Consider the following 72,089-nt stretch of genomic DNA (forward strand, 5'->3'; position numbering starts at 1 on the left):
GAGGTCTGCGGCTTGTTCGAGGTCAGAATCCCTGTCATGGAGCTGGAGCCTAATCCAATGCATGATTATAAAGTTAGCAACATTTTAAAATCGACGGAGGTAAAGGTCAGATTTTGTTGATGAGATGACGTCTGTTAAAACCTGTAAAGAGCCAAGGAACCAGGGAAAGAATGGAACGAAGTAGCACTTTATTGATCGCTTACAGGAAACTGCCTTGGCTGTGGAGCAGATCTCACCTACAGACTTTACCACTTTAAACTAGAATATTTAGAGCTATCATTATCAGAGATTTTGGGGGGGGGGGGTTTCATGGGCACTTGGTCCTTGTGATCTAATAAAGAGATTATGTAAAATCCCTGCATTTCTAAGACAAATCACTATGAAATAAAAAAAAAAAGTTGGAGCATAAATTTATGAATTTTGAAATGAAACATATGCAGTCCGAACATAACGACCGACCAAATCTAAAATGAAGAGCTTGGAGCTTCTTTATTCCAGTTGGATCTCAGCCGGCTTTGTCCATGGGAGAAGTATCGGGAGGTGTCCTTCCCACAATAAATTGAGTGACGAGGCCTTCGAGGTGGAGTGTGTCCTCCTTTATTTTGTGCCTTACAGTACAAACGGTCACAAATTGTGTAAACAACCCGTTTCTCCACTACATGTAGAAATTCTTCTGCTGGATCTACAGCACATTCAGCCAAGACAAACTGGTTCTTCATTTTAGTCTCATATTTTATTTACTATGGCCTAAAAGGTGAAGGGCCACTTGTGTAAGCAATCACCTTTGCCGTATTTGTTTTTAACTTTTAATTTTGTGCATTTTTAAAATGTTGGTCAGTTAAAGGCTAACTTGTAGCAAACTTTGTGAATTTGTTTAATGATTTGTTGCCATGCTAGTGAAAGCCTACAATAATACAAACCTATTATTCACACCGTGCTTATGATTGCTTACTTTTTTTTGTACCTTAAACATGAGTTTTATGAAATGGTCCCAAACTGATTCATACAAAATAGAGGTTTGTGAATATATTTTTGTGTGTGCTCTGGAGCTGACAGAAAACTTTGAGGTGAAAGGTAACCAGAACCATGGAGGGCCTGTCCTTGGCATGCTGCATTCCTCTGATGTTATGGCCTTAAATGAACTGCTCCCCTGTTCAGGGGCTGTTTGAAATTCAACCACTGACAGAGTTTGTCCATTCATAAAACTTTCAGTCATGCATTAAAGTAAAGGCAGGAGTGACGCTCTTTAATTGGCACGTAGGAGCAAAGTAAAGACTCCTCTTCCACAAATAAGTATTGCCATAACAAAACTGGCTTCAAATTCACAAATAAGTACTCCATGGTTTATAAATGCTGACGAGAAGTCTGAACCTCAGTATTTCTAGGTGAGGATATTTCACCGTACATCTTTATCATATTGTGCTGACAGTGAAAACATCCCTTTCGTGTTATGCCAAGCTACTCAGGACAGGCTGGATGAACAAACTCCCTAAAGCAAGACTTTAGTTCAACTCCAGAATCAAACCCAGCTAGGTACAGCTGCTGAGAGGCAGCAGTGCCAACCACTGTACGTGAAACGCAAATCTGAGCCTGGAGGACTTTTTTTTTTTTAGGCGTAGATCTGAACCTAGAGCTACACCTGGATAGAGACAGGTGTTTCTGGGTGGATACAGGTGTTTCTGGATAGAGACAGGTGTTTCTGGGTGGATACAGGTGTTCCTGGGTGGATACAGGTGTTTCTGGGTGGATACAGGTGTTTCTGGGTGGATACAGGTGTTTCTGGGTGGATACAGGTGTTTCTGGGTGGATACAGGTGTTTCTGGATAGAGACAGGTGTTTCTGGGTGGATACAGGTGTTTCTGGGTGGATACAGGTGTTTCTGGGTGGATACAGGTGTTCCTGGGTGGATACAGGTGTTTCTGGGTGGATACAGCAGCCCAGCAGGTGTCTGGTCCCAGCCTGTTTGCTCTGAGATGCAGCAGCAGCCTCCGCCCTTCCAAACAAATCCAGAACACGGAACAAGGAAGTGCACCTGTAGCAGTTCTGACTTCATGCTCTTCCCCCATTAGCGGCGGTCCGGAAGGGCTCGGTGTTTCCTGGAAGACTCTCGGCTCGATCCGGGACTGTGGCAGAGTGAGGAGGCTCCGCTCCTCCGCCCTGCTCTCTCTTCTCCTGTCTTCTCCTTCTCCAGAGGTGTTGTGAAGGCGCGTGATGGCAGACGCCGAGGAGGACGCTGCGGCGCGCGAGGACGAGCAGCAACAGGTGAGCCCCTCCGCCGAGGCTCCTCCGGACCCCCCGGACCCACAACCCACCGCGGAGGCTCCTCCGGACCCCCCGGACCCACAACCCACCGCGGAGGCTCCTCCGGACCCCCCGGACCCACAACCCACCGCGGAGGCTCCTCCGGACCCACAACCCGCGGCGGGCCGGCCGGAGGACGCGGAGCGGCGGCCGGAGGAGGGCGGAGAGGCCGGCTCCCTGCGCGTGGACGTCCCCGTGGAGATGAACGTGGGACACTTCAAAACGAGGAAGTTCTTCGTGCTGCGGGTGAGAGCTGACCTGATGACTGATCAACAAGGAGACTTATCGAGTCTTAACGTCCACAGGAAGGAGGACTCTCACTTTGGTGATTCTATTCAGTTTCTGAAGGTGTCTCCTGCTGTGGACCTCAGTCTGGACTGGGTCACTGAGTCCACCCTGAGCAGACAGGTCCACAGCCGTCCTGGTGTTCATGGTGACACCAGACATTGCAGTGATTCACGCAATTAAACACTGGATATTAAACCAGCCACTGAAACAACAAATCTCACCCGAGCTATCATGACATTATACAGCCATGTTTCAGGACCATCATGGTGTATTTATAGTATAATACCTGTTATCATAAGTCTGAATACATCAGGTGATGCCTTGAATCATGATATCAGCCATTTTGAGGGACTACACAATCACAGAGCTCCTCTGGCTACATATGACCAGGAAGAAATCATGAAGCAACATTAGATCCAGTACATTTTCATTTCAGACACGTCTAGTTGTGTTGTCACCGAGATGTCACTGACTCCCATGCAGCAGCTGGGACTGCACCACAGCTGAGCCATGATTTCAGCATTACCTTCTCTTGAAATGGGCTCCCAGGCATTAGTTTCGGTTTCGGTTTCAGCACATTTCATTAAAAGGCAAATACATTCAAAGTGCTTCTTCATACAGGTGCAGTGGTACAACCTGATCAGATCCTGTCCTCTATAAGCTGGCGTCCCCTTCAACAAGCATCCAAAAAGGAACGGAGCTCATTTCTGGCTCAGATAGAGCTGATGGAGCTGCATGAACAAACCAGCTCTGTATCCGTTATGGGTGGGGAGCTGGACTCAATAAATAAATTAATAAAAAGCATGTTCAGACTGTAAAGATCTCCGGCTGTGGTGGTGCAACGTTCAGCAGTGACCTAAACCAAACAGCCAAGACAGCCCGGGAGTGATGAAGAGAAAAGTGAGACCGTTTTTTAGTGGCCATACTTAAAACAAGACTAAAACTCATCTGAATACTGAATTGAGAGCCGGTTCACCTGGGGCTCCTATTCAATACGCTCCAGTCTCAGACGAGGTGAGAGAAAGGATTAACGAAATGACCCACGTCAAGTTCTTCAGGAGTCAAAGCTGTGATTGCTTCCAAACACACTTTCACAAAGTACAGAGTATAAGGTCTGAACGCTTTTTCATACGAAATGAGTCTTTCTTCATTTGATGCGAAGTTTGCACCACTGTAAACAGTTCAAGGAGTGAAGAGACAGAATATGTTCTTTAGCAAGTGTTTATGTTGGAAAATATCAATTTGACCATGTTTGCGGTACGCAGTGAACATCCTTAAATATGAACACAACATTGTTCTGATCAAATGGATGAGTTGATATTAGATACATTAAATCTATCAGCTCGAGACTTTCAAGTCTGAGGATTACACTTTGGATATTGGACTGCAAAGGGAAATAAGTTGTATATCCCATGTTGACATTGTAGCTCAGCATCAGCCTCAGATTATAAGACTGTCAGAAGTCCTTGATATGAACTTCTAATCGTTTAAAGTTCTTCAACTTGGCATTGAAATAATAAGTCATAATGTGCAAGGATAGAATAACACAGCCAAACAGCAGTGACCCTTTTTAATGTGCTGATTACACATTGAGGCTTTTCTTTGTTGTTTTTATTACCCGAGTCCCTCAGATTTCTACGTGCTTTGCTTTATTTCAGTCATTCCAACATTTCCAGGCGTCATGTTTTTTTTTGTTTGTTTTGATTCTCTCTGAATCGCAGACGGCGCTGACATTTCACCAGTCCCAGCTGCACGTCTCTCTCAAAGATTTCCCCTTCAGCTCTCCATGCATACGTTGTGATTGTCACAATAGAAAATTAGAAAGTGACACTGGTGCGTTTCTGTCTCCTCAGCCTGGCACTCTGAATCAGGCCATCAAAGACATTCAGGCTCTGGTGAATGAGGAGGTAGACGGCGGCGTTCGCAGCATTTGGCTCATGGCAGAGTGAGTTCATGACACTGTGTTCTGTTCCACAGCTTCATGTGCAGCGATGTGCTCCTTGTGAAAACCTCTTCTGACAACACTTTGCCCTAACTCCCTCTGACTCTGGCGGTGGCTTTAACTAACATTATCCAGCACATATTGAATGGTTAATAATAGTTATAATGACCTTTATTCTGGTAGTTTATGTGGGTAATTATTACTTAATAGTATTAATATCTTGATTCAAACGTTTGAATTTTGTGTAAGGTGTGTCTTTGAGCCTCATTTGAAGACTGACAGCATTATCACTATTTAACCAGCTCATTCATTACATGAAAGCAGAAGATTCAGAATCAGAATAGTCTTTATTGTCATCGCAACAAGTTACCGAAGTGACAAGTTACAATGAAATTGCTTGGGTTTTAAAGACGCCCAGGCAGCCGATTACAGCGCTCCGTCTTAAGCTCTCACCTCTTAACACCACAGGAACATGCACCTTACAAGGAAACACATTCAGCTTTTATGAGCACACAGAAGACAGGAACCATTACCTTCTACTTGTGCAGATTGCTGAAGTATAAAAAGTTTGATGCTGAACTTGCAATTGGTGAATAAACAGTTATTAATTGTAAGTTAGGTTTTTTTTTTTTTTTTTTTTTTTTTTTTTACAATTTCATTACCACATTTAGCTGACAGTCCTAACCAGGGAAAGAAGTGCTTCCTGCAGGGCGCTCTCCCAGTACACAATGACACATGCATCCACCGTCAGTTGTTTGATACAATAAAAAACAAAAAACAAAAGCGATGCATGGGAAAAACACAAAAAATAGTGCCGTTTTTGTGCAGTTTAAAATGGTAAATTGGGGGAAAGGAAATACAAATATATCAAGATTGTCTAAATAGTGCATTATTGCAACAATCAAATGGACATATGTTGGCATTTTTTATATTTGTTTCAAAATGTTATAACTATCAGTAAATCAAAAACAGAAGTGAGATACAAATGTTCGTCCATTTATCTTATGTATGTATGTATATATTATATATATGTGTATATATATATATATATATATATATATATATATATATATATATATATATATATATATATATATATATATATATATACATGAGATGACAAAGAATGTTAAAATGCACTGTGTAACAAAGTATGTTTGACATAACATTAAAACAAACTTGCTGTTTTACACAGCATTAATTTTTGATATGCTTATTAAATTGTTGCTGCGTGACAAGCAGGAAAAGATACCTGAACATGTCCACAATGCAAATCCAAAAGCTGCCACAAAGATACAAAAGTAACAAGGCCAGTATCGAACTTGCAAAGAAAATAGTCACAATCAAAAAAAATTGCAACACAAATGCAAAAGCCACAAAGTCAAAACACAAATAAAAAACAACAACAGAAATGAGAAACCCTCTGGGCCAGTGTATAGCAGGGCTTTAGTTAGATAATTAAAACATCATTCAAAAAATTAACTACAACTTAATGTTTGATATTTATTACGTAATTTGAGTCACAGTTTTGTGACGTTGACAGCAGAGTTATGGTTTCACTTAGGAGCAATGATGTGAGACTAAACGTACATCAGGTTTACAGTATCACATGTTCCTCATTCATAATCCATCATTAACATATGTGCTGGGTTAATTCACCTGCTGCCTTCGGGCAGAGTTCAGATACTTTTCTTCTTCTCCTGTTCTATAAAGCAACTAATGCTGTGATACACGTCCCTAATTCTTTGTGAGGTGGAACCATATTGTGCCCTAATTATCATGGAACTAAAATGCTTGTGTGTCCATAAAAGCCAGAAGTCCTAGAGTGCTGGTTCAGTTCAGGCAGATGTAGTGATCTAACTCAGAGCAAAGTGAGTGCAGGACATTTACAAGTGCACTTGCAGATGTCAGCTTGTATCACTCCTGCACAAGCTTTCAGGAAACATTTAAAAGGCTGGCCATGTGAAAATGAATAATACATCCCAATTTATGCAGCCCTGTCCAACACACGTTAAAGCCTGTCCTACATTCCCCCTCGCTGTTATCGCTGCTACAGAGGCTGCTGTTGGACTTTCGTGCAAAAGAATGGGTGCATTATATGGTAATTCTGTGACTCGGCAGCTGAATTTCCCAGAGGGAGGCCGGTGACTAATGTCAGGAAAGCATGAGAAATTCCTGAAATCTGGCTCCGCTGAAGGTTGCTACAAGCTTTAGAAAGAGTAAGATGATTTCTGTGTACCGTTATTATAATACAGATATACTTGATTTTTGTTGGTGCGGGGTAGCGTCCTCCTTTAGTTTTGTTTTTGCAGAATATTTAGAATGCTAAAAGCATTTGACAAAATAGTATCCATGCTTTCTACCTGAAATGGGAGGTAATTGTTGTAAAAAAAATCAGGAATGAAATAAAGTAAGAAAAGTAAAATTTGTTGCAACAACATTTCAAAAAACACTTTTGCATGTCCAGGTGTGACTACACCGTGAAGAATCCTCGTTTGTCCGCTGAAACTCTGGTCACCGTGCGTTTATATCCCGTTTACACAACTCAAGTGAAAACATAATTTTTACAGCTTTGTTTCAGAAATGTTTCACGTTTACATGACGGTGTTTTGAAAATGATGTCCGTTTATACAGCAACAGCAGAAATACTGAAAATTATGTAGTTTTCATGTCGGGCCACTGGTGTCCATGTCATGACACTCTGGAGGAAAACACTGTGCCTCTACTGAGCATGTGCAGAACTAATCAGCGCGGCTGCGAGGCACACGCTCGGTCGCAGCATTTCTGCCGTCTGGACGGAGACGGAATTCGAGCGTTTTCAGAAAGTTGTGTTTTTGCACGAATGGAGCCGTAGCCCACGATTAGCACGTTTTGTTTTCTTTATCACAGTAACAGCTTCACTGATGCGGCATTAAGTTGTCATAGCGCCACCTAGTGGTCCAGGTTTATTTCAGCTTTAGTTGGTATTTGTAAGTTAATGAGGCGCTTTCTGTCTGCTTCTGGCTTTGTGATCTAGTAATGTGACCTCTGAAAAGACTACGCTAACCGGCTGCTGGTCATAGGTGTATTTACAGCTCACACTTACTGGAATTGATATCCATTTCCTTATCTACCTCTTGACAATAGCCAGTTATAAACAAGCTGTCCCATCAGCGACAGCTTCAGCTCCAATTCAGATTCAGACCTGGTGTCCTATCTTTTTATTTTAAAAGGAGGCGCTTTGTGTTGTTGGCCAGTTGTCTCCTTTTCATGCTGAATTCATGCTAAACCAGTCAGATGCGATAACTTCATGCCACATAGATGCCATAAAGAATATTGTCTCCTAAAAAAGCCAGAATAAGCAGTGTTTTTATGAGGGCCCGATCAAACAGTGTGTATTGTGTCCAGCGGAGCTCTTTCCCTTCACTTGTCAGCCCGCCCACAGGCCGATCATGGATCTCTGCAACACCTCTGGACGGCGCTCGCTGCCCGTGCCCAGTCGAGGTTAAGTCATTTCATTAGCACAGTCAAAGCTCTTCACCCACACCTTTCCCATGATGCCCTGGCTGCTCACTGAACTGTCTTTTTAGGCCCACGGCTGCCAGCAGCAATCAGGAGGGCTTCACTTGGAGTCAGCCACGTGCAACCGGCTCAGCGGGCCGTAAGAAAGAGAACGACTCCGAGAGAATCCATGCCACCATGAATTAACTGTGTGCGCACAGCGGAGAGGCCGTGTCTGTGTCTGTGTGTGTGTGTGAGTGAAATTATGCTGGAGTGTTGGTGATTTCAATTAGTGCGACAAAAATGTTTGGACATATTGCGTGGACCTGAATTAAACAACATTTTCCAATTATCATAAAGGTGTTTGAGCTAATTTGACTTTTCCCTGCTCAAAATTCAGAGCTTTAGAAATGCTTGCATGCATATTGTATGATCTTAGCCAAGGGCATTTTTGGAATTTGTGAAACTTTTACAGTACATAATTGAGCATGTCTACATGTCTTTCTTGTGCATGTTTGTGTATTTTAACTCTGAATCACCTCCTGCAGACTTCCAACATCTGACTGAAGCACACAGAGTGAAAATCAAAGGTTTAGGCTCCAAAAACATTTCTTCTGAAGAATCTGGGTGGTCTTCCTATGAAACTTTTTCTGCTTGTGGGAAGTTGAGTTGTCCAGAGAGCATTATTCATTCAGTAATTGTTTGAAATAGATGGAAAATCTGCAGGTCACACGAGGACAAGACCCCATAAAGCATCCTTCGAATAGACCTACTATTACTCTTATTCTAATTTTCCAGTGTGAACATGATATTTAGAAGGTGCCAGCTCTTTGTTTGTGTGTGCTCAGAGCCTCCGACTGAACCTAACTTGTTCTGAAGTAAAAGAGCTTGTTCCTGGCACTTGCACAATGTTCATTTTGTGGAATCACTTTTCAATTTTCTGGCAGTACTTTCATGCTTCCTGCACATGGTCTGATCACACAAGGGATTTTTTTCAATCTGCAATATCTGTGAGTTCTGAATTTTATGCACTCTGATCTGGTGTGATTGTTAGCTCTGTGTTTGATAGTTGTATTTTTGTTATTGCATGAACGGCAGTGAACATGTTCTAGTTCCAGTTAGCTTGGATTGGACTCGACTAACACTCTGCTAAGGATAAGGTCCTTCCTACACCTTTACAGTCCATTAGAGGGCTAACACTGTGAAATACAAGATCACACAAATATACATTTACTCTGGTGCGTATGTTAGGTTACAAGTGAAAACGCAGCGCTTTTATTCAGAAAAGTTTTTACATGGCATGCTGAAAATTAATGTCGACCTCATGTCAGGCCACTAGTGGGTGCTGTTGTTTGTTTTTGTTTTGCAAACAAACACACTCTCGACATTGACAGTGGGAGTACGAAAACATTTGTATGGGCTGACGGCCGAGTTGAATGAAGCAATCTAGCTCATCCTTCCTTACCCTATGTTGGGATCTGTTGTGCTTGAAATTCAGTTATTTATGGAATTAGAGTTTTGTCTAGTATTTCAGAATGATCACAGTTTGTATTTATGTAGTTGTGGAGGGTTAAAATTGTCCTGAGATACCATCAAGTCATTGCAACTCTGTGACTTCAGATTACAGATTTAAAATAAGGTCAACACAATTAGATCATTACAAGAAAATGTGCAGAATTTGAAACACAGCCGGTTGTCCGTCTTGTGCAGTTATGACGAGGATTTCAGCGTTTCTGTAAGAATGTGAAATAGATGTTGACGTGGGCTTTAGTCCTCTCTCCTCTCTGCGTGTCCTATCAAAGCTTTTCTTTGAGAAAATAAGCAGGGTGTCGTTGTCTGCCTCTCGCAGGGTGGATCACTGGAACAATGAGAAGGAGCGCCTCGTGATGATCACCGACAACACCCTCCTGGTCTTCAAGTACGACTTCATCATGCTCCGGTGCGACCAGATCCAGAGGATCCAGCTGAACTACGTGGACCGCATCTCTTACGGCGGCTTCACTTTCCCCAAGCCGTCGCTGCTGCAGTAAGTCTGCTCTCTTGATGTGGCGTCAGGAGTCATAGCGTCTGCTGGATGGTTTCACCCAGCAGTTTCACAGCACAGGCCTGCTGAGCGAGTCAGACTCGGTCTCCTCTTGCTAAAAACCAAAGGATTCTGTCTATTATTCAGGCTTGACCTTACCAGATGATCTGTTCAGTTTCCGTTTTTTATTTATTCATTTATTTTTTTTTCCGCCACTAGAAGTCTTCAGCGTCCCCTCTTGGAGATACGACCCACACTTTGAGCACCACCGATGCAGAGGACACTCACTTCTCCGATATGCTTTGAAATGATCCTTTGTGGGATTTGGAAGCCTTAAAAATTAGAAAAATGTTCGAGGAGAATTCTAAATAATAGCTCTAATTATCTGCGCCGTGTGCCAATTTACTGCACAAAAGCTATGAGAAGAATTTGTGATTAAGCGTCGCGCGCCGCTTCAAAAGTGGCGGCGTCACATTTTTGTTTGACGTGCGCTCATTTACTCGTTTTAATGGAGTGTTATGTGACACAGTGTCAAATACAGAGAAACATATGAAGATGTGGTGATAAATGTAGGCAGCGCGCTGTGGCGCGGGGAGCAAACCGGGACAGGCGAGCCGAAGCCGGCGCGCCGCAGAGACGAGAGGTTTTCAGGGGTAAGGAGTGCAGAGCTGTCACTTGGAGCTGTCACTTAACTGATTAGTGGCAAAATTAATGTAGTCCTTTCATCTAAACCTTTTAAAGACGGCTCAGGGGATACCAAACCAACTAAAACTAATTTGATGAATAAAACGTAATGTGCTGTGAAGAGCTTAGAGAGCGCGGCCTTTATTGGAGGTTTTATCTCCGCACATTACGCTAAATTATACATAAAACGCTTGTGAAAGCCACGCGGGAGTCCAACAGTAAAGAGACGGTTTCAAGAAAGAAGGACTGGAGCCTCAAACATTTCCTCTGTCTATCTTCATCTCTAGCTCTACCCCCCTTTTCCCCATCTTCTTCTCCGTTCTCCCTCAGGAAGTGTTTCCTTTTTTTGTTTTTTTTTTTGTTTTTTGCGTTGAGGTCGTTCTGTCTTATTTTGAAAGAAGTTAGATCTGCAATAAAGTTGCTGCTCTTTCCTGCTGCTTGCTAAAACTGTCACTTTCTACATGTTCGATCCGTTTCTTCTTCATTGACTTCTTTCACAATTAGCAGTGTGCTTACGTACAGCTGATTGATCGCTGCTGCGTGATTAAAAATAGTTTATCAAAACTTGTTTCAGCGGCGTGACGGAGTTTGGACCTTTGGGAAGAGTGGCTCAGATTGCTGACAGGTCCGATATGTGGGAACAGAGTGGAGCTCCAGGGCTACCAGGAGTGCTGGAGAGTCTCTGTTCATGAAGTCCTTCAGAGTTGAGGTGGAATTGATCAGCGTCAGGATCTGATCTTCTACAGTGAGACTCACCACAGCTTTTTGTCCTCCGATATCTAACTGGAGCTACATGACTACCTTTGCCATCAGCTTTTTTTTTTGTTTTTTTTTTTTATTAATTCTCTTTTCATTTTTTCTTGAAATTTTTGCCCTTCAGCTTATTTTTTTCAGGTTTTAGGTTAAAGTATTAGATATTGTTCCCTTCGATGTAGCCAGATGTCATTTTGCCATCCCAGTTATCATTCATGTCTCTGTTCTCTTCAGCTGCTTGTTTATCAAATATGAGGGTCAAGGCTTCAAAACAGAAGGGGTTGCAAACAAAACGTGAACTGGAATTATCTAAATGACTGCAGCTGAGTTGATTTATTTTGTTTTCTTGAGGTTAGCTGCTCAATATGTTAAGAAACACTTTGAAGTTTCTGCTTTTTGCTGTGACTACAACAACAATACAACAAGATGGACTGACTTTCTCTTGAACAAAAATAAGACACTAATTAGCTGAACGATCCTTATATTGACAGATGTACCAGACCTTTATCTACATGCGAAGAATCATAGATAAGGTGTTAATGTCAACACACAGCCATACTTGGTTATGTCTGTGCAGTCAAGCCACTTAACAGTCTTGTCAGTGTGATGCTCTGCATGTGTTTGGTATTTGTCAATGAGATTTTTTAATTATTTCCAGTTATATAGCCATTCAATGGTACTTGCTCAATGTTCCGTCATTGTTGAACTTAATGATTCTCTTTCACATGAGCTGAACAGTCATTGTCAACATAAACAAAGTGGAATCTGTTGTTGGATTAGATCAGACTAACAGAGCTCTGTAAGTTATAAATTGCCATGTTTCAGTCCACCTCTGACTACGTTCTCTCTTCAGGACAACCTGCACAAACGTCTTGCAGGAGGTTTTCTTATTTCATAAATTAGAGGAGGGAGCTCTGGTGTCAACAGGGAACACAGATGCAGACAACCGAGTAATACTGTGGTTATTCCAGCAACAGCCTTCGGCAAAACGCTACATTACATCTGCATTGTCTGCGTGAACCTTTCTGTGGCATATAATTTGTCAGATTGACCTGAAGGCAACTTGAAGAAACGCTTTTAGAATCAAAAAAAGAAAAGAAAAAGTTTACTCGGAGACTCTGAGTTGCGGATGACCTGATTACAAGGTGTTCGCTGACAGTCAGGGTCGCTTTGACCAAACAATTAGCTTGTCTTTTCAAATGCACTTTCTTGGAGCTTAAAAATAAAAACGGCCTTGAAGAAATGCCTCTAAATGAGCCACACATATTGTTGCTTTCACAAAGTCAAACTGACGACGTTTGGATATTTCGGAGGTCAGAGTTTTCTGCAGTTTCTATGATTCTCTGCAACATCCTCAGTTATTTAGCAAATTCTAACGTAGACTATCGGGCTGCTTTGGGGTTTTCTTGACCAGAGGTCACAGGCAGTCTGACCGTCATGTTCCTTTAATGAAAACCTCAATCTGCTTCCACCGAGTCCTGAAAAAACTTATTCTTCAGTCCACTCAATCACCCACATGACATTTACAGCTTCTTCATCACCAACAAGCATAGATAGATGCTGCCTCGGGGAGAACATGCAAACTTCACACAAAAAAGTCCTCCTCAAAGATAAATTAAATCTTTCTTACCGGCAAGCAGCAATGTCCGCTGATAGAAACTTAACAGGATGCTGCAGCATCAATCGTTGGACGCTCTGCTGTTTGAGTAATAGAATATCCTGAAGAAAGAGTTTTTTATTCATCCTCATAGAGATTCATTCAACCAGCAGGAAACTCTGGATGAAGTTGATTGAGTGCTGTTGATTTTGATGAGTGGAAGATGTGCGTGAAAGCTTCAAACGTGAGTATGGATTTCTCTTTGTCATGAAGCGGGACCGGGGCCAAAAGATAAGGCGGCTCTCTCATCCATTCTTTCACATTCCGTCACTGTGCTTTTGTCGCTAGTTATTTCTTCAGCTCTTATAGATTAGACTATTGTGCAAGGTGCTGTAGGCTGCATCTGCGATATGGATTTGTGGGACTTTTGATCAGTTGTGTCCTTGCTTCATGTGACGTGTGGTCAGAGATTAAAAGTTAGAAGCACCAGGATGTGTTGGACTCTCTGTAAGGGGAAATGAACAGTGGTTATTATGGTGTTAGCTAGCATTAGGGCTATTAACGATTTTTATAAAACTGGTAGCGTATTTAAAATGTGTCTTCATCGCAGCTTTACGTCCTATTTACTACAATGAGATAAAATACCTGCAATTACTGGGAGACATCCTCCTCCACCTCCTGCAGTGTTGAACCTCCAGCTGCTTTTAAAGCCTCTTCTGGAAAACACAAAGCTTTTTTTTAACGTTTACATACAAAAAATAAATCATATGCTGTGATAAAATAATCACGGCACTGAATACACGCCTGAATACAACCTGCAACCTTTGCCATTGCTGTTTATCTACTCGTGTGTGTGTGTGTGTGTGTGTGTGTGTGTGTGTGTGTGTGTGTGTGTGTGTGTGTGTGTGTGTGTGTGTGTGTGTGTGTGTGTGAAGCGACTGCAGCTTGACAGTTGTCATCTTACCACTTGATGTCAGTGTGCGCCCTCTGTAGAGGAGATTCAGTCCATGAGCTGCTACACCACATTTTTGTGTGAGTGTGTGTGTGCGTGTGTGTGTGTGTGTGTGTGTGTGTGTGTGTGTGTGTGTGTGTGTGTGTGTGTGTGTGTGTGTGTGTGTGTGTGTTTGATGTCGTCACGGACGCTGAGGGTTGCACGCCGCATCTGTTGCTGCTGGAAATCCTCATAAAATCCCCTGAAAATCAACATTTTTCCACCTGTTTTTTGCAGACTTTCAGTCTGTGAGAAAAGCCTCACAAGCACACAGTTCTTTGGGTAACAGTTCCTTTTTGTTGTCTGGCTGTGTAGACTATTAAAACTTTATAATACAGAATAAATAGAATTAAACTGGCTGCACTTTCTCCGGACCGTCTGACCTGAAGTGTTCCCCGTCAGAACCAGTACGCTCACACACCCTGTGTGAAGAGCGCTGCGCTTGGCGTTGTTTCACTCCGTACTTTGCAAACCTTTCCCCCAAACCTCGGCGATGCCAGGAGGAGCTATGCAGGGAGTGTCAGTATTTTTAGTCCTGATGATGTTTTCATTGCACTCTCCAGGTAAAAAAAAAAAAAAAAGAGAGAGATGCACAATATATATTCAGCATCTGTGGGGAAAGATGTGTTTTAAGTACCTTCTTTCTCCAAACTGTCTAGACAATCTAATTACTCAGCACATCCTCTATTTTCTTCCCTTCTTTCTTTTATTCCTGTCTGAAAGAGTTGGGTGTGGAGGTCTAAAGAAGTCCCAGATGAGTTTGCTTCAGTACCTGTTGTAAAAAAAAAATATATATATATATATGTATAGGTTGGTTGGCAATAATCCCAGTACTGCTCTGTTCTGTTGTTTGTCACATCAGTTGTTTTTCTTTCTTTTTAAAACCTTCAAAGGTAGAAATGGCTTTTCCTTTCCATTTTCTTTTCTTTTCTTTTTTTTTTTGCTCCCGTCTTTTACAACTTTAATCAGCTTCATCAAGCGAAATTATTCCTCACTAGATCAGTTGTGATGCTGACTCAAACGAGCTTGTTAATTATGCATTTCCAGAGTTATGAGTGGTGCAGTTTGAGGGGCTCTTAAAGTGTGAATCCAGCGGCATCGCCTCCCTCTGGCTCCGCACAGCCTCTTCTGCACGGACCGAAGCAGCGTGCACGTTCAGACAGCAGAGGGCAGTCAGTGCAAAGCAGCTGCTTAACAGATCATCGGCATAATGTGCTGTGTGAGTGTTGTTGGACTGTAAGGCTGATGTGTCTTATTGACAGTTCCTTTCATTCAGGACCAGACTTTGTCTGCAGTTTAAAGAGGTAAGACGAGTAGAGTAGCGAGGTGAGACAGCCCTGTGGACACTTTACAGCACACATTAACGCCACTGCGAGCACCCACTGGAAGAACATGCAGTCTCCTCGCAGATGGGCCCACCTCTGGGAGTTCTGGGCCTTTTGCTTTCAGCGTGAATACAAGAAGAGCATCACATCCTACAGTTGGCACAACACAACTCCGTATTGTCTTCCAGTGAGCACAGTCAAAGAGAGAGATCTAATCACTGAGTCAGTCAGTCCTGGAGCGTTGTTGCTCCTTCCGAATGAACTTTCACATGAAAAACTACTAATTTCTCTACGTGACCATCCTGCTGACTCACCTGAAGTTCGTACACGTGTTTGGTGCACACAGCATTGAAAACGTCATGATTCTACATTAAAATCCTACGTTTGCCAGGATTCCTCAGTAACAGTGCGTCAGACGTTACTAAACATCAGATGTTCATAAGAACAACTAATAGATCTGGCTTCACATGGAAGATTCACTCTCCTAAAGGAAAAATTAGCAAAAAAGTGTCACAGTCATTTATCAGGATAGACTTACAGATAAATATGAATTGATGAAATTGTTTCTCTTTTCTTGTGGTGAGAAAATATGAATTAGAATACATATTTATATTTACTTTATTTCTCCAACAACAGGGGAAATATACAATAAAAAAAGAGGATGCACAAATATTTCACTGTTCATGTTCAACTATGAATGAATTCAATCAATTATTTCACATTTTGTTATCATTCTGTATATATGTTCTGTGCCATGGATGTTGTTTTTTTCACTGTGTATAGATTGAAGCATTTGTTGTTTTTGTAATTTATTTTAAACTTTTTGGTATCTAAAAAAGAAATGAAAGTAGACTGATTCTGCCTGCTCTCATAGCAGCAACCTCTTTATGCATTCTCTATATGATTTGTCTCTAAATTCCTTGGATTATTGAAATACCAAAATTTCTCTCTATTTTCTTTAGGTCATGTAGGAGTTCCAGTCTGATGAGAGTTTACAAAAAGTCCTAAAGAAAATATTTGTCAGGTCAGAAATAAACTTGAATGAGTTCGCTTTCAAAACACAAACACAATGCACAAAAGCCTGAAGGTCCGCACATCCGCTCGAATACCTGTCAGTACAGTTTACCGCCACTGTGTGCTTCAAAACCTCCTCCACACCTTCCTCATTCAGAGCAGCTTTCAGTGATAATGAAACACATGGATCAGTGATTTGCACTGATGATCTGTTTGTCGTGGCTGCTGCTACAGGCAGACGGTGAACATGGAGCCATCAAAACCGATGTGCTGGACGCGTAGAAATAGACAAGCATAGGATATTGAGGGTGTGGCGGAGAGACGACCGGGTCAGAGTTTATCCTGACTTCATCCTCTCGAGGGCTGCTCGCACTGCGCAGAGGTCAGCTCCTTAAGAAAGTGGTTCAAGAACTGAGAAGCAGTGACGAATCATCCCAGACTGTGCTGTTCGAAAGTTTTTCTTTGGTCACAACAGCTGTCAGTCAAGAGGAGATTCTCACAGCTATATTTGAAGCCCTGTTTTTCTTTGTTTTTTTTTTTCCAAATACAGCAAATCACAGTGGTATTTTTGAAATAACTGTAAGATTTTGTTGCACGGTTTTGTAGCTCTACCTGTAGCATGAGCCTCGTTTTAACTCCAAATCCGGGCAGGATGAAAAGCACTAACAAGCTCAGAAACAAAGCACACGGCGCCTGAGCGAAGTCTGCACGCAGGCGTCCTCCGCGGTCTACTGTATGAATTAATAAACACCAGCAGATTCATGCTGTTTGGGGCCATGCTGCTGTAAATTCATACACCTTGGGAACAGCTTTCAGCCCGCGGAATCTGCCTCTTTTTTCCAAGGTGGAAATATCTTTGCCAACAGCCTGCAGCTATGGTATCACAGGTTTTTGCATCATGGCATCAACAGCAGCACGGCTGTATGTTTTTAGGCTTCAGAGGTTGCATAAGCAGCTCCGTCATGAATAATGGAGGAAACTTGCGTGGAGCTGAATCTCTTATATTTTGCTTTTGTTTCTCTCGTCACCATTTCCCCTTTTTCCTCCTCTGCGTATTTATTTATTTTTTTAATCCTTTTCACACATTGAGTGCGACCTGGCTGGATGGATACATGTATGGGTGGCTGACAAACCTGCAGGCTCTGTTGAGCAATCACAGCAGATTTGTTTGTGCGCTCTGAGACAATGTGGGACGCCTGCCATGACAACCGGAGCTCGCCTCGATATTTATCTTGCGTGTTGACTTATGAGTCCGAAGCGCTTGAAAGCCCAGGGAGGAATTTTTTCGTCACTTGCCCTTAAGCTCCAAATACAGTGTAGCGCTCGTATGCATGTGTGCATTTTGGATCAGCGCTCGGGATTAGCTGGATCCCCGATGGGGAAGTCGACAGGACGGTGGACGTCCTGTTTCTGGAGGTTTCCCTCCGGTCCGAGCCGTGATGCAAGCCGGGAAGCCCGCTTTAGGTTCGTCGACGGCTGTGTGGAAGAGAGACGCAGTGAAAGTCCAAAACCCAGCTCTGCCACATAAACATAGCGAAGACTTCCAAGGCCTCTGGCTGGAAAACCCAGCCCTGATCTGCCTGTTTGGGCTGGTCCCTCTCTTGGTGATAGCTTACCTGTGGAATTCGTCAAAGCTTTTTTTTTTATATCCCCATTGATACCCGGGCAATGGCTGCACACTCCTACAAAGGGCACTGTGTACAAACCCAGCTCCATCATCCTCTCCCACATCTCCTGAAAGATAATCAGTCTTTCAAGCCTCGGCTTTGCTTTTGTGCCCAGTCTTTTTTCATTATTATTATTATTATTATTATTAATATCATTTTGTCTTTCCTCGCCCTTCACTCCTTTGTGCACACTTGCTGTGGAGGAGGCGCATTAGGTTCAGCAGCAGCATTGTCATCTGGGAGGTGCTTGTGTAAACAGGGCTGGATGATTGCATTATAATGCAGCCCCTCCCTAAGACCTTGACATATCAACAGCTACACTGCTAGTGTTTAGCCTCAGGTGTTTGATTCTGCTTGGCAGAAGGCGCCCTGTTGCACAAGGCGTGCGGTGAAATGAGCACATCATCGTGACAGGTCATTAAGGAAATCGGAACGCTGTTGGGAAATTGGCTGCATCCCGATTTGTCCATTTTCGTTGTCGCGTTATTGGTGTTGTGCAAAACCAGCGGGGTTTTGCCACACTTCAGATAATGAGCCGGTGCACGATGAGATTTTGAACACTTAGTGCTGCAGCTGCTGACGGAACCGCAAAATGTTCAACTTGCCAGAGGGAGATGCACTTTAGAGAGCACTAGTTGCATTATTTTTTTATTAGGAAATTGTGCAAGTCCTCTCTTGAAATCTGTTTTCGTTCCAGCGTCCTTGCACAGCATGGAAGACTAAATAAACCGAAGGTTTTTTATATATCCACACTACAGAAGCGACAAGCCCTCTGTGCTGGTTTATTGTTATGATATCCTTCATTGTTGAGGTTTAAAATGTGCTTGATATCGACGACGGCTTACACTGCATATGGCTTGAAAAGCTGCGAACGCTCTGCCACACTGTGAGCGAGCATGGATGCCTTCTCCAGCTCTCCCTGTCACTGTATTTTTCTGCTTGCTGACAAGCAGACAACAGCGGATTCAAACAATCAGCATGTCCCTGTGCTCATGTCTTCTGTTATTCTGTGAACAGTTCTCTGACACGTTTGTCAAAAAAAACACACAGCATCACAGTCATTTCCCAAGTAGTAGGCCAGAGGCAACGTCTTCTCATGGTGTCTGCCAAATTGGGTTTCTTCAAGTAAAGAGCCAGAAAGAACAAATTCCTTAATGTGTCACATATAGACAGGGCTATTTGTTCTCTGGGTTCAATATGTCTGTGAAACTGTCTATTTTATTGAATTTGTTTTTGTTTATAATCATGTTAAGACCAATCAGGTTAGCTTTTGGAAAGTCTTTTTTTTTTTTTTTTCTTACGATTTCCAAAGCGAACCCTGCGGCGACGGCTTATTTATTTGGTCCATTTGTGGATGTGTCAATGTTTCCATCTGAACCTTGGTGCCAGCTTGGAACTGTCCCAGACCAGTCCCGGTCCGGGACGGCCGGCGTGCGGTGTGCTTCAGATGCAGCTCCCTGCTTCAGCTCACCTGAATCTAATGGCGTTATCGTCAAGCTTTAAAAAACAGCCCAATAATTGGCTTCGCATTGCGACTGGGAGAGGCCTGAAACATGCGGGACCAGAATTAGACGCCACTGGTTTAAAGTATCAATGCTGGGTGGTTTCAACAGGACCACACAAATGTTCCCATCGCAGATCCTAACCATCTAATGAACAATCTTCTGCTCATCTCATGTCTTTCTACATTTTTTAAGAAGATGGCGCGTTCTGTGAGAATTTTCTGTGGATGCTCGATATGAGGTGAACATAGGAGATGATGATTTCGCCACATGTCCATCTTTAGTTCCCACGAGCAGCATTTCAGAGGTGAAGCCTTGGAATTGGTTTGATTTTTGTGCTTCTGCCTCGAGGACACCAGGTATGAAATAATTTACCAGGTCAAGTAATTAAAACTTTCTCATTTCTTAGTCACACTTTCTTATTTTGTGTCAGTTCTCTGCTGATGATGCCTTTTATATTGAAAACCCTGTGATTTTGCAGTCGCTAAGCATTATTGCCCAGTGTATTACAACATAATTTACAGCAGTTTAGTCTTTTTCAATATGTACTCTGGATATATTGATATTGCAGCAATATCTCTTTAACATTTTCCTGAGTGTTCTGTAAAATGAACCTTTTGTCTTCATAATTTGCATAAATGATCAAGAATAAACTAATGAAATCCTTTTCTTGTTAGTTGAGGCTTCCCAAAACCAAAAGTAACGAAAAGAGAAGACACTAAAAACAGAATAGTCAAATTCACATCAGACTGGTTTACATGAAGATTTCATTTCATCAGTTTGTTTCCCACAGTTTTGCAGCCATAATTACTGAAGTTTTGCCACCTTTGAACTTTGACTTTGGAGCAGTGAAATGTGTGGATCTTCTTCAGAGAATCCGGCAGGTGCTCAGTGTTTCGCCGCCATGTGGTTGAACTTGTGTATGTCGTTAAAACGCGGCGATTGGAAGACGTAGTTCTGAGAATGTGTGAGTTTTAGGAGATTTCTCAGAACTGCAGCCGAGCCTGCCGTGAAGAAGCAGACGAGTTCTGATTTGAACTCTGCGTGACCCCGTTCCTCTGCAGCACTAACAAAGATGGTGCATTCTCCAGGCGTATTCCCGTCTTTGAGCTACGACAGCCCACGGTCGGTAAACAGAGAATCTCAGAGATCCTGGCGGAGCGCGGATCGGCTCCAGCATTGTTTCAGCGGTGGGATCTGCGAGCGTCTGGTGGTCTGTTTGCCCTCAGTCTTCTGAGGTTTCATTAGACTGAAAAGAGATGTGACCCCAGGGCTTTCTTTATTAAACCCTTCAGTATTTACTTTAAATCGGCTAAAGAAAGACAGCAGAAGAAAGAGAACACAATGAACACACTGTCGATTAGCTCTAATCCTCATAAACACAAGATTGCCTTCACATTAAGCATTTGCCCCAAGGACAGATTAGACTATTTTTTCCATATGTTTTAGAACTGTCTGCCTGTCCCCTTTAGGACAACGTTTCACATCAGGTGGTAAATATACAGCCTGTGTGTGCATAGTCATAACAGAGTTTCATGCAAAAGTATTTTTGAGTGGACAAGTAATCCAAATATAGCAGATTTGAATATATTCTGGTTGTATTTTTATGTAGCCAATTCTTTATAGACAAATCTTTGTTTATGAATGCAGGAATATATTAAGAGATCATTATTACTACTTCATCCTCACAATCCTTTATGTTCTTCGTATATAGGGTTGTTAAAATTAGCGTGGATTAATCCATCGTCGTGGTTGACGGTGAGCATGTCGGGGATTCTGCTGACTGCCGTCGGTCAACTCTCCTCTCCGCACAGTGTCAACAAGTCAGTTTGTCTCAGCAGCTGGCGGACAGAAAAGAGTAACAGGGCCGCATTCATGTGAATAAATGTATGTTTGAAAAGTCTTTGCTTAGCATGAACTGTTGAAGGTGTTTAATAAACACATCAAGTGCAGAAATATTGCCTTCTTTCTTCAGTCTGTTCATGCCAAATGCAACGTGATTAATATAGATTAAAGTGAATTACATTTTGTCGTGATTAATCAAAACTAATCCACAGCAATCTTGTGAGTAATCTGTTTGTTTGTTTTTTTAATTCATTTGACATGGCTAGTTTTAGAGTCTGAAGAGAGTCATTCTGGTGTTTGTCGGGTTGCTAAGCTCACATTGGAGCATGTTTTGTTTACTTTTTGCTTTCCTTTTGCCATGAATTTGTCTTTGTTCTTGTTTACCTGCTGTGGCCTGTCTAATATTTTCATTATGTGCTGTTAGCATCTGTATAACTTTAGATACAATACATAGACAGATTTATACATTGTAAATACAGCAGGAGCTCCGCTGAAGCACAGACGTGAGCTGATAAAATGTGACGCAGATTTTCTCACAGGCCCAGTTTACACGACGTTTCAAGCGACAGCGCATCTTTTTGTTCCCCTTTTGTTTCCGAAGTGTTTTGCATCAGCACCACAACATTCTGAAAAGGATGTCCGTTCACACAGAAGTGCAACCACACACACGTGTGTGTAGAGGGCGATTCTTAACATCAACAACGGGAGTCCACTGAATAGACGACGAAGCTGAATTGGTGCTACGGCGACTGTATTGTTGTTTTACCTGGATAATGAAGCCGTCACAATAGTGCCGAACGTAAATGTGTCATCCTCAAAGAGTCAAACCTGAAGCTTCACATTTTTCTCTGCCCTGTTTTGGAGCAAACGCTGGTCTGCTGGTTTGTTTACCTTGTTTCTTAAAACAGATGGCGGCGGCATGCTTACAGTGAGGTGGTAATTACAGTTTAATTATAGAGCTCTGCTACAGCTGTTGGAAATATCTGCTTAACATCATTAACATTACTCCCCGACATGATGCATCGACGTATTACGATGGCAGCAACTTACTTGTTAGTTACGCTCATATTATCAATCTAACTCACAGTTTATGAAGTCAGAAGACAGAAAATGACTGAGTTTTGTTTGAAAACGGAGAAGACGATGGCATTAAGGCTAGGAGTTGTTTGGTCATTTGTGTTTTTTGTTGTGCTTGCAGGAGAGACGGGGAGGGGCTGCGAGTCTTCTGGGACCGGATGAGAGAGCCGTCCTTCACCTCCAGGTGGAACCCGTTCGCCACGGACTTCCCCTTCATCACCTTCACCCACCACCCTGTGAGGCACGTCAGCGACAGCCTCACGGCCCTCTGCGATGTAAGCCGGCCTTTTTCTCTTCAGGTGCACAGTTATCTTCTGTTGTGCAGGTGGCAGCAGCAGCCAGGCGCCTGCCTCTGGTCTGTCCTCCACTGTCATGCCTCATGCGCAAATATGTTTTCCTGCTAACATCGTTCATCTGTTATGACGGGCGAGTCCAATATTAGCTTATTCGAAGGTGGATATCGGTCCATTACCAGTTCGTCTCTCTTGCGTTAGTGACGTCCTGCCTCATCGATCACTCCTATTGCATGAGGAACGGTTCATGAGTGAGTGTCTTCCAGTAAAAGTCACAGCGACGATTATCTTTTGTTGCTCACATAAAGAAAGTCGTTGTTTTCTTGGATAAGTTATCCGGCAGAAATGACTTGCTGGAACTATGCCTCTGACTGCACTCAGTTGAGTCGAACCCCTAGAAATACTTGCTCACGTCTGCGAACCGGGCACCAGCACATCAACTGATCGGTTGCCGGATTGACATTGGGCTCAGTCTGAATCCGTTTGCTTATTCCGATGCAGACTTCGTTCTCGACGCGCTGGTGTGAAACGTGTTTATGAGACTTCCCCAGAAATTTCAACATAACCCTCATGTTTATGAGCAATTATAGCAACAGAGCGAGCATGCGAAGGGAAGGGAAGGACTGGATTGCACCTGGTGAGGCAGCGTTTCATGCTGTGTCAAACTGATCCCCTCTGTGTCTGCCGCCACGCTGAATAGGAGATGGCAAAATTATACGTGTCTCAGTGAGCGCACATGGATGCTGGCAGACACAGGTTGGTATGAACAGACCTGGAAACAGGTTCACTAAGAATACGACACCAACAAATCCAACAGGCGGGATGATTTAGGTTTGAATTGTAAATTTCCTGAATGTATTCTTTATTGTCGATCTTAATTATTTTCATTTTTGGATTCCTTCTGTTGTTTTTGACGTGATTCACCTCAGCAGGAGACTCCAGGCTATATAAGGTCTTTACTGAATGAACCAAACATTCATTTGGCCCTCCGAAAAAGGCAGGACACATTTCATAGAGCTCAATTTATACAGTCCTCAGACTGCTTTGACACCTCCGGGTGATGAAGTTGCGTCTTCCACACATTTTTCTCCATTACTCACTCCTCCAAGCATCTGCGAGTCATCGGTGCTGTGACTGCCACAATCAGGAATTAGATCAGGCCTTCGCAACGGGTTTGCTCAACAGCAGCAGGCCTGAATCTTCTCCGTCTCAAACTGACTCCACCTTCCTGAAATAAGACCAGCTCAAACCGTCTTGTGGGCTTTCTCAGAGTTTCTTAATATAATTATAGTCACTGACAGAGTAGATTCCACCTCTAAGTACTGTACACAGTTGGAGAAAGGTGTATGCACAGTAAAGTGAAGGGGAGCTTAATAGCTAGTTTCTGGAAAAAAAAAAAACGAAAAAAAAAAAAAAAACTTCCCCAGTCTTTCTTTTAATTAAGATTTACTTTATTCTGTGTCTTCAGTGACTTCATGATGATCTGGACTCTTTGGGGGACAAACCATCTGTTAGGAGGCTTGTTTAGCAGGACTGGGTATTTAGCATGTTGTTTCCAATTAGTTATTTACAGAAGGGGGAAAAAAAAACGTGTTTATTTTATGCTTTTTTTTTTTTTTTTTACACTCCAGCACAATATGTTCCTCGGTCCACCTGAGAAAGTTCCTTTTACTTCCGGGGATGCCGCTCGTACTGACGCAGATCAGACAACAAACCCCCGAGTGGAAAGAGAATGAAAACAGTAGCAGCCGGACAGATGTGGTAACAGATGAGAGCAAAGTTTCTGTTTAACAAAACTGCAAATAAAGAATGTTGTCAAAGAAATACAGGCCTTTTTACCGTCTTCACTCCCAAGTTCGTGATCTTCTGGTTTTTATTGTTATATTTAAACAACGCACAGTTTTTAACTTTTTTTTTTTTTAAATGAATTTGTCGATTGACAACATGAGTGTGTTGTTGTAGGAGAAGTTAATTTGCACAATGTCACAGAATTTAAAGTCAGCATTTTTTCACTATTAGGAGAAACCAGAGTAGTCAGTGTGAAGCCCTGCAGAGGGAGAACATGCAGACTCCATGCAGACTCCGTGCAGAAAGGCTTCAGAGTCCGGACTCAAGCCAGGGGCGTTTTGGCAGTGAGGCGAGAGTGCCAACCACTGCAACATGTTGAAACTAGCCGAGGCTCTTAGCAGCTGAATTAGTGTTCAGTGAGTCAAACTGAAGGAGTTCATTAAAAGCCGACTGAATCAAACAAGAGCAGGATCTGTGCATTAGTATCCAAATCAGGACAGGTGTGTTTTCCTTTATTTATTTATTTATTTATTTATTCATTCTTCATCATGCAGCATCCTCTGGACTGCTGGTCATCACTGTTATTGTTTTTTATTTTCTTTTTCTATGCAACAGTACAACAAATCCCACCCTCTGGAAAAACCTGCTTTTCTGCTGCATGGCCAGCTCTCTGACACACGGGCAGAGAACCAGGTGCAAGTGCAACTGGCTTGTGAAAAGAGTGGGAGATGGCATTTAACCCAAAACACCCCTATGGCTGAACAGAAAACAAGTGCAGCCCCTCTCCTTTGAACAGTGCCACGCTTCGCCCTCAGAATATCCGCGTCTGAGCGGCCTGTATTTCACTTCCATTACGTGCTTCAAACTTTGCCCTTGCACCTTCAAAATCCGTAGCCGAGAGACACGAGAAGTCTGCGGTGCTTTAAGTTAAATCCAAGCGCCTAGCAGGTTCACCGTCGGTTTCCTGTGTGGTAAGACCTTTAGCTGGTAATGTTTGGCTTCTTAACAGCTTTTTACCTGCTTTACTCACTTCTTAACGCAGCCGAGGCTGATAGGCGTGGATGAAAGGCATTGAACGTTTGTTTGTCCCTGCTGTATTGAGAGTCTCTGTATTTTGACTTTAAGAAAACAAATCTGAATATTTGAAATCCCAAATCATAATATTGCTTCTTCAAGGGATTAGTTATATGGAAAAATGTCTTGCCGGGTGTATCGATTCATCCTTTTCTTGTCCTGTTGGTATTGATAATTGATTAATTGGAGGACTGAGCAGCACCGAGCGCTGAAACTGTACCGAACCTTCCGTCCTCCTCTCCACAGATCCATAACTTTCGGGAGCAGCTCAGGGATGCAGCGCAGAAAGACCACGCCTTGAGGCCCGTTCCTGGGAAAGCCAACGGAGTCCTGGTCCTGAACCAGCCCATCCACATCGACGCCTATGTGGGCGTCATGTCCTTCCTTGGAAACCAAAACAAACTGGGATACAGCATGGCCCGAGGAAGCATCGGCTTCTGAAGCTCTGCACTGTCTTAGGTTCTAGTTTTTGTTGTTATTCTTTTCTGTTTGCTCAGTTTTAAGTCTTGAATTCAAGCCCGTTGACTTGAAGCTACTTTGAATTCCACAACGATTGACCAAAATTTATTCCGCGTTCAGGTTTGCGTTTGTTCGCCGTGTTTCTGGGGATGTTCTCTGTGAGCATTAAACAGCTGTGTGATCGCCCCCCCTCTGCTTATTACCAGAGCGTGCTGTGTGAGCACTCAGAAATATCCACATTTCAACACTGCTCTTCTCGGGATGACGGATCCCCGCTGCTCTCAAGGAGCTTTGTATTTGCTCCTCAGTGATATGGTAATTCAACTCTTTCGCAATGGGACGCCTTTCTTCCTCCCCCGTGTGTGTCTGTTAAAAGCTCATTCCTGTGCCATTCAGCCCCTTAGAGATTCACTGGAGCATGGGGGCACATTTGTCAGCTTAGTTTTATCATTTGTAGTGTATTTTTACAGTGCATACAGTGCAGGAATTTCCCCTCGATTTGTGTGCTCCCTTCCTTGTTTGGTATCATGTGTCTCCCTATAACAGACATAAGAACGCCGCCTCCTCAGAGCTATAAAACATGCTGAATTTCCATGCCCTTGCTTCATCACAGAAATACCTTCGCTTCTTTTAATGCCAGGTTAGTTTTGGTGGATTTGGCAACCGCCTGAATTCACGAACGATAGGAGGGAGGGATTGTGAGATTGGCTAAAAGGCTAACGTGAACAGAAAGTGTAACGTGGCGGCTGGAGAGGTAAACAGGGAAGCTTCGCTGCAGAGCCAAACTCACTATTTTCCAGTCCGTCTGTATCTTCAAGTTACTGACCAAAACAAAACTGGACAACAAATGGGTTTCATTTGAAGAATGACGAGCCTTACTCCTTAAAGGAGGGGTGAGAAGAGTTGCGCTGCACCTCCACCACAAAAAGAGGCCATTCCGGCGTTCTGGACGCCTTCTGAACACCTTCCAGTGCAGAGAGAACAAGAAGTTCATCCACACAGCAATGCTTTCAAGTGCTTTAGTTGTGTTTTTAGTGTCCGAGTACAAGACAACGGCGCACAGACACTGAAAATGACACACAAGGTGGAACTTTATAAGACTCTGTCTCAGTCTCCATGTAAATGGGGGAAAACGTAACTCTTTGAAAACTGTCAGGCGCCAGATGTTACTGCTACTAGCTGCCAGAGGAAATGCTTCTTATGCACAAGTATGAGTCAACGGACAGTAAGAATGTTTTCCTCCAGAGAGTCGCGGCTCCAAAGATACAAATTGTGTCTCCCGGATGATGAAGGATCGGCTTGAGACCCCCTGAGACGGCCAGAATCGAGCCTGTGGAAAGTACAGTTAAGCATGCTTTCGCTCGGTGACAAAAGAAAACAGCATGTCTGGATTGTTACCACAGAAAACGTTCAGTTAGCAGCTGCCCTCTTTCCCCCAACTCAGAAAGACTTTATATAACTATGCAACGTATCACCAAACAAACTTAAATAGATGTAAAGCAACATAGCTGCAGTTAGATTTGGTGCTTCACGATACTTGCAGTTAAACTGAGGAAGTGGGGCTGAAATGTCAATTATTATCATGGTTCATAAATTCAGTTTTCATGGTTTGCAAAAATGGTGAGTGACAGTTTCATTGACTGCTGTATCATTGATCGCGTGTCTCAGTTGAATCTTGGGGATGTCTGGTATTTTAGCACAGTTTACTGGGATATTACAGTCCCCTGTGAATGAAACAGAAAATAAATCAACTTGAAAATTTAAGCCAATGTTTTGTAATTTTTCAGTTCTGTCTCATGGGCCATAATGGATCAATGTTTATAACCTCGAAACTTTCCAGGACTGATGCTGCCTTCCTGATGTCTAAGCTGTCCAAAGGCAAAAATGAGTGTGGTTACTTGGATGCTTTAAATTCGGAATTGGTTTATTCTGAATTAAGCAATTCTGAATTACATTCATGCGTTTGGTGTTACCATGGTAAAAATGAAGGATTAAATCCTCCTTAATGCTGGGGGCTGCAAAGCGTTCTGATTGGACGGTGTGACTGCGGCCTAGTGACATCTACCAGAAGTAAACAAAGCATGTTACCGACGCTTTTTCTCTCTTTCTTTCTCAACTTTGATGCTACAGCTTTGAAAATGTCCCCATTATTCTGCTCCCGTCCATCCGCTCTTTTCATTATAGCCATTTCTGCTCCTGTTAAATAGATCATCTAATCAGTTGAACCGCGGGCCGCCATCTTGGAATATTACAACATCACGATGGACTCACAAGCGCAGAACGACAAGAATAAAGTCGCATCTAATTTCCATATAATTCTGCTCCCCAGTAAGAATAAACTGACCGGTTTATTTAGATTTAAATTTCATTCTGAAGAAATTTTTCAGGCATTTACATGGTCATTTTAGAGCGGAATTAAACTTTATTCAGATTTAAACAGTAAAAAATGTCCCATGTAAACACACTGTATGTTACCTGTTAACAAGCGGAATGATGCCTCTCCTCCCTTGTCCACAGGACACAGTGTTTGTGGTCCTGAAAGAAAAAAATCATGATTTTGATTGACAGATTTCCACAGTGTCTCATTATTGGGGATGCTGCATATCGCATTTAGAACCAGTACAAGTCCTGAGTACTCTAGCTACTAAGTTGCTGGTGTTGTTCGAGGTGTTGTGTCTTTCTCCTTGTGACATTTTTTTCCAGAAATAACTTTAAATCTGCCTCTGGTGTGTCATTCGCATGAATATTTAATAGTCTCCAAACCACAGACATAGTTGATGGTCTATTACCGACCTGCAAACGACGCGGCTGACACATAATGTCATGGTGTACTCGCCAAATTTTATCAGGGAGCTTATTTTCGAGGACGAGGACCCTGTTCAGTATCGGACTCAGTACTGGTATCAGTGCATCCCTGCTCAGTATCGTTAAACAAGCTTTGGTGCAAAGAAGAATGTCACTGAATTGTGTAAACGTTTCTTGATTGTCTTATGCAGCTTCAACTTTGGTTTGAACCGCTCTGGGAACGTTTTTAAGTCAATTAGTAGTTTCCAGTAAAAGTTTCTCTTCTCGTATTGCCTGAGTGGTAGAAATGTGGTTTTGTTGGATTTCCAGATGAGTCTTAGTCTTATTCACGTTCTACACTTGGTCCCAACCTTTTTATAATCACAGCAAGGAAGACGACTTCAATAGCTATCGTTCTGTTGTTTTTCATCCAAGTGGAAAATACCAGTGAATGCAAGCTAATCCTGCAGCATTTAGTCTCACTTAAGGGGTTTTCATCAGGAAACAAGGTTAAGTAGAGAACGTCAGGAATACGCGCAGCTGTAATTCTACGAGGTAAAGTATAGCTAAGTTCAGCACCTTCAGTATCAAGTATCATCACCTTAGGGTTTGAAGGGGTTAACATGTTTCCTCCCCACAGTGAGGACGTGTCTCTTATCCTGGATCAAGTACTGCTCTGGCCTGGAGCGAAGCACCTCATCCATATTTCTGCTCTTTAAGTTGTAAAAAACGTTCAGAAAACAGGATTAACTGCCAGATAAACGAGCGCTCGTAAAGCTTCCCACCTTAGACCCTTCCAAGTTTACACACTCGGTCACTTGGCCGTCCCAGGAATCTGCCCGCTGAGCGTGGGCCAGTTATTTTGTTTGGTTTCCATGGATTTCATTTGTAGCTGTAATTATGCCACGTTTTAATTGAGAGTATTGACTTTATGTCAGCTGTGGGTGAAGTGGCGTGACAATCAAAGTCAGGCACGTCACGAGCCATTTGGAAAAATGGAGGACTTCCCAATGTGGTTTGTGAATGAATTATTTGATGGCGTAGTCCACATGTTGTGTCATGTTTCAGCTCTCTTTTTCCTTTTTTATTTTTCAGTCTTTATTTGAGAAATGTTCTGAGAGCATTGCTTTGCAGGGAGAACATGTAAATGTGATGTAACTTGTGCTTCATGCCAGGATATAGGATAAATATGGGCCAGTGTGTGTGCAGATGTGCGTGCAGAAGTTGGTAGAGACTGTGGGTGTGTGTCTTTGTAAGAGCCATCCTTGTCCTCAGATGATCTTCTCTTTTTTTTTTTAATGCATTACAGATCATTATGTTCTGCCCTCAAGGTGCAACAACTGAATGAGAGCCCTGATGTGTTCTCAAGATTTTACGAACACTGTGTTCTCACAAGTGAAGAAACACTTGAGAGGACCAAAAAAAAAAGAAAGAAAGAAAAGGAAATTGCTAACATTTCACTTTCATTACAAAATAACCAAAAGAAGCAACACTTAAAAGAAATATATAAAAACAAAAAAAGGAAAAATGAACATTAAAACCAGTAAAGTGAATTCAGACAGTAAACCACAGGTGAGGAACATGGGACCTAAAAGTTCCATTATAGAGGTGTTTTTAAAGTAACCCATGCTTTCAAGTCCTGCTCATATCAAAAAGTCTCATGTCATTAGAGCATGTTACAGGTGGTTTTCTCACAGCTTAAATAAAGCCACATACAGCATAATTAATATTTAGCTGTACAGTTCAGTCTGTTAGCTTGATGTAGTTTTTGGAATTTAAATCCTCACAGTTTTGATTCATGGTCACAGGCAGCAGGTTCTCCAGTGGAAATACTCAGAGTAAAGTATTGAACATCATATTATACACTTGTCTAAACTGAGGAAAAGTTGCATCGTTTGTTGTTGGATCATGATATATCCTAATCTCCATGTGTGAAATAATTAAACTGTAGTTAGTGACATTACAGCAGCTTCACTGTGGTTGTCAGGGTGGATAAATACCAGATATTAAGATACATTCTGAGATCTTTTGTTGATTATTATTTCGATGGAGTTGGTGCTTCAGAAACCCAGACGAGAACAAAACTGCTATTGGCAATAAGGCCCTTGTGTTTCTAAAGCAGTGTGTACTCATCTTGTGAACCTTGTGTTGGATTGTATGCCGACTAAAAGTATCAAAAGATACATCCAACAACTTCCTCCTTTGGGCTCTGATATTAAGTTGCATGTGAATTATGTTTAAACCTGAAAACAAACTTTACACTGAGAGTTTCACAGGGTTTCATATTTTAGAATTTTATTACTTTTGTTTCATGTTGATCTTTTGCTTGTTGTGTAGAAATCATAGCTCACAGACCATGAACAAGCTTAAAACAGATGTGTTGGTTGATCTGTGGTAGTTGTCATGACAACAGAGCATCCACGCCATCACATGATGGATGACATCCTGTGGCGGCGCCAGAATTTTCTGGTGGGGCTGACCCATATTGTGGCAGGGCTCCAAAAAATACCAGAACTTCAATGTGAATGTATATTTAAAAAAATAAAACAACACCCCGGCTCCATCTAGATGCAGTGAGAACACGGTCGCTCCCTGGGTCGAGCCAACTTTCCTCGGTTGCCGCACTTTTGTCCGCGTGAGGCTTCCGTAGCGCACGACACGAACTGTGATTCTGAGCGCACATCGAGCGTGGCGGTCTTCCTTCTGAAAGTCAGCGATTTGTATGGCCTGCAGAAAAATCATGTACAACAGAACAACCGTTCTGGCTGCGTTCCGTCTCCGGTCCTCTGCAGTCCGCTGGAGGAGGTTGCCAGATCTGTCATGAAACCCGTTTTACTCAATAGAAAGCAGCCCAAACCGCCATCTCAGTTGCAAATGCACGTTAAAACCGTATTTGTATAATAAAAAAACATGTCATAAACACATAATCATTTCATCAACCCTCCTTGATTTGGCAGAAACCCGCCCAATCTGGCAACACAGAGCCGCACCGGTCATACAGCTGTGTTCCACAGAACAGCCAAGAATCTAAACACAGCTCCAAAAAAATTAAGAATGCAGGCAGCAAGAGCGCGTCAAGGAGGCAAACCACACGCAGCAGTCACAAAAATAATACACTATGTTAAACTCACCAGGCTGATTTTCACAGAAGTACAATCCTCCGGTTTTTCTGACTGGAGACAAAAACCACAGGAGCACAGGTCCACTGTCCGTCCTGAATCTCACTCCACCACTCTTCTGCACGTTTGTCTGATAATGTCGCTGTGACTGACTCTGATGAGTCTGTTGTGGATGAAAGCTCTAAGAGCGGGAGATTGGAGCTGGTCAGACATGAATTTTGTGGCCCAGAAAAGCTCCTGGAAAGCCGTGAGAAGCAGAACAAACTGTTCACCAACAAGACGGCGACGTTTAAAAACAAATGTGTCCATGTGTTGACCAGCTTACCACCGTTAACTTAATCACGGGTGACTATGAGCCGCCAATACAAATTACAGCCAGGTTAGCTAAGGACCCCATTTATCCCAGGACCCCAGAGTGAAGCTCAGCTGTCCTCGCAGATGCCTGTCTGAATGTCGTTACATGCGCCGCAGTGGCGCTGTTGGATTTAAAACTTTTATTTTTTCTTGGTTGGCTTTTGGTAGGGCTAATACAATTCTTGGTGGGGCTTTAGCCCAACCAAGCCCCACCCTGGCGCCGCCTATGGTGAAATCATTGGTTCTGCCCTTTGACATCCCACTCCCTCTGAGGAAAGGTCTCTCTTCACTTTGTCGCTACACTTCGAGCCAGAAACTCGTGCAGGCGCCTGTTCCAGACACTTTTATCTGAGCGTTCCCTCGAGCAAGAAGCACAAACCAGACAGCACCGATCAGAACCGTTTCTATTGAGTCCAGAGCAAAAATTACACACCAGAAATGAGTTCAAGGGCTGGTCACAGAACGAAATACCAGAGAAGCAACATGCAGCCCTCTGGGAATCCAGAAGATGTCTGCACCTTGAAACATCTCTTAGAGGCTGAAAGGGCCAAAGTCCAGCAACTGTCTGGAGAACTCCAGGAAGCACAGCAGCAGCTGGTCAGACAGAAAGGCCTCATGAAAGAGATGTTCAAAGGTGGGAAAGACACCAAAGAGCCGGAGAGACGGCAGAAATGCAGCAATTCAGAAACCCTGAGCACCACCGAGCTCGCTTCTCAGGCCCACGGCAAGAACAAAAACAAGAAGAAGAAGGGGCTCAACAAAGATTTTGAAGAGCAGCAGCTGGCTCATAAGGTCAGCCAGGAGAAGTTCACCGCTGAGCTTTAGGTGGAGAGAGAGCAGAACCGGGCCCTCCAGGAAGAACTGCAGAGGACGAGGAGCTCATATGAGGAGCTCTCTCAACACTTTCAGAGGTATTAACTTGTTTCTATAACATTGCTGCTGAAACAGTGTAAAGTTCCTCATTGTGGGAGAAATACAGCGTTATCTTATCTCATCTTATCTCATCTCAGGCATGAGGCAGACGCCAAACTGCAGCTGGACCAGTATCGGCAGGAGCTGGACAGACAGTCAGGCTCATGCTGTCAGGGTGGAACAAGACCTGCAGCTGCTGGAGACCCGGAGGGCAGAACAGCAGACGCTCCAGGACAGGACGGAGGAGGACGCGGCCGTCCTTCAAGCAGCTTCTGCAGAGAGGGAGAAAAGCCTCCGAGCAGAGCCGGAGCAGCCGGACGCTCAGCTCGGACATCAGGTCTGCCTCTGCTGGGAGCTCCGCGCTCTGCTGGAGGAGAGAGACGGGCAGGAAGTGTGTGAGCAGGCGGAGACCGTCGCCGCAGCGCTCCCTGAACCCACGGCCCGGGACCAGGTGGAGGCGACGGAGGAAACTGCTCCAACCAGGGCCTCAAAGAAGCCCTCTGTCTTTAAAAGACTGCGTCACTTCCTGGGGCTGAGGAGACGGAGGGAGTAGAGCGCTGCCCCGTTACCCAGAAGTCACCTGGACTGTTTCTTTATTTCTTTATTGAGTCAGTTGTCTGTTGGCTCGCTTATTGGGGATTTTTCTTCCTTCTTAGCATTTTAGGAACAGTTTATTCATCTCTGGATTTTTTGATTGATTGATTTGTTGTGTAAAGATTTAATGTTTAGTTGTTGTGATTTATCCCCCAGTTCAATGTTTTGATTTCTTGATGGGGTTTTATTGGTTTATTTGTTTGTTGGCTCATTTATTAGTGATTTTTTTGTCTTACTTCTGAGCATTTTAGGAACGGTTTATTGATTTCTTGATTTGTTGTAATGATTTAATGTTTAGTTGTGACTTGATCCCCAGTTTAATGTTTTGATTTCTTTATGGGTTTTTTTTTTTTTTTGCAAGTTTTTGATAGAATGATTTCATTATTGTTACTGATTTCCACATACATTTTAACTGTAGATAGACTTTATCTTGTAGTTTTAATGAAACCTCACAGGAGGAAGAAAAGGTCTGAACTGCAGACACCTCCGCTGACTTCAGTCCTCTTGATGTGGAACCATTTGATTTGATTTGAGGTTTTCATGGCTTAGTTTATCCATTTGTTGTTGGCTTGGTGTTTAGCTTTAGGAATATTTCACTTTTTGTGTTTTTTGAATTCCTCTGTTCATTTGTATTCATTGATTTCTTCTTCAATAAAATGCATGAAAAATAATCATGCAAAAAAAAAAAAAAAAAGAAGTGTGTCATGCTTGTGGTTTTCATGTGCGTGCTGTGGCGTCAGAACCACTAGACTCTTAGCGTTATTATCAGCTTGTGTGAATAACTGCTTAAGAATTCTTCAAATGATTTACAATGCCGCAGCAATGCTGAGCAGGAGAGATCGCCTCTTCCCAATATCAGCTTCTCTTCACTGGCTTCCAGTTAAATCAAGAATAGGATTAAAATCCTTCTTTTTATAAAGGTATTAAAACCAGGATCCATCATATCTTAAAGAGCTGTTGGTCCCATTTCACCCAGTGGAACATTTGGACGCATTAATATAGAAGTGCATTATACAATGAAAATTACTGCAAAGGAGAGCTAAAACCGAGACAAACCAAACAGGAAGTGATAAAAGTAGAAAGACCCAAAGCACCAGAAGGCACAAAGGATGACAAAGTAGCCAGAAAACATATAAACATATTGTTATTATCACATAAGATGTCAAAAAGTCAAATAAACTTAACCCGAAGTGTTGCAAAAAATCATGACGAGAGTTTCAGTCATCCACAACAAAGTCACCACAAGATGATGCCTTTTTAAATGGTATAGCAGCAAAAACACTCCGGGGTTTGTAGTTTTATGAAATGGTAAGAAGTGTTGAATCAACCAAGAGGAGCAGGGAGGCTGGAGCTCCTGCAGCAGGTTCAGCTCCCCCGGCTGACAGGTTACCACTGTGGGTCCCGGAGAGCGGCCTTTGACCCCCAGCCGCTCCCTGGGTTCTGCCCTGCAGCATCCATCTGCTCCGAGTGTGTGCAGTTAAGGTGTTAGGTTAACTGTGAATGTGATGGCTTAAATGCAGAGAAATGATGTACCCGGGGGGATCAGTAAGGTAACTTCACACGGACAAAGTCACTCCAACGGGAAATGGAGTGACTCTGGAGTCTTTAATAAATTCAACAAGCACGTACTGAGAGGAGCACTGAGATAACATGCAAACTCCTCACTTGAGTGGAGTTTTAGCAGTGAGGTGAGAAGTCAAACCACGAGTCCACTGAACAGATGTTCTGCTGGATGCATATACAGGAGAAATATTTACTTTAGAAGCATCATTTCATCCTGCTGTCATTCATCTGCGGGGTGATTTTGTGTGACTAAGTAATTGTCTGCTTCCTATTTATAAAACTTATAAGTGGAAGTTGCACGAAAGCAGGCAGTGATTACAAGAAGCAAACCTGTACTTTTAGGTTTAATACAAAAAATGCATATTGCTGCAAATAATCCTGCACGATTTGTTCTCAGCAGATTCTGTTGCCATTCCTTTGCTTCCAGAACAGCTTTATTTTCTCTTATAAATTGAGTTGTTGTGCAGGTTTTAGCTGCAAAACGTAACGTGATCCCACAACAGGACAGTATGTGGTTTGAAATACAGTTGTGGATATTACTGCTTGTTAATGTACCCACTGAAGATATTTAAAGAGTAATAACTGCAACACAGTAACTTTTTGTCCCATTTGCATCGCGCTTTTACCGCTGCAGAGCAGTGCAGAGAGTGAACATTGAAGCGAAGCGCACAAACCCACAAGATAAATGACTTTCAAAGCTAATGATTGCATTCCTTTCTGGAAAGGTAAGCTTTTGCCTCGGGCTAGATAATATGGCTTGTGCTTCACTTCAATTATTTTCCACCAGCAGAACATCAAACTAATCAAATGACACAAGTGCACGCCTCTGAAAGGGGATAGGATACGGTACGATAGTGTGCTGAGTTTCTGCAGGTCGTAAGCTAATAATAAAACAAGGAAATCTGGAAGTTTCCAGGTCTCCGGAGGATTGCTTGGTCCTGCTCCAGATTCTGAAGCAGGATTACGTGTTAAGCTACGTTCACACCGAACGCGATTTTGCGTCAAAAAGCGCGTCAACGCGAGAAGCTGAACGCGTGTCAATTCTGAGGTCCGACGCTGAACAACGCGGGGCCAAAAGCCGCCTCCCCACCAGACGCGACGCGTTGTGTCTGGTGGGGAGGCGGGGCTCCCTGTAAAATGAAGAAGTTTTGTCCCAGAGCTCTGGGCGAGCGTAAACGGCCATTATAAAGGCCCGTCCATGCTTCACATGTCCGCGTGGGTGCGCGTTGGTCCGCGTGACGTGAATCGTCATGAATTCCTGTCCGCTAGGGTCCGCGCGGACCGATCCGCGGACGTCCGCGCAGCAGCCAGAAATTGAGACCGCGTTGCGCATTGAGCGCAGGTCGCGGAAGTGTGCGCCTGCGCCAGAGCGCCATAGCGAACAAAACATGACGGTAAAAGTGAAAGTAGACGGAGCTCCAGCCTGATGGCTCCACTTAAAGACACCGAAAGAGTGAAAAACTCGTGGAAAGAGAGAGAGACTGTCTGGAGGGAGGAGAAGGTCTGCAGACAGAAGTGAAAAAGTAACTAATCGCTCCGGCGCCGCCCCGCGATTCAGAAACAGAAAAAAAAAGCTAAATAAACTTTAATACTTAAAGATAATGGACTGACAATGTATGTGCTTAATTTTCTCTAAATAAACCGTAATAAAGGAGCAGATAAACAGTCTGTAGAGCCGGAAAAGCTTCTCGAGGCTGCGTGGATCACCGCGCCTGCACGAGACGCACACAGCTGAGCTCAAAATGTGGCATGGGAGAAAAGCGCGTCCGCATCGGTGGTGCGCGGACCTTCCAAAGCGGACGCGGAAACGCGTACATGTGAAGCATGGACGAGCCTTAACACGCTCCTCCATGGTCGTAGTGCTTCTCTTCGGACCGGTTCCAGCTCCCTGGCCGACGTCACCATGGACACGCTCTATGATTGGTTTGCCGCAAAATCGCGACGCGCCAAAGTTCAGATTTCCCAACTTCAGCGTCGGACGCAAAATCGCGACGCGTAGCGCCAACGCCCCGACGCGCCGCACAACGCGTCGTGACGCGTCGTGACGACGCGCCGCGTCCGACGCGTTGCGTCTCATCGCAGCTGGAACGCGCGTTCCCATTTGTTTTCACTTGTCTTTGACGCAAAATCGCAGACAGCACTTGGCGGTGTGAACGTAGCTTAACATTTAGTCACACATCGGCTGCATGATGCCGGTTCTGCTGAAGAGGGGGCAGGTCTGAAGTGGTCTCGCTGCAGGTCAAGGCCACTGTGGGCCGCGGCGGAAGTCTCCACGTCTGGTTCGACAGGTCCAGGTGGTTATTTTGCTTGATTTTGATGCAAGGCGATCGCCGCACTGCCCTGAAGTGGAATGTGATCAGCAAAGTGAGAGGTTTAAAAACTGCCCATCAGCGCCTGTGACCCTGGATGGCCCCGGCTAACAACCAGAGCTGCCTGGGATGCTTGGGGCGAGTAACATAAGACAAATTCTGCGAGACACTCTTGCAATCCTGGTGTGGCACGCAGTCTTCGCATTTCTCTGAAATACCTTCAAAGCCCTCATAGATATGCCAGCTTGGATAGCAGGCTTCTTTTCACGGGTCAAGCAACCTCAAGTCACCATTTTCACTTCCCTGACATGTGCGGCCCTTGTTTGTTTGGTAAACATGTTACACCTGCCAGAGGAATGCCGGTTGCTAACGGGCCAAGTCCAGCAGCATTTATTATGCTCCGTGGCGCTTTCCCCCCCGTTTCTTCTCGCCTCTCTCCTTTTTCCATCTGCTGCCCTCGCAGCAGTGAATACAGTAAGTGTGAAGGAGTGAAGGTGTGAGGCGGCGTGTGCGCGTGTGCAGGACTCACTGTCCGCGTGGACGTGTCCACACGCACAGAGGTTGCCGGGTTGTTGTCTGGACGGCTGTCTTGTAATGGAGCCGGAGACACTGTTTTTATTTATCCCTCCCCCAGCTGTCACTGTTGTGTCTGGAGCCTGTTCGCTGAACTCAGGGCTATGGGACACTTGGAAAACTGTCAAATCCACGAACCTTCCCAACTATGCAGAATGTCACGGCCCCGAACACACCCTGACTTCTTGTTATGAAAAACAAAAGCAGAAAGGGACATTAGCCCTCCTACCTATATCACCTTTTTCTTTTTATGTGTTAAAATGTATCTGATACTGTAAACTCAGTGCTGCACAAATATTCTCTCCTAATTTTCTCAGACAAAAACAGCACTGCAGAAATGACCATTTTTCAAAAAGTAAATCACCGTACAATGCTTTACAGCGAATATTTAAGTAATAACACAAAATAAAACTATGTTTATATGAATCTGTATATTTTTCCTTTAACAATGTTTAATCTGAATGTGTGAGGAGTGGGAAAACTTCACAACAAGCTTTAAAATAAAGAATTTCTGAGTAGTGTAAAGAGCTTGCAGATAAGAACTCAGAGAAAGACGCTGCTTGTTTTTTTTTTCTTCTTTTTTTTGGCCGGTGAGTTAAATTCAGTAGTTTAAGTTCCTCGTGTTGATAACTTGGCAGACTTGCCTCGAGGAGCGTAAATAACAGACGGCTTGCGCAGTTTAACAGCGAGGTGGTGTGTGTCGATTGAAAGCAGTGATTTCTTTTAAAGAAATAAAAGTTGCGTGTTTCAAGTCTTCATGCTAAATGAACCATCTCTTGCCTTTCACCAGTGCATCTAAATCCTGTCAAACTGAACTGGCTTGTATCGTTCAGGTTTTTTTTTTTTTTGTTTTTTGTATAAATTCGGTGTGTGTACGGAGACGTCCAGAGGTTGTCGAAGCAGAACTGAAGCAGAGCGTGAAAGACGATTTTTGGCAGATTAAATCAGACCTTCAGCACTCATTCAGTTAGTCTTTTCTTTTCCAAAAGCCAAATCTGCAGTTAAAAAAAGGCGCCATATACAAATCGTGCATGTTTTAACTGAAATCAGTACATTTTCCAAAACCAAATCATTCTGAATCCTACACCAAACCCAGTGAAGAAACTTCCAGAAACCTCGCTCCAGTTGCCTCCGACTTTAATAGAGCTTGTTGATAAGGCCGGTGGAGCCAATCGGCCGTGGAGGTGGGTCCTAGTCCACCACGTCTACGGTATTTGACAATGGCGCCTCGATTGGGATTTTTTTTCTTTCTTTCTTTGTACTTGTGTTCTTGTGAAATGTCATCAGTCACATCCCAGGTTCACATCTTCCAAACAGACAGATCAAGTAACTGAATGTGTCCTTGCTCTGAAGTTCCACCAGCAGTGCTTTTAAAGCATCAACAGCACTGAGAGGAGAGTGTAGGCCGACTCGTCCCAGAACGATACTAATGACCTTACTGCACTAAGAAGTAAAAAAGACAAAAAACAAAAAAAAAGTGGGGAAAATGCATATAATGATGTTTAAATGTGCTTTTATCCATACTGGAAAGGAGATAATAGTCTTTCAGGAGAGTTCTGATACTGGAATTCGCTGGGGCATGAATGGAAACTGTCATGTGATATGTGATCAGGTTTTAAGGGGAGTGAACAAATGCGAGAGCTTAAGGTTGAGCGTATCAATCAACAAGAGAGTGCATTTTCTAACGCTTGCTGACAGTGAGTTGCTATTGAAAACCGATGAGACTCTATAAATTATGTGCATATGGAGCGAATAATAATTTCGGGAATACATGCAGAGAGTTTAGTCTGTCATTATGCGCCTGGCTGCTGTGTGGCTGTGTGATTATTATGTTTTGAAATGTCAAGTGAAAGTGTGCTGACTGAGCTCCCGCTTCTAGTCCGTACACGCCGCTCGCGCTGATGAAAATCACCACATTGGCACCCGTTCAGCCGGAGACGCGGGCCGCTCGCTGGCCGGGTCCGTGCCGCTCGCGTTCCCCGCCGCATGCTGTACGTCTGACGGTATATGAGGGGCGAAGCGGCGTTACCGCGTCAGTCATCCGGCCTCTTGTTTCAGGAGGCCCACCCCGTTAGACGGCGAGCAGACGGTCAGCAGCGGGGCCACTAAAGCTCTGATGACAGGCTGCTGGACGGGCTGCAGCGCAGGGGAATGAGCAGGGTTCAACACACACTCACACACACTCACACACAAGTAAATATTCATATTAAACTCCTCGCATACATGCACATCATAGCTGTCTGCAATATGATGCTCTTGATTGTATTTTACTGCTGCAATGGAAAACACTGTGCTTTATTTTTGTTGACCACAATACGATTTCCTACTGTTTATTATTAACTTTTAAGAATCACATTCACAGAAACAGCGTATATCTCAAATAAAAAAACATTGGGTGTTGCAGGGTCAGCAGCTACACTGCGGTTTGTAAGTCTATACTTGTGCTGCTGCCCTCAGTAAATTCGTCAGGGTTTGAGCCAGAGACCTATCAGGTGAGTTTGTGTTGAACAGTTTTAGATTTCTGAACTCTGCCGGATCCTGTTGTGGGCATTAAATGTTTGCGTTGTGGCCAAATTTTATTTTAAACCCAAGCGAGGCTGCATGACGATGGCTGTGCATTGCCCGGTCACTTAATGATAATAATGAAAACTTAGATCCCACTTCAAACCTGAGGTTACCAAGGGGCCTTAGTAAACAGCAGACATTACTGAACAATCTCTGGCAGCAAGCAGCCATTCGGGAAAGTGCACACTTTCTGTGGAAACACTGTCGAGTTAGCTGCTATTTTAAGTAATAAAAGGATTGAGTGGCAAATTAAAGAAACTTTGAAGATGCAATCTGCATTCTACTAGTTCAAAACAGTTTTGTTATGCTGCAGTGATTTCTCCTGAACTCAAGAGGCTGAAAATGTAAACAGCCTGAGGATCAAGACTGGTTCTTTGGAAAAGGGGTGTCAAACACAAGGCCCGTGGACCAAAACCAGCCCTGAGAGCATCCAACGCAGGCCTCCAAAGCACCGAGCAAAAGGTAAAAACTTCAGCGAAAACATGTGTAGCAGAGACAACACAACACCGAGACCTGAGCTGAGATGTCGGGGATGCTGCCATGACAGACACACACCTTGCTGCTGTCATCTGCAGTTTATAAAAACATGCATTGTGGAACAACTAGAGGAGAATTTATTAAAGCTAGGGTTGGCGATCTTGGAAAACTAGCGTTAGCATGTAGCATCTCCCCAAGGCTCCGCGTAGCTAGCTCCGCCCAGCTCCCGCCGAGCTCCCACCCCATTGGAGGAGCTCCCGTTGGGACGCTCCGTCCTTCTCAGCTTGGCAACGTGCACACTGAACCAGGGTCAGTGCACGCCATTGACATGTACGCGCAGGGGGCAGGTCGAACGGCGAAGGGATTTGATTGGTTTAAAAAAAGGTGTCCCCTCAAGACTATTGGTTGCTGTTTGTCCCGTTTTACTCCTGCTGTAGATAGCGGATATTTTCCAAACTACTTTAAAAACACGCTATGAATTGCTTCCCATCGGGTCATAAAGATGATTTTAACCCGTATTTAAAAAATGTATCTCATTCAGATCGCCAGCCCTAGCTTTAAGAACAGTTCAAATAAATCACTGTTCCTGATTCGTTCTCTTTGAGTCATTCTGTATTAGGCCACAACGAAAGATAAAAAGCAGCCGGGAAAGCCAGGTTTTCACATTTATTTCATGAAAGAGGCAACACATCTGTTTTCAGGAAAAAAAAAGAAAAAGAAAAGCTACATTGAAAATTAAAATAAAATATTGGGGAAGTTATTTTAGTGCTGTTTATTCAGCAATATTATCACTAATACTGTTTTTCATCAACTGAACATTTATTTTTTAACATATCTAGCTGAATTATCAGTCTGATTATGACTCAAAGCAGCAATAAATCTGGTGAAATAAGGAAGATTACAGGCATTTAATATTAACCTTTACATCCTGAGATTATCTGCTTTATTTTTTGCCGTCAGGTGATCACGTTCTGTAAAATACAAATGCATCATGACAAACGTTAACGACTGCCACGTGAAGCACTTGGCTGTTAAAAACTTCCAACAACGATGCCAGAAGTTGCAACAGCGGTAGATTATCGGTTCGTAGCGCAGCGCCAGCTGTCGTCTCCCATCCAGCCTCGCAGAGTGAAATGATGGCTGCAGAGGCAGGTTCTGCCATCAGTACTTCAGGGACATTTTAGGATGAAGCTTTGACTGTAGTTTTGTGAAACCTCGAGAGCAACAAGTAAAATTTTTCCATAATTTTTCTTGTGTAAGATCTCAGAACGCAGCATCCTCTGAAACAGCAGCCTGGATGTGTCCTTTAAGGCTCTCTAGCGGTGTTCGGCCAGCAGTCAAACGCAGACTCAGAAATACAAACCTGCTGAGTGTATCCAGTGTGAAAACACACCTCTCATGGGCCACATGTCAAAATAGTGTTATTATCCTCTAAGAATGTTAACCACACTGGTCTGAGCCAGCGGCCACCGCCGCCTCAAGGGCCTGTTTCTCCAGCGAGCGCAGCAGTTTATGGGGAAGGTTAAGATGTCAGTCTGAGCCCCGGTTAAAGACAGCCCTCCTCCGACTGTCCCTCAGCCTGACCTCCGGCACAGGAGGGAAGAATGCGGCGGCTTGACACTAAATGAGTGCCCCGGTTCACCCCACCCTCTGACCCACCTCCGCCCCTGCAGCGGCCAGCGGGCCGCCTCGGCCCGTGTCCCCAGCCACCTCCTCGCAGCCTGCAGATATGCCCTCGATATGGCTGGCATGTTGTACGCAGATGTCCCAGTGGCGGGAGATAAATTTGAGAGCAAGGAGATGTCAGGCCGGCGACAGCTGTGGGCTACAGTTTCACCAGATGTCCGTTGTTGCTAACCTCCTCCAGACATGAACTGGCCACCCCCTGGACGCACTTTACACGCACGGTAAATATTTTCTCAACACGAAGCGCTTTGGAGGCGGTAAAGCAGAATTCGTTTGTCACGGCTCACATGGCCGGAGCGTTCGGGGCCATGATTTACACGATCCGCAGGCACGTACCGATGAGATGCAGCCTGCGCCTCGCTGAAGGAGAACCACAGCTGGAGCTGTGATTGACTCCCAGGATGCCTACGTGCCCTCGGCGCTCATTGGACGGACGCAGAGATGGAATTCCCACCTGCTGGTGGCACTGTGACGCCTCCTCATGGCGAGATGCACAGTGGGCTCGGAAATGATCGACTTTTGGGACACGTGTGTCAAATACATGTAAAAGTGATGCAAATGAGCTCAAAACACAACAACTTAAAACAACATAATCCAGATGAAAATAACGGTTCAGGTGAGGTCTCTTCCAGGCCATGTCGGCTCCCTCTGTCTGTCAGCCGTTTTAGTGCCGTGCTCTCTTTTGTTTTTCGATTTTGGACTTAGACCTCTGCTCTGATCTTTTATTGAAATTAAAGTCTCTAAACTCATGCTCAGCCGCCTTCGCCACGGTCTGCGACAGTGGCTGAGCATTTTGTCTGATAAAACAATTTCAGACCATAAAAACTCTGCCTGCTTCTTTGCTAGTTTACAGTTGTTTATCTGTGGAAAAAAATGGTTCTTTTATAGACTGGTACTTGTCACTTTTTAGAACTGCAGGTGAAAACTGCGACCATTTATCAGCATCTGCATTTTGGGTTGAACTACAGTTTGATCCTTGATCCGAGACACGACCCCAAATCCTCCGCCGTCTATTGATTTTCCAGGATAAAGTTTGGCATTACAGAGGAGGAGACAAACTCCTATTTTATCCTCTTCATACCATATCAGCTTCAACAGTAGTCATCAATGTGGTTGACAAACATATCTTACAAGGTTTAGTAACAGTTAAAGATTAAAATTAAACTTCTGGATGAGGGAAATGTACAACTTGCGCTCTGTGTCCTCGAACTCGTCACGTCTCACCGTGGTGCCCAAAGGAAGAAATAATTAGGTGGTTTATCTCACGCAATATGGAAGGTTTTCTTTGTGCTCTCGTGCGACAAACGTCCGGACATAATTCCACCTTTTCCCACATTATGTTTTAGTGACTCACAATGAATTTTTTGCGTCACTTGTCTTAAAAAATGCTGTAATTTAAAATCTTCTCATGTGGCACTGGGAAATTTAACTCCATGTTCAAAAGCAAAAAAAAGTATCCCCAAATAAATGCATTCATTAATTCATTATACAATTTGATGTATACAATTTCCATTAATATCTTCTGTACTATATCATTATCCCCATTTCCTCTAATTGTACTGCTTTTACCAGTAATTGCTCTCCAGAAATCAATGCAATTAGAGTTACTTAAATTGTTGCTTTTAGCCTGCCTGAATAGGATGGATCGAAATCAAGCCTGCATGTTGATTGGCAGTCTGTGTGTCAAAGCAGCAAAAAAAAAACATTACAAACGCATTGGGAGAATTGTGGGAAATGCCATGGTGAGAATCAGTTTTACTCTATTACAAATGACTTTTGTGTCTGTATTCATTAACAGGAAGTAAAGAAATAAACACTTTCTTAAAAGGCACATCTCTACTGAAGGGGGCCAGACGGAAGCCGGACGCAGTGAAATTGAAATATTCGGGTAGTTAATGTTACTCGTTTGAGACCAGGGCAGCATTTCAGTAAATGTGCATGTAGAAATGTTCCTGTGCGGCACTGCAGACAGGGCTGATGGCAGGAATGTCAGTGTGTGGACAGAGTTTACATTCCAGCAGCGATCAGTCTGCCGCGAGACACAAAGTGCCACCAGCGACTCGGCTGTGGCATTTACCCCCCTCCAATACCCCGGTGAGCACCTCCAGCCCTCCTCCACCCGCTCACCTCACTGTGATTCAAGCCCAGTGCGAACTGACTTCAGCTACATTTGCTTCCTGGCATCGCTGAAATCTGCTCGAGCGCTTCAGAAATTGTTTTGATAAGTGGGATAGTGTGGTGTTTTGAAAGGCCTCGCCTGCTGAAAGACAAGCTTCTTTTCTGTGTGCGATCAGCGAGTGTGAGTCACTCAGACAGCGGCTGCAGAGGGTGTGATGACGCCTTTGTGTGTGTGTGTGTGTGTGTGTGTGTGTGTGTGTGTGTGTGTGTGTGACTCTGTGGCATTGCTTTCACAGAATCACCTTACAGTAAGTTTGGCACCTGAACAATGTGTCCGACTTCACCCCACAGTTAATCTCTTTCCCATCCTCCTCCACACTGTAAAAAAACAGAGAGAGAGAGAGAGAGAGAGAGAGAGAGAGAGAGAGAGAGAGAGAGAGAGAGAGAAGAAAAAAGAGAAAGCTCAGAGCTGCAGCAGAATATTGGTCAGCTGGTTACAACCTCCCAGACAGCTGTTCCATATCTTGGTGTTCGGAGATTCAGGCTCTACCTGCGGGAGCTTGAAGGTAAAGGTCAACGGTGACCTCCAGTGGACTGCTGATTATAATTAAAGCTACGTAGCGAGGCAGAAGAAAAGGCTTAAAAAAGACTGTCAGTCAACATTTTACATCAGGACTCATTAAATCATGTAAAAGTGGGCAGAAGGAACTGGGTCTAGTAATTTATTTTTGCTTTTCTCACCTTATACCCCTTTCCCACTGCAACTAGCAGGTCGACTCCTTTCCCACTGCCTGCAGACCCGGGTCTAGCCGCCTGCTGGCGAGCCGCGTCGCTGCATTTTCCCGCGCTGACGGTGTCCCACGTTGATGACATCATCAGCGTGACGGAGCAAAACGATAGTAAACAATGCAGCGGAACACCGTCCCTGTTACCTGTAGACGAATCTCCTCTTCCCCACGGATCAAGAGAAGTGTTCTGGTCTCGCTATCTTGCCACTGCTGGGTCATCTCAACGAAGGAAATCTCACGCTGTGTCCAGAAACAACAACTAGCGCGCTGACGTAGCCGCGCTGCGTCGACGTCATCATGTAAGTGCCCGGATGTGTCCCTCTCACTAAAAGCCGATAGAAAGCCTGACCCGCTAAAAACCCGGGCTGATAGCAGAGTTTAAAGACCCGGGTCTAAATGCCGATTAAACCCTTTCACACTGCCATGAGGAGCCGATTATTAGCGGGTTTAAACGGGTTTTTTGGCCAGTGTGACAGGGGCTTTAGAGTTTGGTGCGAGCCACAGAACTGACACAACCTGAACTCATGCACTTAACCAGCCACATTGGATGCATGAACCCATTTGATCAATAAAACATGTGTTTCCAAATCCACACTCGCTTCTATTCAGAGGTTTTACTCTGGATGAATTGTTTTCACTTTACTAATTATTACAAAACTGATTTTAGCTTTAACATGTCCAACTCTTTATTTTGACCCAAGACAACCTCAAATTGATTCAAGTTGGAATGGATGGATGGATGGATGGATGGATGATGGATGGATGGATGATGGCTGGATTGATGGATTGATGAATGGCTCAAATCAACCAATAAGACTGCTGGCTCTGACTTCCTTAAAACACCTACACTGCACTTCTCCCCTTCACTTTTGGTTATTTTAGGATTGTTTTTTTCCTTTTATGAAAACTAAAAATTGTTTTCAAGGGGGCAGCTTTGCCAGACACCTGGAGTTGAGGAATGGGAACAGTAGTTGAACAAATAAACATTTCCTGACTGACAGTGGAGCTATCTGAGGCTGTGAAGGATGAGCGGCGCTATCTGCGATCGGATCGTGACGGGTCCGCTGCATGGTTGACTTTGGTGATGTACACAAACATCCTGCTGGGAGTATCTGGAAAATTCAGTGGAAATAAATTAAAAGAAATGTTCAGAGTCTGGTAGTATTGGACAAACCCTTCAGTGATCGAGATCAGTGTCGATAAGTGACGAGTCCCCCGTTTCAATACACTGAACCAGGGTTTGGATCCCTCCCTACAATCTGTTTTATTGTCAATTCAAAAATCTGGGTCGTATTTGGCCTTTAGGAATGAAACCAAACTGAATTATCTTGGAGCAAATGAAGCTTTTTTTGTTTTGTTTCCACATTATGATACGTGTTCCATCCAGAAACGAAAAGGAAAACACCTGGAATATCATCACTTTAACCCTTGTTGTCGTTATCTGGGAAGGTGCGAGGACGTTGCTGTATTAAGAATGATCTCCAGCACAGAGAGTTAGCAGCCACCCAGGAGGGGAAGGCAGCGCCGACACTTCATCCACCACAATAATAAAAATGGACAAACGCCACTAAGTCTCCTTTTTTTTCAAGACTGTAATTTTAGGAATTATTTAACCACAATTCCCACCATGTTATTCACTTTTAATATAAAAAGTCTTCATCGTCAATTTGAAGTCATACTCAAACTTTTTTAATTTAGACTTATGCGGCTCACAGGTACGTTTATTTAACAGACAAAATTCCTGCTTTTTATGTGTTTTGTATCAAAATTCCCTTACAAAACTGTCACTGAAATTTTTATAGACCATTCCTTGGCCCATGAAATGTGAACTTAATGCCGCCTCCAGCTATATCATAGTTTAGTCAGTACTACGTGGGATGAGATTATAGCAGATTAAACTTACATTACTGGCTTGTTATTGAAGTCGCATTAAAATACCTTCAGAAAATACAACAGCTGCAGCTGAAAATACAGTTATTCTTGAATAAAACTGCATTTCGTCAAAAGAAATGACTTTTTTTCATCAGTTTTTATGCAGTTTGCATATCAAAACCATATCATAGTTGTCACTGAAGTAGTGGCTCTGAATGGCAGGAATCAGTCTCTTTGAGCTGAAGTCTCTAATTCTAATTAATCTGCATGCACTTGACTAACGCCGCATCGTAACGTGGACTAATTTAAATCCCTAAACCTTCAAGATGTGCTTCATATGACCACTCTCACCATCACAATACACCTTTTATTCAGAAATGATTCCTCACAGGATGAAGCATATCATCCATTCTTGGAGTCTTCTTGGTGTCGAGGGTGTGGCTGATCTGAACTCTTCATCCTCGCTGCTCGTCCTCCTCGCTGTCAGAGGTTAACCGTGAGCGGCGGAGACGACTGAGCCGGCAGAGTCAGGATGGAGGTGTTCCCTATTTGTTCGTCCTGTTGGACGGTTTCTCACTGCTGCTGCTGGTGTCAACAGGTTCAAACCCCCTGCGTCCTCTGCACGAGGATGGAACTATTGTTTCTGAATAACTCTTTGATGAGTGCAAATAGCGATTATTTCAATAATCTTCACTTTTCAGAAACGTCTGATAAAAGTCCAAAGATCCTGGAGATACTGTGTTAGCAGTCACGTAAGGATTACTAGAAAAGCTGATAGGAATCACAGTTCATATTAAAATAAAAGCAGACTGGTGTAAACTTGGGTGAACTGTCCTCTCTACATTTCAGAACACAACTTTCTCATAAACACGCTTTCCAAAGCTTTACAACTTGTAATTATTCGTGCCAGGGGATCTAAGCTTCGTGTTTTTACAGTGTATAAACACAGGCCACCTGAGGGTGTTGTAGGGTGTGTGTGTGTGTGTGTGTGTGTGTGTGTGTGTGTGTGTGTGCAGCTAAGCACAGTCACTTGGCCATGTCGGGCTGGGGTGGGGCTGAAAAGAAGCAATCTGGCGTCTGCAGATTGCACGGAAAAGCTGACTGATGACATATTCACCACATTTTCCACTCGTCCGATATCACCCCCCCCCCCCCAATCCAACAGGAGCGAGGAGAATAATGGATGCTGCAAACCCAACTTCGCCCATCATGCATCGTTAAAAAACAGCACTCGAACGTGCATCTGTCCAAGCCTCCCGATAAGACGTGTTTGCTCAGAGACTTAGAGTTGGGAGGTTTGTCATCGGGTTCTGGTTCTCCTGCTCAGTGAGAGTGACGGAGGGGGGGTCGCCGTGGGTTCCCGGGGCTCTTCAGGGTATCTGTCAGGACTGTTGCACTTCGGGTGGTTCATGTGTCGAACGAAGGAGCCTGCAGTGAGGAGACAGAGTGCAGGAGCCGAACGGGATCCGCAGGCCCCCGAGGCTCAACAAACCTGTCCTGCAACCTTCTCAGCCAACCCACTGGAGTCTTAAGAACAGATTTGTTTTTCAGACCTGTTATTTTCCTGCTTGGTTAATACAGGCTGCTGGTGTTACAAAGCAAAAACAAACACAGATGGTAACAACAGGGTAGCTTGTGTGGGCACAGCAACACTTTTCACATGTCGCTGGAAAAATGAGATTAATGTTCTACCTCTTTCACTTTTTCATTCATTTGAAGGAACATCAGCAGGTTTTACTTTAAAGTTTGCAGCTGTAGCTATTTGTGGTGTCAGGTGAAATTTGTTTTTTTTGTTTGGTCTGTTTTGCTATTTTGCATCCCCAAGTGACTGATAACTACAGCAGTCGTTTTATATTTCATTCAGATTTTTTTTTTCCTTTGGTAAAAAATTTTCACTTATGATGGATTAATGTGTTCTTTGTAGCCCTCTTGGGTTTGATTGTGTGCTTTTGCATCTGGATGCTTTACTGTATTCTAGAATCTAAAAAGGGTCCTTTAAGAAAAACAGATTATCTAAATAGATTTTAGCAATCTCGGCATGGAATCAAAATAATCTAATCCACATGCAATTTAAAAAAGTAATTAAACCAGCATATAATTCAAGCACAAAGTGGTCATGGTAGAAAATCTGTACTATCAGTGAGCGTGGCCTTACGCCTCGCAGACTCTGCAGTCTTTCTGCTCGTTTGATTTGTGTTTCTATTTGACTGTGGGAAATAAAGGAGCAGATTATATTAGTTCATGCTTCCTTCTGCTCCCTTTCATTCATATTTTTGAGAAATTCTATTTTGTTTGTGGTTCATATTGTGTGGTTTTGTTTTTTATTGTATTGTTTTTTTCCTTTCGTTTCTCAATGAATGAAGTAAAACTAAACGAAGCCCTCGTTTACATCTGAAAAACCCAGAGTACCAGAAATGACTGTATGGGTTCTGCCCACATTATACAGCTGCTTAAAATCAAGCGAATGATTCATATTTCGGAGGAACCGCAGATGCTTGTCATCAACAGGAGATGCGACTGAGTAAGGTTGAATGTTGTGCAAGAGCAGGAAGTGAAAAAGAATCTGTTTCACCACACCATTTTGCAATAATATCCTTGAACAATGTGTTCAGGTAGTGAAAAAAAACATGACACATTGCACATTTGAATCAATCTAGAAGTTACGATGCTGCGGACATGCCTGGTTAAAATCTGGCCTCCACTGCTTTCCGAAGCCGCCGTCGACACTCCGCATCCAGAGCCGCAGTTATGCTTGGATCCTGGATTCCTGGAAGTCCCCCTCTTTAAGCATGAGGATCAGAATGTGTGATGTGAGCTGGTCCTCCTCCGCAGCTTCTTCACCGTGACACCTACAGAGCAGGGCCTCTCTCAGCTGGCACTCTGGAGCCATGTTTTCAGCATTACTAGCATTAGCATGAAGTCTTACTAGCATTATAGGTAAAGTTGCTCAGGACGCTTTGCGAGGACGGTGGATTATTTTCTTCCCTGACCGGAGGAATCCACTCCAAAGCCTGCTGACTGGTCGGTGGTCGTCTCCTTACCTCTCCTCACTCCCATCACACGTCTCCTAAATGTTATTTCACCTTATCAAGGTCACCTTATTAAGATCTCCACAGCTGCACAGAAACACATATTTAAAGCAATAGCACAGCTTCATATGTTAACTGTGATGGCCCAGGGAGCACATGCAGCCTCCACACAGAACGCCAGTCTCATAGTGTTTAAGTGTGAGTGTTGAAAGTGTCCAGATGTTGAAGTTTTAGCTCCTACAGGTGTTTTCCAGACATATTGAGTCTGAATACGTCTTGATTTCTCACTGCTTCAGTTTTCCCGGAGCTACTCACAGTTTGTATTTTGGCCATAATAAAAGCGTCCGTGCCGGCTCTCATCCTTCATTTGGAGGAATTCAGCGTTCAGAGGGTCAAAGCTCACATTTTATTGTATTCTTTTTCCAGAGCTGTGCAGAAGCTCGTGGACGTAAAGGGTTAACATCCACGAAGGTGTGTGAACTCAGGGCTGAGCCAGGTGTCTCTCAGACAGTCCGCCAAGTGACTCACGCTCTGCTTTCAGGAGGTGATGTGGAGCTGGAGGTCGGACACCGACACCGTCCGCCGCACAGACGACACTGACGAACTTATCAGATGTGCAGATTCATCCTCCTGGATCAGCATCTGTCCCCCTGAACACGTTGCGGCGCAGATCGCCCGCTGTGAGAGAGCTTTTCGCAGCACCGGCATGATCTGGCAGCAGATAGAGACATCATTTACGGCTATAGCACGAGTAAGACGAGAAGAGCGGAACCGGCGCTCCGAGCTTTACCATCGCGGAGGCTCAGGCGGCCGAGCCACGACACCTTCAGAGATGTACGGCCACGGGCCTTCCCTTCCAACCAATGTAAACTGAGGTGTGACGTGATCCTGTTGGAACCTGGTCTACCTGACACTGCTAGCATACCCCGAGTCCCACAACCTCCTGCTCTGCCGGATCGGCTTTCACATGCGGTCATCGCAGTGTAAATTCTGTAAGCCTATCAATTAGCAAGGAGGATCACACGCCGCTTCCCTTGAGCTGACCTCATGGCGGCGAAAGAAGAACAAGAGAGGGTTTTTTATTCTGTAAATGAAGGTCATTGTCAGCATTTCGCTGGGAATCGAACTGTGATTCCACTCTATGGTTTTCATCAATCAAAGCCGGTGTGAGTGTAAACTGTGTTTCCTACACGCATTAAGAGAGAGAGAGAAAGAGAGTTAATTCATCCTGGATGTCCCAGTTTCGTGGCGAGCGGGGATTTTTCCTGACATCATGATGAAAGCGTCGCGCAGCATGTCGGACATGTAATTGTTTGACGGCCTCGGCATGCCACAGATGAACTATATCCATCTACTCATCAGAGACTCGAAGAAATGCCTCTGAAATATCCACTTTCATCCAAGCGTCCCGGCACATCGACAGCGCGTTTTATTTTTAAAGCGTATCCGGTGACAAAGGACACTTTAGCCCCTCGCTTGGATTACATGTGGACGGGTGTAAGCATCATTATGTTCTACGCATACATGCTTTTTAATAGGTTGAGGGGCAGACCAATCACACTTGTCAACCTGTTGCCAAGATACCGGCCGTGTGGTTGCTAAACACCGGTCCACAACTTTTACATCATGGACTATATTTCTGAAAGTTAGAATATGAAAGTATATTGTGTTACCTCGGAGAAGTGCTGAAGCAGGTCGCAGCAACACCTGCTCTTTCAGTGTAAAGTATCATCGCCGGCCCAGCTCTCCCGCCCGCTCCCGCCCGCGCACAATTTCCTCCTCTCACACAAGCTCTCAATTGAGAGGATGATCGCCGTCTTAACTTAATAAAGCATATGCCAAGAAATGATTAGTAAGTCAAAAGAGTTTATTTAGGAGCGGCGAGCATTTCAGGCAGCGGTGATAATGTCTCAATTAAGACCGAAACACATTTATTCAAGCGCCACTTCAGTATCTGCTCTGATGGTTATTTATGTACATATGTGATAATGACTGCCGCGGTCAGTGTTTCTGCTCGTTTCCCCATTGTAAACGTGAAATTATTAGCGTGGCACTATGCTAACACGGAGCCATGAGTGATGCTGACTTTCATCAAAAGGCAGCAAAGACAGGTTTAGTGTTGGATTAGCTGTGATTGATGGTTTGCGGTTCACTGGCTGTCTGTGCCTCAGATCTGGGACTGGTTGGGGGAAAGCTTTGATTGTGTTTACCAAAAGTTCTCGGCTCTCAGTCGGCGGAGGGATTCGGTCCCCTGGGAAAAAAAACAAAGTGATCCAGTCATGCTCGTCTGAACTGAAGCAGGTTTTAATCCACAAGTTTCATGTTTTTGTTTAGTCACCAATCCCCTGTGGCCTGCTGGGTATTCACATCTATAAACTGTACATAGAGATCCGCTTAGCGGATCCTTGTATCCACTGCTTGTGCCTGACAGCAGATAATAATTCATTTATGCATTATGAAAGTCTGCATGTAACAATATATCAAAAGCATTTAAAATGCTATTGCAGTTATGTACAAACAGTAATAACTTGTTTCACCAGTCTACTGGATGCAGGCTTCAAAAGTTTGAGAGGATTATGGTTCTTAAAGCAACTTCAACAGCAATTCAGAAAAAAACTAATCAAACTAAAGTATTGGAGCTGTCACGTCTCATGCAGGGTTGTTATCTGATCAGGTTTTATCTTATCTACATGGAATAAATTACTTTAGCTGACAAGTGCTGGTTAGGAACTTACATTAAAAGTGAAACTGACCCACCAGAATCGTTTATTATTGTCTATCCATCTTTCTTTCTTTTCTTTTCATATTTTGTGCAAAAATATCAATACATTAGCATCTGAAGCTTATTACTCAGGAAGAAAAAATTTAAAAATGTAAAAAAAAAAATAAAGGTAAGGAATTAGAAATGCAAAGAAAATAATTCCACTGAGATAGAACCCCAGCAGATAAAATACCTCTCACCACAATAAAAGCAGCAAAAGGCTGAGTCATTTCTTGCAAAATGTGTGAAAGTAGGACGCACTGCAATTTTTTCATTGCATGTGCTAAAGAAAATATTTGCTTTAATTCCCTGCATCGTCTATTTTTTTAAGGCAATGCACTAAATGGATCGCTGTTCTGTTATTTTTGCAGGTCTCTCTGATACGATCCTCAGTGCAGACCGTTGGTAGTTTAGCGTCCTTGTGTTCACGTGACATGAAGTGTGCGCCCATTTTTACGCACGCACACACACACACACACACACAAACCTTTAGTAAATCAGGCTCGCAGAGGGCAGTTTGCGTTTTACTCTGGCTCCACAATAACAACTCATTTCTCATAAAGCTCCAACAGACCAATCTGGTTCCAACTGAAGGTAGTTGTACTGGAAATGTTTTTCAACTCTGGCGCTCAGCCTTTTTGTTGCCCCAGGCAAAATTGATTTTCCCAAACGCGACAACAACTGATCCCAGGTGTAAAAGTCACCGTCACAAAGGACGCATGAAAAAAAAGAAAAAGAAAAAGTTGAATCACATCGTGGGAACGCACCAATAATTGTCTGGGATTGTCAGAATATTACTACGAATAATGAGTGAGTGAATCAATGGAAATACACGTTTTACTGGTCACATGGGAAAGCTCACGGCAGTTCCCAGCTGTTGGTGTTTGCTGCCGTTTCTTCAGACTTTCTAGAGCGGGTGTATGAGACCGAAAGTATTCCATGCTTCGGGAAGTCAATTTAATAATGACGACTGAATGGATTTTGTTGCTTATTACATTCGCAGTGTTCGCCGCCACTTAACGGCACCTCGGACGCCCTCAGACACGCTGTCAGCTAAAGAGGAGGTCTCCCGATAGAGACGATGTGAACAATGCCAAGTTGCTGGGCAGTTTAGTGCATAGGCTGTAAATTATCGCCTCTCAGACACTGCATCGGACACTGGTAGTTTTGACTCATCTGGATTTCCCCTGCATTAGTCACCAACTGGAATATACACACAGACGCACACAAGTATGCCCGCATAACCCCCGCACTGTGTGAGAGTGATTGGCCACACTGCGGTGTATGTGACGGACACTGATAACACGGCGCTCTGTAGTGAAGCAAACGGCCGGGCGGCTTCATCAGCTGCTCCAACAACTGCTCTTCGGCATCCCATACGTAAACGTTTGACATTAATAAGGCCGTGTGAACGGGGCCCGCATAATGCCTTCAGGACAATGAACGCAGCGTTCATGAATTCGGCATTCATCAGTTTCCTCAGCCCGGCGGGCCGGTTGCCATCCATGGTTTTGACTCCAGATACAATTGCAGATTAGAGTGGGCTTAACGCCCTCTAACCAGAGCCTTGCAAGAATAATAGCCACACTCAACATATGTGCCTGCCTACTGATGACAGTACCGGAGAAGTCACTGACGTAGCTGCCAACTCATAAACACACACATGATTCTCAAATGAAGTAATAGAGGGCTCAGTGACTGCTTCCCAACGCCCCGGCCTTAGAGTAATTAATGATGTAAGGGTTTCAGATGTCGTTGTAAATATCAGATTTAATGACATGTTGAGGTCAGTTTGTCCTTGTTATGTGGAGAGGTGGACGCGTTCAAAGCTAGACTGTGTGTAAAAGGTTTATTGCGGAGAATTTATATGTATACATATTATCATAACCACCAGATTTTACAGGTGAGCTTTCATTGTAGTACATGTTCAGTGTTCCCTTTATTTCTGGAAATCATAATATAACATAACATTTAAACAAGGAGATTGACAGTATTTCCATTAAAGCAGAAAAGCGTGTACAAGGAGTCCTTAGGCATATTAAAAATTACTATTTTTGTGATATATTTTGGTTCCAACTTTGATTTTTCTGGAGTGTTGCTGAAGAATGACATGCCGTATTATCTAATACTCCTTATAATAAAACACATTAAATTATGTATTCCTCACAGTATAAATGTCTTAAAATAACAGTAGTCTGAAGAAATAAACTGAAATATTCATACTGGTTGATTGGTTGGTTGGCAGGCTTTCTGGATGGCTTGCTGGTTTTCTGGTTAGTTGGTTGGTATGTTGGTTGGTTGGTTGGCTGACATTCTGGATGGTTTGCCGGTTGGTTGGTTGGTTGATTGGTTGGTTTGTTGGTTGGTTGGTCGGTTGGTTGGTCGGTCGATCGATCGGTCGGTTGGTTGGTTGGTTGGTTGGTTGGTTATCTGATTGGTTGGTCGGTCGGTTGGTTGGTTGGTTGGTTGGTTGGTTATCTGATTGGTTGGTTATCTGATTGGTTATCTGATTGGTTGGTTGGTTGGTTGGTTGGTTGGTTGGTCGGTTGGTTGGTCGGTCGGTCGATCGGTCGGTTGGTTGGTTGGTTGGTTGGTTATCTGATTGGTTGGTTGGTTGGTTGGTTGGTTGGTTGGTTGGTCGGTTGGTTGGTCGGTCGGTCGGTCGATCGGTCAGTTGGTTGGTTGGTTGGTTGGTTATCTGATTGGTTGGTTGGTTGGTTGGTTATCTGATTGGTTGGTTGGTTGGTTGGTTGGTTGGTTATCTGATTGGTTGGTTGGTTGGCTGGTTGGTTCCTAACAAACGCTAAGAGCAACCCCATGAGCTACTGCTTTTACCCTTGTTCAAAATTTATTATGAATCTTAAAGCTTTTCTGATATTTATAGATTTTTAATGCACCTCTACGGCAGAGAGTGTTATTCAGATCAGTTTGATCATTTACATACATCTTTAGAAACGTTTAACGATCTACTTTGTTCTTGGGTTTCCAAGCTTATTATTATTAATATGACTTCTCAGTAACATCCTGAGTGAATGTGACAAAATGTGCTTGATTCTTACTGAAGAATAATTATACAGGCGTGCAGATTAGTCACACTGTTCATTTTGAATTAAGTCTTTAAATGTAAAAACATGCAGAAATAGAGAAATGTTTTACTTTTATATGCTGCTCTGTTGTCTGTACAGTCTGGTGTTGTTGGAGAGTTCACTATAGTGTAAGAGAGTTGTTTTTTTTAATAATTACTATGTTGTTCTTGAAGTTAGTGTTGAATGACAGTCCTCCTGTTAACTTCACTGTAAAGTCAAAAACGCTGTAAAGGACTCTGGGGTGTTCTGATTGGACAACATTAAAAAACTGGAATATGTGAAGCCACAAGGCTGTGGCTATTCTCCAAAAGAGAAAACACATAAACACCAATTAAAAAAAAACATCAAAACATAATATTTCGAAGTTTTGAAGGGTCAAAGACGGTTTGCTAAGGATTTGTTGATTATGATGATATTGAGGAGAAAAGGCTTCTCATCAGGAATCGTTAATGATTTGATGTTTTCAAATATAGATCAGATAGTGTTTTAAGCTTTAATATAAAACTCCGAAATCTAGACCTGTGAGTTGTCTATTGCCTTTTGCATTTTTTGTTTGTTTGTTTGTGAGTGTGGCCATCTTTCACAAGAAGGTGATCTGTACTTGTTGTTTTTTTTTTTGTTTGTTTGTTTTGTTTTTAACGGAAACTGAATCTAAAAGTCTACATTGGGGGAAATAGAGGTTTTGGGTCACTGCTTTAGAGTACTGGTGAGCGTACAAATATAACAACAACAGTTTGTAGAAGAAGCAAACATTGACAGGGTTTGACTAGTTTGATTAATTCATAACTGTTCTGTTTCACCGAAGAATGAAAAAACAGCTTAGGGAGTCAATACAGACGTTATGGATACATTCTCTTAGAAGTGACTCAATATTTACTGATCACAGAGGTGAAAGAGAAACGGGCTCCACCACGGATTAATGAATACGATTTGATGATTAACAAGGATTAACAAACAAGATTTGATGACAATTACTGTACTGTCAGTGAGTTTGTTAGCACAGATTGAAAGGCTCTTTTCTGACTCAGTGAGCTGTAGACAAACCTGTTCCCTCCGATGGAGATCAGCACTATAAATAGCTCACAAAACTTATTAAATGGACCATTTAGCCTTAATTAACCTTTATAGTAAGTGTCCTAAGATCTACATGTTTACTTTTAATCCTACATGTTGCAGGTAGGATTTCATTGTGAATTGTTTATGTATTTAGATTTAAGACAAAAAAGTCCTTTGGTAAGACGTTATTTGTTGAATGATTGGGAGAGCATGAGAGCAATTAACTACGTAACTGTGTCAATACAAACACAATTTACATCCTGGACCGTTTTCACGCATTGTGAATACACCCTTCACAAATAAAATAAACACATATTTCAAGGAAGAACATGCCAAATAATATTTAATGACTATTTAATATTTAAGGACTGTTTTTTGTAATTTAGGTAAAAAGAAATCAACAAAATCGCACAGATTTAAGGGCAGACTTCCGTGTGAAGTTGCTGAGAGTGACAATCCCAAAACGAAATCCTTACGATTCTTATTTTTGCACGATGGACCTTAAAAATAGCAGCAGTGTAACCACAGTGTCCCGTCACTAGGTCGGCAAACAGTGTGTGAGTCTGCTGTATCCGTTGCTTCTCACAGGTGCTCAACTGGCAACCACACTGGAGAGAGAGAGAGAGAGAGAGAGAGAGAGAGAGAGAGAGAGAGAGAGAGAGAGAGAGAGAGAGACTGTACATCTTTATTAAAGGTACAAGAGAGCAGCTTAGAGGTTTGTGTTCCCTGGATACACCACATCTATTTATTATCTTTCCCCCTGCTGTGACCCTTTTATTTTAGCATGCTGATTCATGCACTGCTCATCTCCCTGAAAACCACACAGGACCTCTAGGTTTACATCGCCATACTGCCTGGGTGAGAGGAGACGCTGGACTGGAGGTGCATGCCAGGATGTGGCACGATGTCTGTGCGTGCCTAAATCAGCATGTATGGAGGCTACTGTAAAGACGAAGTATTCCTGTCCGGTGCCTCTTCGAGTCTGCTTCACACTCCGAGGCATTTCTCCACCTCGGTCTGACAGCACCGCTCTCTCCCGTACAGCTGGGCTGGATGGTGGCGTGGCAGTTAACACTCTCCGATATCCAGCGTCTCCAATTCAAAGCTGGGTTTTGGGGTTCACGTGTTTTCCCTGAGTATTTGTAGGTTTTCTCCAAGTAAACTGGTAATTAAAAATAAGTGTGTGTCAGTTCGCCTGTGTCTGGCGAACGGGCAAAGTCGAACCTCCATCCACGAGTTCAACATAGCCGTAAAGAAGATGGATGGAGGGATTTCTGATGACTGTCTGGCTCACTTTTCCTGCTGAATCAGCACAGAATCAGCTATTGCTGCTTTTTCTGGGGATATTTTTAGCTCGCCCTGTCCGTCTGGACCTCAGTGAGAAACGTGAGGAAACAGACGAGCCCTCAAACCCCAAAAACCATCCAGGTGGGAAAATCAGCACAGCAAGGAAAGACGTGTGTGAGTTTGTTCTTGTATAGTGGGTTCCTCACTCTGTTAACTACGATATGGACAGCCGTCTGAAATATGGAGACATATCGGTGAAGCGACAGTTAGAATAAGGTCCACGTTAGAGTCAAGGATAGAGGTGTCTACTGTCAAAGCAGAGGTGCGTCTGTATGACAAGAAGTCAAGTTCAGAGCCCCAAATTGATGAAAACACAGCTGTGTGTGTGTGTGTGTGTGTGTGTGTGTGTGTGTGTGTGTGTGTGTGTGTGTGTGTGTGTGTGTGTGTGTGTGTGTGTGTGCGTGTGTGTGTTTTGGACAGGAGGGTGGGTGGGTCGGAGGGAGAGCAGGGTCAAATGTAGTTGCTTGATATCTATATCCTAGCAACTAGGAGTGAACGATATCTTGTACAACTGGCAGGCGATTGGCTGGAGAGCCGGCCTCAAGCTCCTCCCGCTCGTCGGGCAGCCATAGAAAAAAAACCTAAATTCAAAACATCTCTCAAACTTTCTCCACTCTGCACTGTACCCTCTGGCACTTTAATTAAGGCCTGTTTGTTTATTTATTTGTTTGTATTTAAATGGTTTCTTCTTTTGATTTGTATTTATTCTCGTAGCTCAAGCACAGCCATCGACACACGCGCGTCTAAGTCAAACTCATCAGTCTGAAGATTTGAAGAAAGTGAAGTTTGGCATGACAACATGAATTCACCCTACACAGCTGTGCAGTGTTACCCCGAGTTTCCCTTTCACCGGTAAGTACATCGGAGTTCTACAAACGCTTTACTTACAGCAAGAGCTGCGCTTCTGTTATCGTTGCTGTTAATATCATGATTATTATTCCCACCTCAAACAGTTTGTGGCGTTTTTCTTGAGTGTTTAGTTCACTGGTGCTTCTCAGCGTGTTTGGATGGACTCCGCCGGGCCGGCTGGGAATCTCCCGGCTCTTGTTTGACCTGCGCTTTTATCCAGGTCGATGCAGTGTGGAGGTCCAGAGTGACCCGACAACAGTTGCGTCTGCCCGGATCCTCAGCTGCTGCTCGCTCTCAATATATTTATAAGCATGGCATGCTCGGGGCAACAACGCATGTGGCGGGGGCGATCGGGTCTGATGGCAGACACGCTACACGACAGCCCGGAATCATCTCAGAATATGTCGGGAAAAAATAATTTCCCGTTAGAGGACTCTGTTTGGGAAGGTGCATATCCTTCAGTTGCTCCACCAGATTTTATCTCGTCTGTTTGGCCAGTAAACAGTCATGACATTAGTCATGATTGCAGCATTATGGGAGAGAGTTGTGGTGTTTCTTCAGTGCTTTTAGCATGCAGAGCGGGTAATGAAACACACAAAACACAGAACATTAAAGGATTAGGCCCTAAACGTGCAGCTCCACTATTTGGCAACGCAAAGTCTGAATCATTCATTGGGAAGGGATATGCAAAACACACAAAACAAAGGCCATTCAACTGTTGGCAATTAGTCACAAATCTTTCACACTGCTCGTAGAAATATGTTAACAAAACAAAAAAAAAAAGGAACCAATCAAATCATATCTAATTAATAAGTAACAAAAAATTGTGTTTATCGGTCTGTCTATTTATCTATATATTCATACAAACATATTTGCTTAATTTTATAATTTCTTTGTAACTTTTTTATATGAAAAAATGGGGGGAAGCGGCTCCAATATTATGTTTTAACATTTTTCACCATCCACTGACATGTTTCTATTTTAAGCTGGCTTAGAATAAGTGTGGGTTCATGTCAAGATGAAAATGAATTCCCCTGATTCTTTAAAATGCACCAGTTAGATGTTCAGGTGATCACACTCAGGTGAGGTTTTTTCACTTTAGGTTTAAAACTCACTGATTCTGGAGGGTTTTCAGGCTCTTTTTGAGCTTTTCAAGGCTTACTAAGCTCTTGTGTATCAAGGTTTCCTTTTCCTTCCTCTAATTCTCTCCTCCTGCCTCATCAGGGGTGCATTCCAACCCTTAGAGGAATCAGTGATCATCCTTGTGCCCCACAGGCTTCAGACTGTTTCGCTTCTATGAAAATAAGGTGGGGATAAGAGAAGGAGGAGAAACTGTGGGCCTTCCTATTGTTTGGCAGTCATGTCCCTCTTCCAGCCGGGGCTGACAGATGTGGGGGGTGAGAGAGAGGAGGTCTTAGGCCTTTGAACGAGTGATTAATAAAGACACTGGAGAAGGGCCCCGATCGGCCGGAGCTGTTTGTTTTGATTGCATTTTCATCGGCCGGTGTGCCCGACCTGCGAAGAGACAATGGGCGTCCCTGTTTAGTGCTGACCTCTGCCCCAGTCTCGTCTGGAGGCGCTGTGCTGTGTTTAAGTGGATGCTGAACAGCCTTTGCCTGGGGCTGACTGGAACACTCTCTGAGTAATCAGACACCCGCAGCAGCCAAACAACAGGCAGGAAAAGGACAAACCCGCGGAGCGGAGGGCGCGCTCAGGAGCAGAAACAGAAATGCTCAAAATGATGAGAATGAATCAGCCGAAGTTCCAGTCATTTAAATAGAGCCTAATCAATCACCTGTGCTCCGAGAGCGGGTGAAAGTGGACGCGTTCGCCTTCACCTTATCATTACGAAACACTGATAAACTGAATTAAACCGAGCGTCAAGCCTCAGCTTTCTCTTTCATGGTGAAAACAAGAAGTATTCTTCAGGGCTGATGGAGCAGTAAACACTGAACCAGATCTGCAGCTCCGGTGGTTCGACTCTGGATGCTGACAGGCCAACAAAGCTCACTCACTGAATTGTCCGTTAAACTAGTTGTGCCTATTTAAAGAAAAAAATCTGAGCCAGAATCAAGAGCAATGAAATGAGGCACAGATCACTTAAAAGGCCACACCTAAGCGTAAATCCTGCCTCCTCTTCAAAAAGAACCACACCTTTTCTACCTTTAGCGCTCTATTCTCATCCATTAAGATTTATTGTTGCTCCTTTTGTTGGCGTGTTTGCTTTAATGTCATGATGTACTCATGCAGGACTTCTGCAAGCCACTTTTATCTTTGATTGATTTTCTCTCTGCACACTGTAACACTGGTAAATCACACTGATCCAGAGAACACATGACAATTACAAAAATCTGGATTTGGAGTAAAACAGCTGCATACAGGCGCTTTCTAACGATGGCAATATTATTTTTCAAAACACAGTTGAGTATTGAGAGAAGGAAAATGCAGAAAGTTTGATGTCTTCTCTTCATCTTCATCATGTTGGAATAATTAATCTAATCTATAAAGAATAAAAAAATCAATTAACATTATAAAAATACAGCACAAAAAAGGAAAATCTTCCTCCTGTTTTCTAAAATGAAGATAGATAGATAGATAGATAGATCCATAACCCATCATGAAAAAGAAGTAAATAAATAAAGCTGCTATATCAGTGAACAAAGGAGCTTCAGCTTAATGGACTGCAACTATTAGTTTAAATACTACTTGTTGTTAAAATTTTTCAGAAAGTTAAAAGTAAAAAACAGCCAGTCACAGTGTGCTACCCAGGGGAATGAACACTAAAATTGTTGTAATCTGTCTGTTGAAATCGAAGATATTTTCTTAACTGGAAGTGCTGTTTTTCTTTCATAATCAGCATGCGCTCATGCGCGTTACTTATCTTTTGTCTGGATTTCACTTTGAAATGTGTTTTTTGAGGCATGTAATGGATGTTTTGTTGTTTTTCTGTAATTAGCTGTACTGACTATACATAATTGTGACGTAACCATCCCAGTTGTCGGCAACATCTTTTATTAATGCGGTTAGCGAGTTTGATTGGCAGCTGTTGGAGGTTAAACGACAGCACACCGGAGGAGCAGGCTTCACCGTGGCTGAAATGCCTTTTGTTGTGAATCTTCACTCCTCCTAATTACAAACACAAGAAAAAAAAACACGTAGAAAGTTTGGCTTGATTTCAATAATCAGTGGCACTAATCCTTGACATCCCATTGGTGACATTTGCAGAGCATCTTTGCGGTAGCTCATCTTTATTCCCAGGTTCCCTGCCTGCGCTCCCTCTGGTGAGCCTCCCGCATAAGTTGAATTATTTGCTTCATTAGATATGCCTGTGTTTGTAAGTCAAGTATTAATATCATTCATCACGCAGAGTTGGGGAATTCCAAAACTTAAAATAGTGCCAGCTTCAGATTATGGCTGCCCCATCAACCAGCCTGCCACGGCCGCCGCCGCCGCCTCCCGAGCTCGTCCAGCTGTACACATACCAGGAGTTGTAGCGGTGCTATCATATAGACTGCGGGGGGAATTCCGCCTGTCTCAGACTGCAGCGTGCGCCACTTCAGCGCGAACAATGGCAGGCTGGGCTGTGGAGCAGGTGTAATGTTTCAGGGGAGCAGGTCAAAGTGCCTCTGTCTGAATGGCGCATAATCACCATTATGTGTAGTACAAATATTCAGCATTATGCAGGCTGACTTCTTCACAATGGAAGTGCTCCTCATGAATGGCTGCCAGCAGGACTCCTCCTCCACCTCCTCCACCTCCTCCTCTCCTGGCTGGGTGGCCAAACCTCAGCTCCGCACATCAACATTTATGTTGAAAGTTTGCTGACGTTCACGCTTTTAAAACTACCCATTAAAATGCTTGTGCATTTTCTTACCCTGCAGTAAATTACCTGTTGCCTATTTAGAATATGTGCAATAAAAGTTTCTCATGAGAGGATTCTGCCTGTTTGCAGACTCAGGGACCCCTCATCCCGTCTGTCCTGGAGGGAGAGCTCGTTCCGCTCCATGGCCCAGAGTCAGTCGCCACAAACACCCGACTTCTTCAGCCAAGAAGTGTTCAACCAGCTGTTCGACATCCTGGACCAGTAAGTGAATACGGCTGCCAAAGACAAAACAGAAACTTCGGCGAATCACAAAAATGAGCATTACCAATGTTTTTCAGTCTTGCTTGTTCTACTTGGCTTTCAGATCAAGCCTCCACTCAGTGCAGCCCATCGAGCTGGATTTCACCGACAGTCCAGCGGACGGGTCTGCAGGAAACACCATCCAGATCAGCATGGACTGCCTCACCATGCACGAGCCAGCGGACAGCGCCTCTGTGAGTACAGCGCTCGCTGGCACACGACAGGCTGAAGGTGATGGAGATCCTGGAAAAGGATTAAAACGAGGAAATCGACAGTTTCAGTCACCTGACCGCATTCAAATCACAACTACGTCACGACAGCTCGAGTTTCCCAGTGCTGAAATCGAGCTTGAGCCTGTGAATGTTTGTTTGCCTCCGATCTCTAAGCAATAATCTAAATATTTATTTGTATCAGGCTCTTGGAGAGTCTTCGGGGCCTTTTCAAACCGCCAGAAATAGATCCAGCACTAAAGTTAGCGCCAACTTACCGGTTATGGTAAACGGACGACGCTCATTTAGCCTGAGCGGAGCCCAAAGCGCTTCGCGCTGCGCGGCACATTCACCATTTCGCATTCAGGGGAGGCGTCTGCCATGCAGAGTGCTCAGTCCATCCACTCTGAGTTGCTCAAGGGCACTTCAGCGAGAGGCCAGTAGGGAGATGGGGAATCAAACCAACAACCTCCCAGTTGTGAACCAACCACTGTCCCAGCCAAGTCACAGCCACTAAATGAACTGTTGTATGAAAACAAGATTTCACTGTCATAAAACTGTAACCTCTGACCCTACTTTCATTCTCAGTTTCTGGGTCTTCCAGGTGTAAATTTGATACACAGAAAAAAAAAAAAAATACCAAATCCATTTTCAGTTTGTATCCCAGCAGTGGAATTTCCCCAGAACAGTGGTGAAGATGTGGCGCAGCGGCGTGCCAGTGGCGGAGGCCTGCCTTCTGTTGTTCTGTCTGAGATGTTGTCTGTGAGCTGATGATTTGATCTCATTCCAGCCTGAGCTGTGCTCGACCTGGACGGCCTGGCGGGCTTCACTTTCCCGCCGTGGCGTTCATGTTAGAAATCAGTGGAGGATCTTTGCGGCTATTTTTTGCTTCCTCTAAGTGTTAATAACACACGGGAGGGTGAGACCGCCGCTGTTTGTTGGCGTGAAGAACAAGTTGTCAGTTTGGACGCGAGGTGAAAATGCTGTGCTGTTGGAAAAACGGCGTCCTGACCTCTGTGGTCTCTTTGAGGGACACGTCTCTGTCAGTGCTGCTGCTGAAACTACGTGCACGCTCCCCTCCCAGCCCAGGAATGCCGTTGTCCAGCCAGGGTGGAAAAAAATAGCAAATAAAAATTTTGTTCAAGGAGCTGAGTAATGCTACCCTGCGCATCCCCCCAGGGGGGCCTGTGCTCTCTTGAACTGGTGATTAATGGCCCCACCCCCACCCCCACCTCCAACACCCACTTTCCTCTGCAGCGAGGGAGGGGCGTGGCGCCGCGGCTGGCACGCCAGCGGCCCGGGCAGCATCCGTGTGGGGCCGAGAGCTCTCCTGCCGTGGCCGCTTGCCAATCACCAAGCCCCAGTCGTTAAGCGCCGCGTCAAAAGCATGTTTTGATGAAAAGGCGCGATGGGCAAACCCACCGCCGCCCTGCCCCCGGCCCCCGCTTCCCCCCGTGACGAGGTGTGCCTCTTTCATGAGTCATTAGAATGCAGCTCGCTGTTTAGTGCCCTGGGGGACTTATTTGTATTGTCTAGGGTTTATGTTTAATCTGAAATTCCTTTTTCTTCTGTATTTTTTTTTTTCCCGTAGCTGCAGGGCAGCAATTTACTGCAGCACCTGCCTCTCTCTCGCAGAGGTCGCTCATCTATCAGTACGTGTCTCCTCTGCGTAAAGGTGGGAGGTGGCGACAAGGCCGGGGGGAGCGAGAGGGTAGAATAACATGAAGGAATGCGGCGGCGATAGTGGCAGGAGAAACGCTATATCCGACCCCAAACAGCTGATTTTACACCTGATCGGCTCTGATCAGCTGTGCCTGGAAGAGCCACAGATCGGTGTTTTGAGCACCTCAGGTGGTTTTCAGTCGCAGGTTTGTCCTAAAAGACTCGGCGGCGGCGGCGCAGCTCCGCTTCTCTAATTACATGTTTGCGTTTGGATTGGTAGTTTGCTTTTTACTTTTATTTTTTTACACGTCGTTCATCAAAAAGTGTGATTTTTCCTGTTGTTCGGTGTTTGTGCAGATGAGTAATTTTCTCATCAGGTTTGTGAAGTTAACAACAGCGTCATGCTGCCCAGCAGAGTGTAAAAACCTATTTTCCTCATCTGAAATATTTTTTTTCTGTACGAGCACAACTAGTTGCAGTATTTGAGTCATCTGGTTTTCTGTTTTAACTCAGCATGCAGACTTTTTAACATTTCTCTTGCTCATCTTTACTCATCCCAGAACACTGGCTTCACACTTTCAAAACAACAACAGGCATAATTTAAGTTTTAACTTTTATTATTCTCCAGTACCAGTTCAAAGCACGCTCCTGAACAAAATACCAGCGCATAATGAGCTCTCCTTTTATTTTTCACTGCTCCACCAGTTTGCCTCCAGCACATGGAGTGATTCGAGGGAACAGTCTGAATAACTGTTGAGTCAGTCGGACGTCTGGATGTGGGGAAGGTGCAGTAAAACTTTCTGTTCTGAAGCAACACTTCTCTTCTACACCTCAACACTGGACTGGCAAAATGGCCAGGCCCACGTGAATCAACTGTCTTTTGTGCGATAATGAATATAAACAGACTTTTAAAAAGATGCGTTTGAACGCAGAAGTTACGGAGTCGGGAAAAGGTCTGCCTGCGTTGTGACGCACTGTGAGTCCGAAGAAAGACAGCAGCGCTCAATATGGAGCACAAAACATGCAATTAGACTATTTACTGCTGTTTCTGTGGACTTTCTCCATCAGGTAACTGAAGAAACTTGACTTTCACTGGATGTTTTGAAGCAGGTTTGCTGAATGATTTGGAGGTGATGTAGTTTATCTTTTAGTGGAATGAAAACTCACTTTCTCTTTATATTTTCTCCATGTTTTATCGACAAACTTTCCTTCTCATGGTGACCCATTAAAATAGAAACATCACTACGAATTATATGCACATTAAATTTCATTCATACATTGCAGTTAGTATGATATATTTATACTGATGCTGTGCATGTCCATTCAGATTTAAAAACACATTCAGTCACTGTTTGGGCCGCAGGATGTGCAGCCAGTTCACCAATCCAGGCCAGAGGAGAATAATGTGCACACACACATTCACATTTCCAGCCTGCTAACCTGATGGACATGTCTTTGGATAGTATAAGGATGCTGGAAAAAAATCATTCACAGGTGCAGGGAGAATATGAAAACTCACTCTCTGTATGTTATCCAGGTCAGGGAGCTGATCAGGGAGGCTACAGCCTGAACAGACCACCAGTCCGTCACAGGTTCAAGAAGCTCAAGAACACTTTTAATGCACCTTTTATAAAATCTGTTATAAATAACATAAGAACAAGGTGTAATCTGAAGAAGAAATTGGGCAACAGTCTTCCTGCAGGAATTCTGCAGCTCTTAACCGTGCACACTTTCACAAACTCGCACTCATATCATGGCTTTGATGTCAGGTATTTTTATAACGCAGCCTCTTCTAGTGCTGCACTGCATTCTTTAGTGCCAATAAAATCAAGCTGTTGTGGAATTATTTAGGAAAAGAAGTGACTTTAATCCAAAAACTAAATTTCTGAGCCCCTCAAACTTTTCAGTTGAGCTTTCTGACACTGTCCTCTAGATCGTTATGCTCACCTGCAATACAAAGTTTTAAGAAGAAGTAATAGAATTTAAAGAGAACCGCATGTAAACTTGCTTTAAAACTTAGTTAAAATAATGTGTATTTACTGCTTATCAACGGTCTGGAGAGGCACTGGCTCCTGGTTGCGAGTGCGGTCGAGCAGGCTTTAGGTGCATACCTTCCTCCGCGGTTGATAAATCACTCAATTCCTCCTGAGATTTGAGGAGCTGCCACCCAGGTGATGCTCCCCGCCGCTCCATTGACTGCTTGCGTCTGTCAGTGTGGATGGGAGCCTCCTCTGTTTTTAGGTCAGGTGTCTGTGCCTTCCCAGCCTCTGCAGCCTGACACCTGATACTAAACTAATCTAGAGGACTTTAGGAACAGAGTCTCTAAAAGGAAAAACTTTAGTAAAGCCTCTTTTGTCTGAGCCCCTGGATCTGCAGACCTTTAGCTGCGGCCCGGCCCGGCTAAGTTTCTCACCACCCTGGTGCTTTGGGAAACGCAGTTAACAGAGATGTGATTTTCCTCACTCAGTCCACAGCTTGTCTATAAATGTATATTTCTGCATCATTTTTGCTTGAAGCAGTGTGTTTATTTAGACAGATTTAATAGAAATATTTCATCAAAAATATTTCAGAATATTTTTTTAACAGTAATATTAAAAAAAAAAAACACCACTCGTAAGTACTCGTGTCTTCTCAGTGTGAACGTAACAACAAACTGTTTTGATGTCAGTGTTGTTTTAACATAATTAGACGTTTGTTTCATTAAGCTAATTATCACCCTCAGAGGGCTGGGCCTTGCCCTGGCTGAAGCCCCGCTCCTTGGGAGGCCTTTGCACTGAGCTCTTTCAAGTGTTGATTTGCTTTTTTTTTGTGTGTGTGTGTGTGTCGTTGTTTTGAGGGGGGGTCGGCAGAATGACCTGCAGGCCCCCGGTCCGCTCAGGGTGTGGCTGCTGCTTGGAGACACTGACTTGATGGTGGAGCCTTCAGATCTCAGTGACCTCCGGGCAGAGGTTTACGCAGCGCGGCCCTGCAGGGCCGTCAGCGCTCAGCGCTCTCCTTCCCTGCAGCAGTGCAACCAGCAATATCCTGTCATGATCACATCTGCAGGATCTCTTTCAGCTACAATCTCTGATCTCTCTTATTTCATTTCCAAACACGTTTTCTTCTTCTTCTTCTTCTTTTTTGGAGAACTTTAAGCAATGCTTATATAATAGTATAAACTTTTCTTTTTCACCTTCATCTCAACAATTTGAAATCAGCACTGTCATGCAGTGAGTTCAGTTTCCTGACCAAAACATTGCAAAATGAATTGCTCAAATTCTTTCTCTTAGATATCGTTTCTTTGGAGGTGGTATAATTACAAGGAGATGAACAGCGGCACCATCATTGCCTTTGTTTCCAAAACAGATCTGCAACAGTGGTCTCTGATGAACACGAGCAATCAACAGGAGTGACATTGTTCTGGTTGTGCCTCGAAGAGGTGCAGAGAGGAACGATTCTCATGCAAACGAGTGACTGTAGGTAAACCCTGCCGGCGTCATTCGTACAACTCTCACTTTGCAGCCCGCCTGCCTCACCGACGTTTTATCAGTGCAGTTATCGAGTTTTTGCTCATCAATATTATTTACATCACAGGTTTTTTTTCCAATAAGTAAATCAGTACTCATCATTTGCTTGAGGTAGTCAGCTATGCTTTTTTGAATGGCTAAGATGAAATTGCACTATTAGTTACTTTTTAAAAAAAATTGCCATTAGATTAAAAAAAAATTATATATATTCTTTTCATTTCTGCATTTGTTTTTGTAGAACATTAGAAATACTGGAAACAAGACCTACCGATGCAAAAAAAAATATTATTGTCTTTTATTGAGCTAATCTGTAAGGTCGTTGGAGTTTTTTACATTATTATTATTGTTATAACTATTTTAACCTGTGAGCCAGTGAGTACTTCTGCTGCAGAGCTTCACAGGTAAGAAGCAGCGGCTGCTTCTTCTGGTGATGGGTGTGGACTCACCTATTGGCCAGGTAGCTCCGGAGAGCCCTCCCCTCTCTTCCAAGTATATATGATCTTACCAAAGATTCCTGGAGAAGCCCCTGCTTGTCCACTCTGCATCTGTAGCCTATATCACTCATTTTAGAGTGAGAAAAAGAGATTTGTGAAATCCTGGAGCCAGTGGAGCAAACAGCGGCAGCTCTGCTCAATCTCAGCGCCAACATGTTGTACCTGGAGACGGGGACCACAACATCCTACAGCGAGGTAAGACCGGCCGAGGATCCGGCGATGGGGGCACCAGCATTTTGCCCAGAATCCTTCGGCTGGTTCTTCAGAGCGATGTGTCCTGCTGGAGACATCGGTGGGAGAGGCCTCGGACGCTGAAATACGAATATTTCGTTAGCGGTGAACTCAGGGACAGAATGTGAATATTGGTTTTGTTTGAGGGAGCAACAGCTGCGGATTGTCAGTGAAGATCAGAACAAAAAGTAGATTCCAAGTTTAGTTATTTCAAGCCATGCAACAATGCATCAGTGCGATTTATTTGGAGGCGTTTATTTAGTGTGCAGCTGGGTGTTAAGACTCTCACATTAAGCGTGTGTTTTTGTTCATACGACGGGTGACAGTCCAGAGAGCAGCGGAATTTAAACACCTGGAGAGTCTCTCTTTGGATGTTTTCTCTCTTGAGTTATGGTTTGTTGAGCCTGAACAAACAGGAGCAGTCAGAGGATGTGATTCACTTTGAATCTGATTGATGTTCAAGTGTTGACAAAAGTTGAAATTAAAAAAAGTTCAAGAAAACAGAGCTTTGGATTATCTGAGTTTTTGTTCTTTGCAACAAGAATTGAGATGAATCGGTAAGATAACACGCGAGACTCTGTTTCTATTCTCTTCACAGACTGTGAAACGATGAGTCGTGAGAAACTAAACTCATTCCATAATGAAACAGAAACAGAAGAGTTTTCATCTGGATATTGTAAACTGAAGATCTTTGCATTAAACATGCAGTTCAAACCAGTCACTCTGTCTTTTCAAAGACAAAAAACAACTATGTGTTGGAAAATAGCTTTTGATGCAGCAAACTGTTGTGAAAACAAGGAGCTTAAAAACACTTTTCTCCCTGTGAGACTCCCTGTATAATGAAGGGTTACAGATGATGAATGATGGCACTGATGGTAAATGCTTCTTTTAAAAGATGAAAAATATGAAAATATCATTTGAACTTATTTTCTTATTCACTTTTCTGTAGAAGAAAAAGTACAACATCAATGTTCTTGTTTCAATGAGTGTCTTTTGCACATGAACTCAGTGAAAGAATGATAAAGTTGGCTTCCTAATGTATTTGAAATGTGCTGTAGATGGATTCAGTATGAGCGTCTTCACTGAAATGCTTTTATTCTGAAGCTTTCACCAGGTTTACTTCTTGAGCGGTTGTTTTTTGTAAGATCAACCACATTCCTCATTCAGACTTAAAGGCGAGCAGCTGATAGATTGTTAGTTTGCTGGTTGCAGATAGCAGGTGTGTCAGGTCGCCGTCTTTCAAAGTCCCACTGAGGTGGGGGGGGGGGGGGTTGTTGGTCTTTAAGTGGTGTCCAGCTCCAGTGTGTCAGCGGTGTCAGGTTGTCCCCCGTTTACACCCTCGACTCCCCTCTGTCACCGTCCTCAGTCTCCCGGGAGCCGCCGCGGCCATTAGAATGTGGCTGGCCAGGCGTTGCTGTTCAGCGCAGAGTCGTAATTGCCTTAATGGCATGTTGATGTAGATACAATCACCTGCTCTGCCCACCCCAGCAGGTATAAGCTGCAGATAGACCGCCACTCTGCCCCACCTCATCCCCGCCAGCCCCCCGAGCTCTGCTGAGCCTTTAACGCCCTCCTCCCCCTTCCTGTGGTCACTCATCACGGCCCTTCTGAACGCTCGCTCATTCAGCGGGTCACCGGTGAGCCTGGAATGGGAGCCGCTATCCCCCCCTCTTATCCCACCGCCCTCGGGCAGGTCTGCTGCAGTTCCTGTCACCTCTCCGTCCGTCCTGTCCGGGTCTTATCAGCGGTGTCAGTTTGTGACAGCACTACGCTGACAGCAGAGTTCGTGAAGGACCAGATAGAAATTATCCTGTTTTTGCGAGTAAAACACACAGTTTGTAAACAGTGGCGTTCCTCTCAAAGGGCTTTCTCCACCTTTTGAATGAGACCTGCTACAGAAGCATCGCTGACACGTGTTA

The 72,089-nt window shown here is 43.7% G+C and overlaps 2 protein-coding genes across 4 annotated transcripts in view; both read left to right on the top strand.

Moving 5' to 3' along the window:
* Positions 1–2,017: 2,017 nt before the first annotated feature.
* Positions 2,018–28,177, top strand: tprg1 (tumor protein p63 regulated 1). Of its 2 annotated transcripts, XM_030084071.1 has the most exons (6): positions 2,018–2,334; positions 2,404–2,547; positions 4,443–4,534; positions 9,861–10,037; positions 22,611–22,764; positions 25,891–28,177. In XM_030084071.1, exons 1-6 carry the CDS (start codon positions 2,212–2,214, stop codon positions 26,083–26,085), a joined length of 885 nt encoding a protein of 294 aa, XP_029939931.1. In that variant the 5' UTR covers positions 2,018–2,211; the 3' UTR covers positions 26,086–28,177. The 2 variants fall into 2 exon arrangements, with proteins under 2 accessions (XP_029939931.1, XP_029939930.1); XM_030084070.1 differs by having other exon boundaries at positions 2,018–2,547.
* A 41,915-nt stretch (positions 28,178–70,092) lies between these two features.
* Positions 70,093–72,089, top strand: part of tp63 (tumor protein p63) — an 18,921-nt gene continuing 16,924 nt past the window's right edge. For both annotated transcript variants that reach the window (XM_030083332.1, XM_030083333.1), the window contains exon 1: positions 70,093–70,134. In XM_030083332.1, the coding sequence (XP_029939192.1) occupies positions 70,093–70,134 (42 nt within the window). The remainder of the gene's footprint in view (positions 70,135–72,089) is intronic.

Source organism: Salarias fasciatus, chromosome 23 (genome assembly GCF_902148845.1).
Source record: "Salarias fasciatus chromosome 23, fSalaFa1.1, whole genome shotgun sequence".
Classification (NCBI taxonomy): domain Eukaryota; kingdom Metazoa; phylum Chordata; class Actinopteri; order Blenniiformes; family Blenniidae; genus Salarias; species Salarias fasciatus.

Bases quoted from the DNA above. Each gene is read 5' to 3' on its own strand.
- tprg1 (XM_030084070.1), top strand. From the start codon at position 2,212: ATGGCAGACGCCGAGGAGGACGCTGCGGCGCGCGAGGACGAGCAGCAA. The intron at 4,535-9,860 runs GTGAGTTCATGA...TGCCTCTCGCAG, and splicing joins AGCATTTGGCTCATGGCAGA to GGTGGATCACTGGAACAATG. The intron at 22,765-25,890 runs GTAAGCCGGCCT...TCCTCTCCACAG, and splicing joins GCCTCACGGCCCTCTGCGAT to ATCCATAACTTTCGGGAGCA.